The sequence below is a fragment of the Triticum urartu genome, chromosome 5A (assembly GCF_056163025.1).
Source record: "Triticum urartu cultivar PI428250 chromosome 5A, HENAU_Tu73, whole genome shotgun sequence".
NCBI classification, from domain to species: Eukaryota; Viridiplantae; Streptophyta; class Magnoliopsida; order Poales; family Poaceae; genus Triticum; species Triticum urartu.
Window position 1 is genome coordinate 461,111,127 of NC_141877.1, and position 72,089 is coordinate 461,183,215.

Here is a 72,089-nt window from a genome sequence, read left to right on the forward strand (position 1 = left end):
CGCTTCACATGTAGATCCCGCCACGACGCTTTGCTTGCAACTGCACCAGCTTACCGCCCCACCATTCAAAATATACACGTATCCGGTCTGTGACTTAGAGTCATCCAGATCTGTGTCGAAGCTAGCATCGACGTAACCCTTTACGACGAGCTCTTCGTCACCTCCATAAACGAGAAACATTTCCTTAGTCCTTTTTAGGTACTTCAGGATATTCTTGACCGCTGTCCAGTGTTCCTTGCCGGGATTACTTTGGTACCTTCCTACCAAACTTACGGCAAGGTTTACATCAGGTCTGGTACACAGCATGGCATACATAATAGAACCTATGGCTGAGGCATAGGGGATGACACTCATCTCTTCTATTTCTTCTGCCGTGGTCGGACATTGAGCTGAGCTCAATTTCACACCTTGTAACACAGGTAAGAACCCCTTCTTAGAATGATCCATATTGAACTTCTTCAATATTTTATCAAGGTATGTGCTTTGTGAAAGACCTATGAGGCGTCTTGATCTATCTCTATAGATTTTGATGCCTAATATATAAGCAGCTTCTCCAAGGTCCTTCATTGAAAAACTCTTATTCAAGTAGGCCTTGATGCTGTCCAAGAGTTCTATATCATTTCCCATCAACAGTATGTCACCTACATATAATATGAGAAATGCTACAGAGCTCCCACTCACTTTCTTGTAAACGCAGGCTTCTCCATAAGTCTGCGTAAACCCAAACGCTTTGATCATCTCATCAAAGCGAATGTTCCAACTCCGAGATGCTTGCACCAGCCCATAAATCGAGCGTTGGAGCTTGCACACCTTGTCAGCATTCTTAGGATCGACAAAACCTTCTGGCTGCATCATATACAATTCTTCCTTAAGGAAACCATTAAGGAATGCCGTTTTGACGTCCATTTGCCAAATTTCATAATCATAAAATGCGGCAATTGCTAACATGATTCGGACGGACTTTAGCTTCGCTACGGGTGAGAAAGTCTCATCGTAGTCAACCCCTTGAACTTGTCGATAACCCTTAGCGACAAGTCGAGCTTTATAGATGGTCACATTACCATCCGCGTCTGTCTTCTTCTTAAAGATCCATTTATTTTCTATGGCTCGCCGTTCAACGGGAAAGTCAGTCAAAGTCCATACTTCGTTTTCATACATGGATCCTATCTCGGATTTCATGGCTTCTAGCCATTTGTCGGAATCCGGGCCCGCCATCGCTTCTTCATAGTTCAAAGGTTCACCGTTGTCTAACAACATGATTTCCAAGACAGGGTTGCCGTACCACTCTGGTGCGGAACGTGTCCTTGTGGACCTTCGAATTTCAGTAGGAGCTTGATCAGAAGTATCTTGATCATTATCATTAACTTCCTCTCTAGTCGGTGCAGGCACCTCAGGAACATTTTCTTGAGTTGCGCCATTTTCCGGTTCAAGAGGTAATACTTCATCAAGTTCTACTTTCCTCCCACTTACTTCTTTCGAGAGAAACTCTTTCTCTAGAAAGGACCCATTCTTGGCAACAAAGATCTTGCCTTCAGATCTGAGGTAGAAGGTGTACCCAATAGTTTTTTTGGGTATCCTATGAAGACGCATTTTTCCGACTTGGGTTCGAGCTTCTCAGGTTGAAGTTTCTTCACATAAGCATCGCATCCCCAAACTTTTAGAAACGACAGCTTAGGTTTCTTTCCAAACCATAATTCATACGGTGTCGTCTCAACGGATTTCGACGGAGCCCTATTTAAAGTGAATGCGGCAGTCTCTAAAGCATAGCCCCAAAAAGATAGCGGTAAATCGGTAAGAGACATCATAGATCGCACCATATCTAATAGAGTGCGATTACGACGTTCGGACACACCGTTACGCTGAGGTGTTCCAGGCGGCGTGAGTTGTGAAACTATTCCACATTTTCTTAAGTGTGTACCAAATTCGTGACTCAAGTATTCTCCTCCACGATCTGATCGTAGAAACTTGATTTTCCTGTCACGTTGATTCTCAACCTCACTCTGAAATTCCTTGAACTTTTCAAAGGTTTCAGACTTGTGTTTCATTAAGTAGACATACCCATATCTACTTAAGTCATCAGTGAGAGTGAGAACATAACGATAGCCACCGCGAGCCTCAACACTCATTGGACCGCACACATCAGTATGTATGATTTCCAATAAGTTGGTTGCTCGCTCCATTGTTCCTGAGAACGGAGTCTTGGTCATTTTACCCATGAGGCATGGTTCGCATGTGTCAAATGATTCATAATCAAGAGACTCTAAAAGTCCATCTGCATGGAGCTTCTTCATGCGTTTGACACCTATGTGACCAAGGCGGCAGTGCCACAAGTATGTGGGACTATCATTATCAATCTTACATCTTTTGGTACTCACACTATGAATATGTGTAGCAATACGCTCGAGATTCATTAAGAATAAACCATTTACCATAGGAGCATGACCATAAAACATATCTCTCATATAAATGGAACAACCATTATTCTCAGATTTAAATGAGTAGCCATCTCGAATTAAACGAGATCCCGATACAATGTTCATGCTCAAAGCTGGCACTAAATAACAATTATTGAGGTTTAAAACTAATCCCGTAGGTAAATGTAGAGGCAGCGTGCCGACGGCGATCACATCGACCTTGGAACCATTCCCGACGCGCATCGTCACCTCGTCCTTCGCTAGTCTCCGTTTATTCCGCAGCTCCTGTTGTGAGTTACAAACATGAGAAACGGCACCGGTATCAAATACCCAGGAGTCACTACGAGTACTGGTAAGGTACACATCAATTACATGTATATCAAATATACCTTTTGTTTTGCCGGCCTTCTTGTCTGCTAAGTACTTAGGGCAGTTCCGCTTCCAGTGACCGCTTCCCTTGCAATAAAAGCACTCAGTCTCGGGCTTGGGTCCATTCTTTGGCTTCTTCCTGGCAGCTTGTTTGCCGGGCGCGGCAACCTCCTTGCCATCCTTCTTGAAGTTCTTTTTACCCTTGCCTTTCTTGAACTTAGTGGTTTTATTGACCATCAACACTTGATGTTCTTTCTTGACTTCTACCTCCGCTGATTTCAGCATCGAGAATAACTCAGGAATGGTCTTTTGCATCCCCTGCATGTTGAAGTTCATCACAAAGCTCTTGTAGCTTGGTGGAAGCGACTGGAGGATTCTGTCAATGACCGCATCATCCGGGAGATTAACTCCCAGCTGAGACAAGCGGTTATGTAACCCAGACATAGTGAGTATGTGCTCACTGACAGAACTATTTTCCTCCATCTTACAGCTGAAGAACTTATCAGAGACTTCATATCTCTCGATCCGGGCATGAGCTTGAAAAACCATTTTCAGCTCTTTGAACATCTCATATGCTCCATGTCTCTCAAAACGCTTTTGGAGCCCCGGCTCTAAACTGTAAAGCATGCCGCACTGAACGAGAGAGTAGTCGTCAACTCGTGTCTGCCAAGCGTTCATAACGTCTTGGTTCTGTGGGACGGGAGCTTCACCTAGCGGTGCTTGTAGGACATAATCTTTCTTGGCAGCTATGAGGATGATCCTCAGGTTCCGGACCCAGTCTGTATAGTTGCTGCCATCGTCTTTCAGCTTGGTTTTCTCTAGGAACGCGTTGAAGTTGAGGACTACGTTGGCCATTTGATCTACAAGACATATTGCAAAGATTTTAGACTAAGTTCATGATAATTAAGTTCATCTAATCAAATTATTAATGAACTCCCACTTAGATTAGACATCCCTCTAGTCATCTAAGTACTACATGATCCGAGTCAACTAGACCGTGTCCGATCATCACGTGAGACGGACTAGTCAACGTCGGTGAACATCTTCATGTTGATCGTATCTTCTATACGACTCATGCTCGACCTTTCGGTCTTCTGTGTTCCGAGGCCATGTCTGTACATGCTAGGCTCGTCAAGTTAACCCTAAGTGTTTTGCATGTGTTCCGAGGCCATGTCTGTACATGCTAGGCTCGTCAACACCCGTTGTATGTGAACGTAAGGATCCATCACACCCGATCATCACGGCGTGCTTAGAAACGACGAACTGTAGCAACGGTGCACAGTTAGGGGAGAACACTTCTTGAAATTTTAATGAGGGATCATCTTATTTACTACCGTCGTTCTAAGTAAACAAGATGCAAAACATGATAAACATCACATGCAATCACATAATAAACGTGGCATGATATGGCCAATATCACATAGCTCCTTTGATCTCCATCTTGGGGCTCCATGATCATCTTGTCACCGGCTTGACACCATGATCTCCATCATCATGATCTCCATCATCGTGTCTCCATGAAGTTGCTCGCCAACTATTACTTCTACTACTATGGCTAACGCGTTTAGCAATAAAGTAAAGTAATTTACATGGCGTTTCTCAATGACACGCAGGTCATATAAAAGAATAAAGACAACTCCTATGGCTCCTGCCGGTTGTCATACTCATCGACATGCAAGTCGTGATTCCTATTACAATAGCATGAACATCTCATACATCACATATAGATCATTCATCATTCATCACAACTTTGGCCATATCATATCACAAACCACTTGCTGCAAAAACAAGTTAGACGTCCTCTAATTGTTGTTGCAAGTTTTACGTGGCTGAATAGGGTTCTAGCAAGAACGTCTTCTTACCTACGTTAAAGCCACAATGTGATTTGTCAACTTCTATTTACCCTTCATAAGGACCCTGTTCATCGAATCCGCTCCAACTAAAGTGGGAGAGACAGACACCCGCCAGCCACCTTATGCAACTAGTGCATGTTAGTCGGTGGAACCGGTCTCACGTAAGCGTACGTGTAAGGTTGGTCCGGGCCGCTTCATCCCACAATGCCGCTGAAGCAAGAAAAGACTAGTAGCGGCAAGAAAGTTGACAAATCTACGCCCACAACAAATTGTATTCTACTCGCGCAAGAAGAACTACGCATAGACCTAGCTCATGATGCCACTGTTGGGGAACGTTGCAGAAAACAAAAATTTTCCTACTCGTTTCACCAAGATCATCTAGGAGTTCATCTAGCAACGAGTCATTTAATGCATCTACATACCTTTGTAGATAGCGCACGGAAGCGTTCAAAGAACGGTGATGATGTAGTCGAACACGACGTGATCCAAATCACCGATGACCAAGCGCCGAACGGACGGCACCTCTGCGTTCAACACACGTACGGGACGGGAGACGTCTCCTCCTTCTTGATCCAGCAAGGGGGAAGGAGAGGTTGATGAAGATCCAGCAGCACGACGGCGTGGTGGTGGATGCAGGGCGTCACAGTAGCAGGGCTTCGCCTATGCTACAAGAGGGAGACGTAACGGGGAGAGAGGGAGGCGCCAGGGGCTGGTGTATGAAATCCCTCCTCTCCCCCACTATATATAGGAGGGCCAAGGGGGGGTGGTGCGCAGCCTAGGAGATCTGATCTCCTAGGTGCGGCGGCCAGGGGAAGGATTCCCTCCCCCCCAAGGCACCTTAGAGGTGCCTTCCACCACTTGGACTCCTCCCCCATGGAAACCCTAGGCGCATGGGCCTAGTGGGGCTGGTGCCCTTGGCCCATGCAGGCCAAGGCGCACCCCCTACAGCCCATGTGGCCCCCCGGGACAGGTGGCCCCACCCGGTGGGCCCCTGGGACCCCTCCGGTGGTCCCGGTACAATACCGATAACCCCGAAACTTGTTCCGATGGCCGAAACAGCATTTCCTATATATAATTCTTTACCTCCGGACCATTCCGGAACTCCTCGTGACGTCCGAGATCTCATCCGGGACTCCGAACAACAATCGGGTTTCTGCATATACATATCTTCACAACCCTAGCGTCACCGAACCTTAAGTGTGTAGACCCTACGGGTTCGGGAGACAAGCAGACATGACCGAGACGACTCTCCGGTCAATAACCAACGGCGGGATCTGGATACCCATGTTGGCTCCCACATGCTCCACGATGATTTCATTGGATGAACCACGATGTCGAGGATTCAATCAACCCCGTATGCAATTCCCTTTGTCAATCGATATGTTACTTGCCCGAGATTCGATCGTCGGTATCCCAATACCTCGTTCAATCTCGTTACCGGCAAGTCACTTTACTCGTACCGTAATGCATGATCCCGTGACCAGACACTTGGTCACTTTGAGCTCATTATGATGATGCATTACCGAGTGGGCCCAGTGATACCTCTCCGTCATACGGAGTGACAAATCCCAGTCTTGATCCATGTCAACCCAACAGACACTTTCGGAGACACCCGTAGTATACCTTTATAGTCACCCAGTTACGTTGTGACGTTTGATATACCCAAAGCACTCCTACGGTATCCGGGAGTTACACAATCTCATGGTCTAAGGAAAAGATACTTTGACATTGGAAAACTCTAGCAAACGAACTATACGATCTTGTGCTATGTTTAGGATTAGGTCTTGTCCATCACATCATTCTCCTAATGATGTGATCTCGTTATCAATGACATCCAATGTCCATAGTCAGGAAACCATGACTATCTATTGATCAACGAGCTAGTCAACTAGAGGCTTACTAGGAACATGTTGGTGTCTGTTATTCACACATGTATTATGATTTCCGAATAACACAATTATAGCATGAATAAAGACAATTATCATGAATAAGGAAATATAATAATAATGCTTTTATTATTGCCTCTAGGGCATATTTCCAACAGCAACAACTCAGGCATCACCGCCTAGATCGGGAGAGAAGAGAAGGATTTTAGGCACCTCCAACTCCTCTTCGGCATGCAGATCCGCTCGCTGCGGAGGACTAAACCAAGCTCTTAATACCAATTGTCAGATCCAAGGCGGTGATCAGAAGAAAAATTTACAGTCAATCACTCACAAAGTAGTAAAACTTAGCAGCCTGAAGCTTAATTTCAAGAAACTTAGGAAGCGGATTTAAAATACAGCAAGGGTTACTCAAAAACACTGACATCTAGAGTTTACCACAATATAAGTAGAACGAGTTCGAAGACTTTAGATCATTGGCTAAGCTTTGCCGGAACGAAAATCCAATTTGGCTCTAAGGAGCATATGCTCCTACGCGCCCAAAATGAATTTTGTAAATGTCTAAAAAAATATCTTCATTGTCACACAACAATGCTTGTACCTATAAATTTTTAGGCGAAAACCTAAGCATTTTGATCCTAAAAAAATAAATTAAGGGCGACGCTACACGTCGGCCGGTGGATAATAAAAAAATATCCGCTGCCTCGCTAACCACTCGATCGACACATTAATGGCCGTCAGATATACCTGCGTAAGTAGCCACTTCTTTGCAATAAGATTGGTGTTGTAGAAGACCATCCGCGACAGCAAGCTTCTTGCAATCACTCGAGCCTATATGTTTTTATTTTTCACAACAAAGGTCTTGTTGCAGGAATTTTTGCAACAAAGGTCTCGTTGCGGGAATTTTTGCAACAAGGGTCTTGTTGCAGAAATTTAGGCAATGTATTTTATTTTTTATTTTTTGCAACAGAGGTCTTGTTGCAGATTTTTTTTGCAACAGAGGTCTTGTTGCGGAAAATGTAAAGATCGATAGAATTCTTTTGTAACATGGTCGTGTTCCAGAATTTTTTTGCAACTAGGATCATGTTGCAGTTTTTTTTGTTTTTTTGCAAATAAAGACCTCGACATGTTGGAGAAGGTTTCGGCAGCAGGAGGAGCTTGAGGTGGTGGCGCCATGGCCGGCTACGGCCGAACTGGCCGTTGGCGTCAGATGGCAGCTACCTGTGTTTCAGACGTCTCGTCAGTCGCGGTTGTGGTGTGCGTGGTGGTGCAGCTCGTAATTTCAATGCTCCAGGCACGTCACTCACCGCCGTTATCATGGCCGGTTGCTGGACTTGGAAAGTCCATCATTGCTAGCAAACACCATTCGTGCTTTGTAGAAGACGACTGATGTAAGCGGTTGCAAATTAATAAATGGAAGAAATGAGTAGAGGAAAGAGCTTGTAGAAGAGATAAGGTTAGGAAGAGAGATGGACCATGAGGACACGTGTTGTTCAGCAAAGGTGGAGGACGCATTGAAGTTTTCCGCCGGCTGGAGGGGAGCTTTTCCCATAAATTAAACGACAAATGTTACCCACAAAGGTTACACTTAATTTTTGTTTTTTTTCATCTGACTCAACCGGTACAGCGTCGTCGCCCTGGCGTGTGCGCCGTTTTCTGCGGCGCAGATCAGTGTACCCGGCCTAGTCGACTCGAGCTACGTGTCGCCCAAGCACCGTCGCACGCCACGCGTAGACGTAGCCGCACCCTCCGCTTGCCACCGCGTGTCCTGCAATGGCTTAGGTGGCCTCGGGACCTGCAGCAGCTCACGTGATCAGATCGACTCCACCGTCCCATGCCTAGCTCGTATAAATCCATGGGCGACCACGCCGTGTTGGATAGGGACACAACTCACTCGCTGTCATCAGATCGAGCATCCAATCCAGAAAAACCAGAGCAATCCGCACGTGAGCAATGGAGGCGGCGAAGGAGAGGCGGGAGCAGCAGGAGCGGAAGGCCGCAGGCGCCGGCGCCGGCGAGGGAGCCGACTCGGTGCAGCTACCGACGGAGACGAGCCCGTACGTGCAGTACAACAAGGACGACGGCCTGGAGGACTACAAGATGCGTGCCTACGGCGCGCAGGGCCACCTCCCCGTCTCCGACGTCCCCCACGGCTCCGGCACCGACGCGCCCACCATCCCCGGCACCGCGCTCCCGACTCAGCACCTGAATCTGCACGGGCGCCAGCAGCCGCAGCGGGGTGCCCAGGGAGGAGGCGCTGGCGTTCGCCGCACCGACGACGACGAGGCTGCCACCGACGCCATCAACCGCCACGGCGTGCCGTAGTTCATGGCTAGGCTGTCTAGCTAGCTCGAGGAGGTTATCCACGTAGTGCTCAGTGCCGCGTGGGAAAAAATGAATAAAGTGGTAATGTAAAATCGCTGGCAAAGCATGTCTACAGCATAGTGTAACACTGTAACAGTTTGCGTCTAGAAAAAACATCTTCCAAGAGCTTTGAGCTTCCAACTTGCACTGGTTGTATGTCCTCGTTCGGGTCGCGTACGTGCTCCTAATGGGCTCAAAATCTAAGTGCTTAAATTGATTTGATCTACACTCATCGGCACCTCTGATGCAGAGGCCAGACTAACGAAAGCTTGCACCGATCTAAAACAACATTTATTTGCGCAGACCAATTAAGTCGGCACGCCACCTCGGAGATGTCAATACGCGATTTCTTGTGCGAGGATAGATTCCATCGACCGTATCCGTCATGAATCTTGTCTCCTCTTCTCGTCTCATGCATGCAAGGATTTATTTACGCGGATACAATTCCGGTTAAAGTTCCACGCACCTTGCTGCAGATAAAACGAACGCCAAAATCCAGCGAGAGGAAGCATAAACAACCAACCTGTCACAAACCAGAGAATCTACCTCGCAACTTCCAGCCATGAAGACCACCGGCATCATCGTTAACAAGCAGCAACAAATAGTCACGTATATATAAGAGGGTACGATGAGCAGCATCTCAGCACAAGAAAAGTGTAATGGAGAAAGCACGCGCAGCCATCCTCTTCCTGCTACTCCTCGTCGATTTCGCTGCCGTAGCACGAAACGCCACCGCCGGCGAAGCAGATGGATTCCACGTCGGGGTGATCCTCGACCTGGGATCGCCGGTGGGCAAAGTGGCGCGGACCAGCGTTCTGCTGGCCGTCCAAGATTTCTACGCCGTCCACCGGAACTACAGCACGAAGCTCGTTCTCCATATTAGGGACTCCATGGGCAGCGATGTCCAGGCTGCATCAGCAGGTACGAGCGTCTGTCAGGATTCAGGAAAACCAAAAGGCTTTGTTTCTATTACAATGCTCCCTCGGTAAAGAAATATAAGAGAAAATATACAATACGCTTAAAGCATCTTCAGCCATTGTGACTTCAGGAGGTGTTTTTTCAGCTTAAAGCATCTTCAGCCATTGTGCCTTCAGGAGGTGTTTTTTCAGCCTCCTAGAGAGGCTCTGGCGAAAAGTTTACATTAAGAACGAAGATTTTTCCAGTCATCCCCCCACCCCAGCACTTCTGTCTCTTCTTCTCCCATGCGCCACATCACCCCCCTCACTCCACCGCACCGCCATCACCACGCCGACCTGCTTGCTGCGGCCGTTGCCATGTCGCCCTCGCCGGCCTGCTCGCCGCGCCCGCGCGCCCCTGCAGCTCGCCGCGCCCGCACGCCCCTGCAGCTCGTCCTCGCGCGCGCCCGATTGTCCCGCCACGCCGGCCTGCTCGCCGTCTGCCGCCAAACTGCCTCTGAGGCCGCCCGCGAGACCGCCTGGCCTCCACCATGGTCGAGCCGCCGTCCCATCTTGCCCTGCTTCACCCACGACCACATCCCCGAGTCCCAGTTCACGTTGACTCGAACGACGGCCGATGCCTCTTCTGCGCCTAAGGCCGACGCCGGTTTGCCTCGCGCTCCACAGGCCTTGCGTCGCCCTGGCTCGGTTCACCGCCCGCGAAGCCAGCTGCCGGCTCGCCGGTCCACCGCGCCAACTGCCGTGTCGCCTCTGCCCGCGCCTGCAAGCCGGCCCGCATTGTTGGGTCTAACCCTAGATAGCACGACTGGTTTTCGGGGACAGAGGTAGAAGAAGAAGTAAACGCATAGGTGTTTTGCGGCGACAAACGCCTCGCTGACGAACAGCGTTTTTCTCCAGCTCAAACTGTAAACAAATCACGAGCTACATAGACCTATATAGGCAGACGCACGCCATCGGCGCTACAAAACTGCCAACAACCTGGACGCACCACACATCTCGTAACAAACACGAGATCAGCCAGCTTTTTTAGCTAACAGAAACGCAGCGCTCACGGAGCCTCCCTAGCGATCTGGTCTTCCATCGATCGTGAGCCCGGCTTGCTCGTCCGCCCGACCTGGCACCAGGTTCCTCCCGTTGCCCCTGCTGCACGCTATCTCGATCGCCATACGATCGCCACAAACCGGCTAGACTCGACCCAAACACACGCGCACACATACGCTGGTGACCACGAACAGGAACGCGCACACACACGCGACGCACATCCGCACACACACGGTTTATTCCTAACACGCATCTGCCGCGCGCGACCCGCCCCGTGCTGCCTCGTGCTACCGCTGCCGCGGCCCGCGGTCCTCACCTAGGCCGGCCGCGATCCTCGCCCGACCACTGCCTGCAAAGCTGCCGCTACGGCCTGCCCTCGTCGATATGGTTTGATGAGCCGCTGTTGCTCACTCCGAGCCGGCCCAGAAGCCGCGTCCAGAGCAGGCCTCGCCGCCCGCGCCCGCCCACAGCATCGCCGGAGGAGACGACGAGGAGGTCGAGGGCGTCCGCCGCCTCCCCGCACCGTCCGCCGTGACCCCGCGCCCCTAGCATGCACCCCGCACCTCTCGCCTCGCTGCCCGCCCTGCTCCGTCCCTGGGTGGAGAGAAGGAGAAGAGAAGAAAGAAGCACGTGGATGGACCCCGGATGAAAAGTGGGAAGAGAGGGAGTGGGAGGTTGACGGCGGGCCCAACCGCATGCAAAACACTCTCTCTCCTTCCCCAGCCGCCCCCCGGGATCCTGGGTTTGGGGTGGGAGCGCCGGCCAGGTTTTTCGCCAAATCCGGCGCTAATTGACGTCGTGGGGGCGTGAGTGGAACATTTTTCGACCACCGGCACTGAAAAAGTGCTCATGGGGGGCTTCATGGCGCGCCTAGTGGAGATGCTCTTATATTTCTGTCGTTATTTGAAACTATATATTTAAGAAGTACTCTTATATATTTTTAAACTAGACATATACAGTTCCAAATAAAGGTATTTATTACCTGGTTTTAGTCCAGTCTATTTCTCGTTTAGCAAGTTTTCTTGGAAATGAAAGTAAGAAGTTTTAACTTCTTTTTGAATCATATTTATATAAACATGTTTTAGTATATTTGTTCATTCATTTCAGTCTGTATCTTATTCATATTGAAATATTCAAAATATCTTATATTTATGAACAGAGGAGAGTATTGCTTAACCATGCATTCAGACGATGCCGTAAATTCGACTTTCAGTCTCTGCATCATGGATGCACACACCCACCAACATACAAGCATGCAAACAGAAACAAACCTGGTACAAATTTAGGATGCTAGGTATTACACATTTATGAATCAATAATGTTAAATGATAGTATAAGCCAAAAGCCCAAGCAAAAAAAAAAACACATATTTAGGAGCTTTTTTGGTTTTTTTGCCAAAGTGGAAAAATCTACAAAAATATAAGCAAAAGCCAAAACAAACAGACCTTAGGTTCTCACCCATGTTGAAAAAATAACTCCTCCACACAGTTGCATGCATTGCCCCCAGCACTAGCTTTCTGGCCTCATGTCGTTGAAGAATAGACGAGGTACCGAGCCAATACGTATATTTGATAGCCCCTCAACCAATTACCAAACATACTAACAATCCCTTTGGCCAATGATAAGTTAGATACACTTGACCTGGACAACACGCCACCTGGCATGAGCAAAATGACAATAGAAAAAGCATATATCGGATGGCGAGTACTAGGCGCCGGACGACCGGCCCAATTTGGGCCGGTTAATGCACAACCGCCCGATTTCAGCAATTATAACCGTTCGATCTGCCGTTCCCGTTTCGTCCACCTCGCCGCGCACCGGATTGACTTTGTCCCGACTCCGCCTCTGCCTCCCGGTGAGCCCTCCTGCCTCTGCCTTCTCCTCTGCCTCCGTCTACCTCGCTCCGCCTGCTTGCAACTCCGGTGGACACTCCCATCGTCGACACCGTCGTGCCCGAGTGCAGCCTCGCCGTAACGGTTCCAGCTCTGCTTCGGCTGGTTGTAGCAAAAACGATTGCTACTTCCAGCAAAATCAAATATGGTTCCAGCAAAAAACAAAATTGTAGCAAAAATCATGATAGTGATGACAACATGTTCTCGATTTGTAGCAAAATAGAAAAGGGGTTCCAGCAAAGATTTTAGGTGGTTCCAGCAATAAAACATGGTGCCACCGTTCATCGCCGCCGGAGCGTCATCTTCGCCTACTACAGCAAAATCAAATGCTGGTTCCAGCAAAAATCAAATACGGTTCAAGCCAATACCATATGTGATTCCAGCAAAAAACAAAATTGTAGCAAAAAATGACGGCAACCTCCTCTTGATTTGTAGCAAAAAAGAAAAAGGGTTCCAGCAAAAATCTTAAGTGATTCCAGCAAAAATAAAACATGGCGGGCACTGCCATCACGGCCCACCACCATCTTCGCCTAATGCAGCAAAGTCAAGAGCTGGTTCCAGCAAAAATCGATGTGCTTCCAGCAAAAAATTGATGTAGCAAAAGAAGTCATGGCAGCGACGGCACCACCAACCTATCAATTACAGCAAAATCAAAAAAAGGGTTCCAGCAAAAAAAATGATGTAGCAAAAGAAGTCACGGCAGCGACGGCACCACCAACCTATCAATTACAGCAAAATCAAAAAAAGGGTTCCAGCAAAAAATGAAGTGGTTCCAGCAACCCCTGGAGTAGTAGATCTTAGCGCTCCCCGTCGCTCGCGATTCCGCAGGCTTGCGGCAGCGCCGTCCCGGCCGCGCGCAGCACATCGAACTCCCACTTGAGCTCGTACTCGTCACCTGCAGCGGAATCACCTGGACCTGCATCTGGAGTTATAGTATCTGTGAGCCACAGGGGACTCAGCAATCTCGCACCCTCGCGATCAAGACTATTTAAGCTTATAGGATTGGGTAAGGCAAATATAAGTGGAGCTGCAGCAAGCGACTAGCATATGTGGTGGCTAACTTATTCGCAAAAGAGAGCGAGAAGAGGAGGCAAAGCACGAGCGAGAAGCTAGAGGAACAACCTGCGCAAGCATTACTCCAACACCGTGTCCACTTCCCGGACTCCGCCGAGAAGAGGCCATCACGGTAACACACTCAGTTGATTCATTTTAATTAATTAAGGTTCAAGTTATCTACAACCGGACATTAACAAATTCCCATCTGCCCATAACCGCGGGCACGGCTTTCGAAAGTTCAATCCCTGCAGGGGAGTCCCAACTTAGCCCATGACAAGCTCTCACGGTCAGCGAAGGAATAGACCTCCTCCCAAGACATTCCGATCAAACTTGGTATCTCGGTAACTCAAGACACTTCGACAGGTTAAAACAAATCCAGCAATACCGCCCGAATGTGCCGACAAATCCCGATAGGAGCTGCACATATCTCTTTCTCAGGACACACTCAGATGAACACTACGTACAACTAAAACCAACCCTCAAGTTGCCCCGAGGTGGCGCTGCAAGTGGCTCTATTTGGACCAACACTCAGAGGAGCACTGGCCCGTGTTTAAAATAAGATGACCCGCGGGCTCCGGAAACCCGAGGGAAAAAAAAGGCTAGGTGGCAAATGGTAAGACCAAGATTGGGCATTGCTGGAAAAGCTTTAATCAAGGCGAAATATCAAGGGGTTCCCATTATAACCCAACCGCGTAAGGAACGCAAAAATCCGGGAACATAACACCGATATGACGGAAACTAGGGCGGCAAGAGTGGAACAAAACACTAGGCGAGAGGCCGAGCCTTCCACCCTTTACCAAGTATATAGATGCATTAAGATAACATGGCAATATAATGATATCCCAACAAGTAAATAAAAGATGTTCCAACAAGGAACGGCCTCCAATCTTCACCTGCAACTAGCAACGCTATAAGAGGGGCTGAGCAAAGCGATAACATAGCCAATCAACGGTTTGCTAGGACAAGGTGGGTTAGAGGTTCAACATGGAAATTGGGAGGCTGACAAGCAAAAGGTAGGCATCGTAGCATTGGCATAGCAAAAGAGCGAGCAAACTAGCATAGCAAAGATAGTAGTGATTTCGAGGGTATGATCATCTTGCCTGCACAGTTGTCAGAATTGACTGGATCCTCACAAGCAAACTCAACGGGCTCCTCGGTAGCGAACTCGTCTCCCGGCTCTACCCAACAAGACAAACAAGCAACAAGTATACAATCAACCACGTGCAAGACCAAGCAATATGATGAAATGATGATATGCTATGCGGGATGCGATGCGGGATGCAAAAATGCAAGATATGACAAGAAATGCATGAAGCTGGACTCAACTTGGAATTCCAAGGGTGCCACTGGAAAGATGAGATGAAATCGCTTGAAAACTATATAAAGATCACCGGAATCGGAGTTACGGTTTGGAAATGGCAAGCGAATTAAGATATGACACCGGTCTGCGATATACAGCAAGTAGGCATCTAAATGCAATGAAATGAACATGCTATAGCCACCAAACATGACAACAAAATACATGGCAGGGATGCACACAATATGCTTAACAAAAGACTAGCACTAAGCCATGGCCAATTCATCCATTATGAGGTTCAAACAAGCATGGCAAAAACGCAAATGCAAAACAGATTCCAGACTTAGTGAAATTAATACTTGTCTGAAATTTCAGATCACGAAGCCCTCTTCGGAGCAGCAAAACAATATGATACATGACCTGATTAAGACAATTAAGAACATGGAATGGAGCTACTCAACAAGATTAACAAAAGTCCCAAAGTGACCTGGGGCCAAAAGGGATCACAAAATATACCAACGGGCACACGAAGATAGCAAAAACATAATCAGTTTTCAGACTTAGTGAAAACTGAGACATGCTGAAATATAACTCACGAAGGCATGTAAACGAGCTCGATGCACTCACCACAGTGCAAGTCATGGCAAGGCAAGCATACATCCATTAAGAAGGCACAAAATACTAGCTAGACATGGCAAGAACAATGACATAGCATGCACGGATCAACTACAACAACGCCGGCAAAATCGCAAACGAGTTGACGATCTGCCCAGATTCACAACGAAGCAAAAGTAGAGCTCGATTGAATCAATCTATGATGCTCCATAATTGCAAATAAAGACATGGATGGATAGAGCATGACATGATTAACAAAATTCTTTTACTGATCATCCTCAAAAGAGGCACGGATCACTAGGAAACAAGCTAAACATATGGCATCATGAACTAAAATATCCCAGACTTAGTGAAAACAACTAAGTCCCTGAAAACAGATTTACCGGGTGCCTCACTTTGCAAGCTTGCACAAGTCACCACACACATCCTAAAAATGCATGGGTTGCACCTATGGAAAGAAGACAAAATGATTAAAAAAACATATGAAGGACTCACAAGCATATCATGCACACAATAATCATGGCAAAAATGACAAAAGTCTAAGATGAACTAGCAGATCTGACAATTAACTCACGAAGCCTCCTTCTAACAGCATTTTGGGCATCAAGATGAACTCAAATGAAAATGATGCAATGGAACGAAATGATGTACTCGTTGAGTCGAACATTTTGATATATTATATGCCCATATCGGAGATACGGATGAAAAGTTACGGAGCCGCGAACATGTGCATATGGATCAAGAATTCCGGGACTTAGCAAAAAAAAAAACCACCTCGCGGAATTAGGGTTTACTGTAGACGTTCCAGATCTGGATCGTGGCACTCTTCCCGAGGATCACCAGAGAGGAGTTGGCGGCGACCGGAGGCAGGGGAGCTCGCCGGGCCTCGGCTGGCCGGCGATGATGCGGCGGCGGGGACGGAGAGGCGGTGGGGCTGGCCGGCCCGGGGCGGCGCGCTGCCCGGCGGCGGCGGCGGCGGACGGCGGGCGGAGCGGCTGCCGGAGCGGGCCGGCTCCGGTGGCGGACGGCGGGCGCGGGCGGCGGACGGGAGCCGGGCGGCGGGGTCGGGCGAGTGGCGCGAGGCGGCGGGGAGGAGTTGGGCCGCGGGGGCCGGGAACGGGCCGGCGGGCCTCCGAGGCGGCGGTGGCGGCGGTTGCCACTTGGCAGCGCGGGAGAGGACGCGGGCGGCGGCGGACAACGTCCGGCGCGGCCGGACACGTCCGGTGCGCGGCGGATCTGATTTTTAGGGTTTCGAGAGGGGAAGATGATCCGAAAACGGGGGGCTATTTATAGGTATAAGTGGAGTTAGGAGAGTCCAAATGAGGTGCGGTTTTCGGCCACGCGATCGTGATCGAACGCTCTAGGACATGGAGTAGAGTTTGGTGGGTTTTGGGCCAAATTGGAGGGGTGTTGGGCTACAACACACACGAGGCCTTTTCGGTCCCTCGGTTAACCGTTGGAGTATCAAACGAAGTCCAAATGATACGAAACTTGACAGGCGGTCTACCGGTAGTAAACCAAGGCCGCTTGGCAAGTCTCGGTCCAATCCGGAAATGTTTAATCCCCACACACGAAAGAAAGCTAGAAGTGACCACCGAAGGAGAACGAAGCGCCGGAATGCAAAACGGACAACGGGGAAAATGCTCGGATGCATGAGACGAACACGTATGCAAATGCAATGCACATGATGACATGATATGAGATGCATGACAACGAAAACAACACACGGAGACAAAGACCCGAACCCGAGAAATAAATATAACTTAACGCCGGAAACGACAAGAGTTGGAGTACAAATAGGGAAAGTTACATCCGGGGTGTTACAACACTCCACCACTACGAAAAGATCTCGTCCCGAGATCTAGGACTGAAAGAACTCCGGGTACTCAGAATGGAGGTGATCCTCGCATTCCCAGGTAGCTTCACGGTCGGAATGATGTGACCACTTGACTTTGAGAAATTTGATTGCGAGTCTTGCGTTCAGTCTCTTCAAGAATAGCAACCGGGTGCTCACGATAGGAGAGATCTTCTTGGAGCTCAATGTCCTCGGAGTTGATGGTGCGGTCAGGAGTCTTGAAGCACTTTCGAAGCTGAGAGACATGGAAAACGTCATGAACATTTGCAAAGTTTGAAGGAAGCTCGAGTTGATAGGCGAGGTCGCCTCTCTTGCTGACAATATTGAAAGGTCCCACGTATCTAGGGGCAAACTTCCCTTTGATACCGAAGCGACGAGTACCTTTCATAGGAGAGACACAGAGGTAAACATGATCTCCGATCTCGAAAGCCAAATCACGGTGCTTACTATCATAGTAGCTCTTCTGGCGGGATTGGGCTGCTTTGAGGTTATCACGAATGACTTTGCACATTTCTTCTGCTTCTGTGATTAAGTCATTACCCAGCAGCTGACGTTCACCGGTTTCAGACCAGTTGAGAGGGGTACGGCACTTCCTGCCATACAGAATTTCAAAAGGGGCCTTACCCGAACTTGCTTGAAAACTATTGTTATAGGAGAATTCAGCATAAGGAAGACAATCCTCCCACTTCATGTCGAAGGAGATCACACAAGCCCTGAGCATATCTTCAAGAATTTGGTTGACACGCTCGACTTGACCGCTTGTTTGAGGATGGAAAGCAGTGCTGAAGCGGATGTTGGTGCCCATGGCCTTCTGAAAAGAATCCCAAAACTTGGAGGTAAAGATGCTGCCACGGTCTGAAGATATCACTTGAGGAATACCGTGCAGAGAGACAATACGAGAGGTATAGAGTTCCGCCAATTGAGCTGCAGTGATCGACTCTTTGATAGGCAGAAAGTGAGCCACTTTGGTGAGTTTGTCGATGACAACGAATATAGCATCATTGCCACGCTTGGACTTTGGAAACCCAGTCACGAAGTCCATTTCAATGTGGTCAAACTTCCATTCTGGAATGGCAAGAGGTTGGAGGAGACCTGCTGGCCTTTGGTGTTCTGCCTTCACTCTTCTGCAGACATCACATTCATTTACGAATTGAGCGATCTCGCGCTTCATTCGAGTCCACCAATAAGCTTGCTTAAGGTCCTGATACATCTTCGTGCTCCCAGGGTGGATGGAGAGGAGAGAATTGTGAGCCTCGTTCATGATCACTTTACGAAGTTCATCTTTGGGTACAACAATTCGATCCTCGAAGAAGAGAGTGTCCTTGTCATCAAGGCGGTAGCACTTGTACTTGGACTGACTCTTGGCAATACCAATTTTCACCTTTTTCACCATAGCATCAAGAAGCTGAGCTTGGCGAATCTGGTCTTCTAAGGTAGGAGAGACTTGAAGGTTGGCGAGGAAACCTTGAGGAACAACTTGCAGATTAAGCTTGCGGAAAGCTTCACAAAGCTCGGGTTGATAGGGCTTGAGAATCAGACTGTTGCAGTAGGCCTTCCTGCTCAAAGCGTCAGCAATCACATTAGCCTTGCCTGGAGTGTACTCAATACTCGGATTATACTCTTGAATCATTTCGACCCATCGAGTTTGCTTGAGGTTGAGATTAGGCTGAGTGAAGATGTACTTGAGACTCTTGTGATCAGTGAAAATGTCCACTTTTCTTCCCAATAGAAGATGTCTCCAAGTCAAAAGAGCATGCACAACTGCCGCCAACTCGAGATCATGAGTGGGGTAGTTCTTCTCATTAGGCTTCAATTGGCGAGATGTATAAGCAACAACTTTCTTCTCTTACATCAAAACTGCGCCAAGACCTTGGAGAGAGGCATCACAAAAGACCTCGTACGGCTTGGATTCATCAGGCGGAGTCAGAACTGGAGCAGTGATCAATTTCTCTTTCAAAGTGTTGAAAGCAATATCACACTCCGAAGACCAAACGTACTTGACGTGCTTCTGAAGAAGATTTGAGAGAGGCTTCGCGATCTTGGAAAAGTTTTCAACGAATCTTCGGCAATAGCTTGCGAGACCGAGAAAACTGCAGAGTTGCTTCACGTTCTGAGGAGGTTCCCAATTCACAATTGCGGACACCTTCTCGGGATTCACGGAAATGCCCTTGGCAGAGATGATATGACCAAGATAAAGAACCTCATCGAGCCAAAATTCACACTTGGAGAACTTGGCATAGAACTGATGTTCCCTGAGCTTATCAAGAACCAAACGCAAGTGCTTGGCATGATCTTCCTTGTTCTTCGAGAAAACCAGAATGTCGTCGAGATAGACCAAAACGAAGTCATTGGTGTAGGCGTTGAAGATGAAATTCATCATGCGAGAGAACGTCGGAGGAGCGTTGGCGAGGCCAAAAGACATGACAGTGTATTCGTATGAACCAAAGCTTGTTCTGAATGCTGTCTTGGGATTATGTTCTTCACGAATGCGAATCTGGTGATAACCCATACGGAGATCAAGTTTGGAGAATACTTGAGCACCTTTGAGTTGCTCGAACAGCTCATTGATGTTGGGAAGTGGGTATTTGTTCTTGATGGTCTTCTTGTTCACTGGACGGTAATCAACACAAAGCCGGTCCGTTCCATCCTTCTTCTTCACAAAAAGAACACCACAACCCCACGGAGAAGAACTAGGCCGGATTAGACCCATTCTTTCTTGCTCATCGAGTTGCTTCTTCAGCTCCTTCAACTCTTCAGGTCCGAGCTTGTAAGGGCGTTTGCACACAGGTTCCGTGCCAGGCTCAAGTTCAATAACGAATTCAACTGGCCGGTGCGGAGGCATTCCTGGGAGCTCTTCTGGAAAGACGTCTTGATATTCGCAAACGACTGGAATTTACGAAATAGCGTCCAATTCACCCCTCTCATTGAGAGAAAACAGACGGATAGAATCATCACGAGTGGCAAAGACAATTACATCCTCAGACGAATGAGTCAATTGAATCTGCCTGGCTGCACAATCAAGCTAAGCCTTGTGCTTAGAAAGCCAATCCATCCCGAGAATAAGATCAATATCCGAGTTACCAAGAACCACCGGAGAAGAGAGAAACTTGTAATCTCCCAACGTGATAGAGACATCCGGGACGCAATTGTTAGAAGTCATTTGCTTGCCCGGAGACACAATCTTCAATGGAACAGGAATCATTTCGGTCACAAAATCATGCTTGGCCACAAATGGAGTTGAAATAAAAGAAAGCGATGCACCAGTGTCAAAAAGAACTTTTGCAGGAACATCGTTAACAGAAAGGTTACCCATGATCACATCTGGTGAGTCCTCTGCCTGAGCTGCATTTAGCAGATTGACCTTGGCGTGCTTGGGGTTATGCTTGACCACAGCTGTACTTGCTGATCTGACAGGAGGAGGAGGAGGAAGACGTCTCTGGTTGAAATACTTGTTGGCATAGTGACCCTTCTGTTGGCACTTGTTGCACGTGACCTCTGAAAGCGGACGGTGATACGGAGCACTCGATCTTGGAGCTTGAGACGAAGTCTTGTTCTGAAAGCCTGGGTTGGGTGGGTGGGAAGAACCACTGCCACCTTTACTCTTCTGCTGATACGACTGACGGAACGGAGGAGGAGGAAGCCAAAACTTCTGCTGCTTGGCCACTTGAGTAGAGGAAGAAGGAGTAACATCTCTGACTCGCTTCCTGGAAGCATCACACCTCAACTGAGCAGCCTCTTGCTTCAGTGCCATGTTGTAGAACTCATCGTATCTCAAGGGCTCGAAGAGGACAAGAGCGAGCTGAATATCTTCTCTGAGACCACCCCTGAACTGATATATCATGCTCTTCTCATCAGGCACGTCCTGCTTGGCAAAGCGGGCAAGCTTCTGGAACAATTTGTTGTAGTCATAGACAGACAAAGAGCCTTGCTTCAGATTACGGAATTCCTCACGCTTGCTTTCAACCACGCTCTGCGGAATATGATGAGCTCGGAAATCTCGACGGAAATCATCCCAAGTGATAACACGTCCACCTCTGGAATCCTTGTACTGCTGGAACCATTCTGCAGCTTGATCTTTGAGTTGGAAGGAAGCGAACTTGACAAAGTCCTCAGGCCTGACGTTACTGCACTCGAAATGCTTACACAGATCCACAAGTCAATCGTCAGCATCGGTTTCCTCAACACAATTGCTGAAAGTCTTTGGCCCGTTAGCAAGAAACTGGTTGAGTGTAGCAAAGTGACTCTGATTGCTGCCTTGATTCCCTTGACTGCCTTGATTGTGCTCTTGAAGAATTTGCATGATCAGCTGAGTGTTTGTATTGGTTGCGGCCATCACAGCTTGCCATGCCTCTGGAGGAGGTGGAGGCGGTGGCGGATCTTGATTCTGGTTCTGACTGGTGCTCTTAGCGGGAGCCATCCTGAATAGGTTGACCACCGTTAACACATAGACAGATAAATATTGAAGCTGAATCCAACGGAATGAAAATTGCAACGTATAGTCTTCACATCCGAACAAAATGAAGGAATGCATTCCTCTTCGATTGGTCACATATCCATAAATTGCGAAGCCACGTAGAATTAAGTAGAGAAATAAATCAACAAGGTACGGATCAAGAACGAATAATCGGTAAGAAATCCCAATCTCAAACCAATATCCGTGGAAGAAGAACTAGAGCTACTAGAATTCCCACCTATGAAACTTCCGAACCTTTCCGGTTATGCAATCAGGTGTTGGGGATACAGGGGAAGCATAATATCTCACCCAAACTAGCAAATCCTACATCCAGCTGTATCCATCCTTCAACACATAACCAAGAAAACTTCGGAAACCATCTACCTCAACCTTCGAAAAGCATCCGTTATACAAGTTATGGCGATACTCCCGAACTCCCGCCCCAGTACTGGGTGGTTATCTCACCAACGAACTGCATATAAGAGATTTTCGATGTCGGCGAACATATCTCAAGTATTCCAGAATTGCAACGATAAAATTATGATGACAACACCTCAGAGCTCAACTCCCCGGGACACTTCCACTAAACCCCTGACAGGAGGCACCAAGACAATGTTCTCATCATAAGCCATCGGAACGATTCCAAGATACTCGCGTGATCCTAAAAAAAATTTAGTGAAATTTGAGAAGAGAAGAGTCAAAACTCTACGTCAGGATGCCTTACCAGAGCGATGAGGAGACTGGGAAGTAAAAAGAATTCATAAGCTCTCCGATATATAATTCCTAAATGACTCAAAACATTTTTTTCTAGACACAACTCGGCTGCTAAAACGATCAAGCAATGGGGCTCCTAAGGTCGGGGAAGGCTCTGAACGACCAACACCAAGCACCGGCAGCGCCCCGCATCCAGCCTTGCCGGTGGGTCAGCAGCGAGGAACTGGGTATAGAGGAGGAGGGCGGTGGAAGCAACGCAATAGCTTTGTGGCAGCCATGCCTCTGTGAGAGATTGGGAGTGAGTGGTGGGGAAGGAACACCGAAGGAAAAGGAAAAGGATAGTACTAGTTGGGCGAGAAATTTCCTGGGTAGAGCGGCGCGCTGTGTATCGTACCATTGCAATCCATCCTGCGGCTCTCGTGAGTGACCGGCCGAGCATTCAACCGGTCTGTCGGCGGAAAACGTTTCCCATATCGGATTGATTTTTCATCACTTCAAAAGCTACATTTAGCTGTCCCTTGCCAAATTCATGTAAGAAGATTACCTTTGGTTACTAACGCCCATGCACATATACCATATGAATATTTTGGTTACTAGCGGGATTTTCAGTTCCACAATTGTCGGTTTTGGATGGGATATCGGAATGTTACAAAGTTGTATACTTGATCATTTTTGTGCAAATTTCATTTAAAGGTATCATGGTCGTCTTAGAACTAGATATCCTATGATAATCACATAAGTTATGAAACCATCACATAAGTTATCCTGGTCATCTACATTTTGGTTCATTGTGATCACAACCAAAGCAATCGAGGTATTTTCTACCCTTTACATGTTTTAAAGTTATTGATATTGCTAGTTGAGTGACGTGTATCAGCCAAATATCCTATTAGAATCTCACTTGAGATCAATCTTTGATCTCAAGCCAAATATTGGACGTTTTTCCCGTACAAAAAAGTTAATTTCATGTCACACATACCATCCTCACTGATTCGTTCTAAACAACCATTTTGCCAAGAGACTGACATGTTCTGTTGCAATGTCTTGGATGTAGTGGAGGGGGACCTTGATCTTTTGGCCTACATAACAAAATCCATTTGATGAGACATCATTTTTTTCTTTTGATTGTCCACTAGCCAGTAGAATCTAGACCAGAAACAATCTAGCCATTTTAGCACTCCTTTAGGGACGTGGAAGAAAAATGTCATCAAACTGCTAAAAACCAAATTCATCATGACTAGCATACCCACTCCTTCTGTCATTTTTCATGATGCTCCTCTATTTCCCGCCAATTCGCATGAATATGGGATTCTAAGACACCCAAATGTAACCGAACCTTGTTCACATCTAAACATGCTAGTGTTCATAAGCTGTTTCATGCGCCTTGCCAGAGCAAAAGATCTCACTTTTATGGAAAATGTGCTTTTGAACCAGACAAACTCTCGAATGTGCCAAGCAGTGCATGTTTTCTTTGCTTTTTCAGTGTCATGATCCATAAATAGGATGGTATCATCTTGTTGGGGAACGCAGTATTTCAAAAAATTTCCTACGATCACGCAAGATCTATCTAGAAGATGCATAGCAACGAGAGGGGGAGAGTATGTCTACGTACTCTCGTAGACCGAAAGCGGAAGCGTTATGAAACGCGGTTGATGTAGTCGAACGTCTTTGCGATTCAACTGATCAAGTACCGAACATACGACACCTCCGCGATTTGCACACGTTCAGCTCAGTGACGTCCCTCGTACTCTTGATCCAGCTGAGGCCAAGGGAGAGTTTTGTCAGCACGGCGGCGTGATGACGGTGATGATGAAGTTACCGACGCAGGGATTCGCCTAAGCACTACAATGATATGACCGAGGTGGAAATCTATGGAGGGGGGGCACCGCACACGGCTAAGACAATTGTTAACTTGTGTGTCCTAGGGTGCCCCCTTGCCCCCGTATATAAAGGAGCAAGGAGGAGGCCGGCCGGCCCTCATAGGCGCGCCAAGGGGGGAGGAATCCTCCTCCTAGTAGGAGTAGGACTCCCCCCTTTCCTCTAGTCCTACTAGGAGAAGAAGGAAGGAGGGGGCGCCGCCCCTCCCCCTAGTCCAATTCGGACTAGGCCCATGGGGGGGGGCAACCCTTGGCAGCCCCTTCTCTCTCCCCTAGGCCCAATAAGGCCCATTACTTCTCCGGTGATTCTGATAACCCTTCCGGCACTCCGATATATATCCGGTGACCTCCGGAACTCATCCGGTGTCCAAATATAGTCATCCAATATATCAATCTTTATGTCTCGACCATTTCAAGACTCTTCATCATGTCTGTGATCACATCCGGGACTCCGAACAACCTTCAGTACATCAAAACACATAAACTCATAATACCGATCGTCATCGAACGTTAAGTTGCGGACCCTATGGGTTCGAGAACTATGTAGACATGACCGAGACTCACTTCCGGTCAATAACCAATAGCGGAACCTGGATGCTCATATTGGCTCCTACATATTCTACGAAGATCTTTATCGGCCAAACCGCATAACAACATACGTTGTTTCCTTTGTCATCGGTATGTTATTTGCCCGAGATTCGATCGTCGGTATCTCAATACCTAGTTCAATCTCGTCACCGGCAAGTCTCTTTACTCGTTCCGTAATGCATCATCCCATAACTAACTCATTAGTCACATTGATTGCAAGGCTTATAGTGATGTGCATTACCGAGAGGGCCCAGAGATACCTCTCCGATAATCGGAGTGACAAATCCTAATCTCGATCTATGCCAACTCAACAAACACCATCGAAGACACATGTAGAGCATCTTTATAATCACCCAGTTACGTTGTGACGTTTGATAGCACACTAAGTGTTCCTCCGGTATTCGGGAGTTGCATAATCTCATAGTCATAGGAACATGTATAAGTTATGGAGAAAGCAATAGCAATAAACTAAACGATCATAGTGCTAAGCTAACGGATGGTCAAGTCAATCACATCATTTTCTAATGATGTGATCCTGTTCATCAAATGACAACTCATGTCTATGGCTAGGAAACTTAACCATCTTTGATTAACGAGCTAGTCAAGTAGAGGCATACTAGTGACAGTCTGTTTGTCTATGTATTCACACATGTATTAAGTTTCCGGTTAATACAATTCTAGCATGAATAATAAACATTTATCATGATATAAGGAAATATAAATAACAACTTTATTATTGCCTCTAGGGCATATTTCCTTCACATCCGAGTACTGTAAAAAAATTACATGTCATCCAGTAGATGAAGCACCATCCCATTCATAAGATCCTCTAACTTGGCTCATGCAGGGAGAAAGATCCTCCCGAACGAAGGCCTCTCTTTATTTGGAACTATATCCCTAAATTATTGTTAACTTCGATACCAAAACTTCCAGCAGATATAATTCCAACCACTTTCACCAAAGAGGTGAAAATCCTTTCATCTGAAGGGTTTGAAGAAGAACATGCCACTTGAATTTTCAGTACATCTCCTCAAAGTAAATTTTAAAAAACTACTCCTCCCATCTTTTTTGATGGAGCTCATGAACAGTCTTATGCAGAATTAGAACCCCTTCAAGAATGTTTCTGCCCTTCATGAACGCCATTTGGATTGGACGAACCACGTAATCCACAAAAGGATATGTTCTTTCTTTCTTTTTGGTCACCTACCTGTATACTTTGAAACTCACATTTAGCAGGCAAATGTGACCAATTGTTGAATTCGTGTGGCCTATAATTTGGAATAAACTCATTTACCCCCAAAGTTGAGAGTATATAGTGGTAAGTCACTGCTATGAAATGCATGGAATAAATCCATCACTTCATCTTTGATTACCTCCCACATTACCTGGTAAAAATCAGAAATCCATCTTCTACAGGTGTTTTATTATGTTTCATTTGAGAGATAGCCTCCCAAACCTCATTTTCTTCGAAAGGAGCTGTAAGAATTTCATTGTCTGCCACAGAAAGTCAGGTGTCCAAATGCATGCACTGACCAAAATTAATCCAATAGTACGTGGGCTATGTTATATAAACTCGATGCAATTGGAATTCAGATTTGTATTATAATGTGATTTCTTGTGATTGTATTTTGTAATTTGAAATTACTACCAGGGTCAAAATTAGTGAGTCGGAATACATGGTACCCGACATCCACAAAAAGCTAGAACGCCATCAAATGAGACATCGTGATAGACACAAGTTCTTACTATTATTGTGTCGAGGCACAAGCTTTGTCTTTCACGAAACAAATGACACATTACATTTTGCAATGGAACGAGTAAATTGTACTCATAATATTCCTTCTAGGTTAGCTAAGAGTTAGAATACCTCAGAGACTCATCTCCGACATTTCTTAATGGGTGGGTTAATATTTCTAGTGAACGCAATCTCTTTTTTGTGGCAAACTTCTGAACACAATCTTCTTAATCTCCCCATACCATTACATTGTTACCCTTATAATTTTAATATATGTGTAAGTATGTACCCACTAAGAGGTTAAATATTGTATCTCCTTGCACACTTGTGTTTTTTGTCATATACTATCTTCTTGTGGCATCACTTGGCTATTTATTACGAGGAAGCATAGATGCAAGAATGTAAATTAGATTATTGACTAATATAACAAGAAAGTCCAAAACTATATTTTCTTAACCTTTTTCAAATCTTTGAAAGAACCAGTTATGATGTTGAGTACTAAAGATTATTCCACATATATTATCTGACCATCACTTTCTTTCATTTGCCCTTCTGACAGCTATTGAGTTACTGGAGAAATACAAAGTGCAAGCCATCATTGGTCCCCAGAAATCATCAGAAGCTGTGTTCATATCAAATCTTGGGAATTTAACCCAAGTCCCCATAGTATCATTCACAGCAACAAATCCCTCTCTCACTTCTGATAGTAGGCCGTATTTTGTACGAGCAACACTGGATGACTCGGCTCAGGTGAATAGCATTGCCTCACTTGTACAAGCCTATGGATGGAGAGAAGTGGTGGCAATATATGAGGACACTGGCTATGGGAGAGGCATTCTACCATACCTCATTGATGCACTTCATGAAATTGATGCCCACATTGCACATCGCAGTGTCATCCCTTCAGCGGCAACAAATGAGAACATTGTGCAAGAACTCAATGGGTTGATGGCAATACAAACAAGGGTATTTATTGTTCATATGTCATCCACTACGACTTCCCTTCTTTTTACCAAGGCAAAAGAGGTAGGGATGATGAACAAGGGATTTGTGTGGATCGCCACAAATGGAGTGGCAAACATCATCGACTCACTCGATCCGAGTGTCATTGAGGCAATGAATGGTGTGCTAGGAGTGAGGTATCATGTTCCCAGATCACAAGAACTTGATAACTTATCCATAAGGTGGAACAGAATGTACCAACGGGATAACCCAGATGAATCACCCTTCAATAAACTAAGCATTGTTGGACTATGGGGCTATGATACTGTATGGGCATTCGCACATGCAGCAGAAAAGGTTGGGATATCCAGCGCCAGAGATAAGCAACAATGGTCCACTAAAAACTCCACATGCCTGGAATCCATGGTTATTTCCACTAACGGTCCTGAACTCTTATCAGCGATTGTACAAAATAATTTCAGAGGTTTAAGTGGTGAATTTGACCTTACAGACAGACGACAGCTCCAAGTTTGTGCTTTCCAAATCATAAATGTGATTGGGAGAGGTTGGAGAGAAATCGGGTTTTGGAGTGAGAAAAGTGGACTTTCACGACAGTTAAAGCGGGATGACTTCAGAAAAACAGGACCATCCTCGATGCTTGATCTAAATCCTGTAATTTGGCCAGGAGACTCAACCGAAATACCAATGGGCTTGGAAATTCCTACAGTCGGTAAGAATCTTAGAGTCGGTGTGCACTCGAGTGAATATCCAGAGTTTATAAATGCATACACAGATCCTACCACAAATAAAGTAAAAGCGAGTGGGCTCGTAATTGACATATTTGAGGAGGTAGCAAAGAATCTTTCACTTTCTTTTGACTACTTCATATTTGGCACAACTGATACATCAACTACGGGGACCTACAATGATTTCGTTTACCAAGTATATCTTCAGGTAAGGAATACTTTATAAAAGGCAATTTCTCAATCTAGCATGTGCATATACTAGAATCTCTATACATTTCACTGTTAATAAAAAACCTCTAGCTCAAACATTTTACCATGTATTTATTGTGTTCCGCTTTTCCATCCAGTGCTTATGCTGCTTTCAGGCTGCAATTATTTCATTTTATACACAAAAGGATTGCAGAGGCCGGGGTTTTTCTTCCTTTTAAAAAACATAAAACGATGCCAACCAGAAAGAGCCACACTATTTTTTTCTTGAAGCAAACAAAAGGTCTATTGCTTGCTAAAATATTTCTCTGTTGAACAATTGAGCTTATGTTGTTTAATCAATTTTAAATTGTATATATTCCTTTATTTATCAAATCTAAGGTGGTTAATGCCATTGCAGGTTTATGACATAGCAGTTGCAGATATTACTATAAGATACAACAGGTCATTGTATGTCGACTTCACCGTACCATACACAGGATCTGGAGTAGGGATGATTGTTCCGTTCAAGGATAACATGACGAAGGATTTGTGGCTTTTTTTGAAACCATTGAGCACTACGATGTGGTTTGGCAGCATTTTATTCTTTATGTACACAGGAGTCGTTGTCTGGCTGCTGGAGTATCTAAATGGCAATGAACATGCTCGTGGTCCCTTTTCACTCAAACAACTGGCGACTACAATATTCTCCATTTTTGAAGAGAGTTGAGTAAACATTATAGTTTTTTAGATCTTTGTAGAATCAAATTTGAACAACTATTTAAGTAGAACGGACAAAGCATATGTTGCATCTTGTTAAAATAAGAAGAATCGACAAAAGATTCCTTCTAGAAAGGTTACTGCACTGATCTGATCAAAAAATCTCCAGGACTCTATTGTAGTTATAACTTATCTTAAAAGATCAAATGAAAGTAACTTATATCTATCTAATTAGTAGTGCTTAAAGAATCATTTGGAGGAAATGAACTGATCCTAGCTTGTATCAGTTAAAAACTAATGGTATGGCTTGCATTCATCATCTAAAGAAATTACATATACTTTCTACCAAGTTTAAAATGGTGTTCATTGCAGTATTCCAGCTATGAGATTTCTTCAGCGTCTTAACACAGTATTGATTGTTATTTTTGCAGAGGAGGAGTTGGCAAGCTTTGGAGCTAAAATTGGTCTGCGTGTATGGAATATTGTTGCTCTGGTACTTGCAGCGAGCTATACAGCAAGCTTTGCATCAATGCTTACAGTACAACAGCTTTCACCAACAGTGACTGATGTACACCAACTCCAGAAGAGTGGCGACTATGTAGGGTTCCACCAAGGTTCCTATATAGAGGGTCTACTGCTGGATATTGGTTTTCATACATCAAAGATCAGGGGCTATGCTACACCTGACGATTTCTATGGTGCTCTTTCTAATGGAAGCATTTCTGCGCTTGTACTTGAAATCCCATACATCAACCTGTTTCTTGCAAAGTACAACCAAGGTTACACAATGGTGGGGCCTATTTACAAGAGTGCGGGTTTTGCATTTGTAAGTTTAATTACACTCACTATTCTCTTCGAAAATTTGCTAGTGATTTAAGCAGATTATGTGCTTATGATTTTCTCTTAATTCTACTTACCATGTCACCACAAGATTGCAGCTCAAATATTCAAATTCAAGATATATAAATATATGTTACAAAAATCAAAGAAAAATGATTGTATGTCTATCTAATAGCGAAAATAAATGATTGTATCTCCCAATGGAATGATGCAATTTTAGGAAAAAATAGCAAAATGAATACAATATCATTTTTTTATAGATTTAACTTCCATAAACAACAACATACAGGTGGCTTGGAGAAACCATCACATAAAAACATAGATCTGTACATCTATTATCAGAAACTTTAACATGAGTTCGTATTTGCAATTGATCATACTGAGACTAAGTCTAGAATTCAGTGGATTACGAGAAATGGTCTTTGTTGGTTGGTTTCCGTTACTTTTATCTTGGTGTTTGGCTATCCTTTTTTTAAATCAAATACCATATTTGCATTTAAGAACATATGAGATCTCGTCTGGGAGATCAACCATCAATTTGAAAAAACATATATGAAACTAAGCCTGAAAGCATTTATTGGATCTCTTGTGGTAGTGTGTAAAATTAAATAATAACACCATCATATTACCCGCAAAAAAAAACACCATCATATTGACCATCTAGTATTATATATCATTTTAGGAGGAGGCGGTATCTGTTTTTCAGGCTTTGATGTAGTCAGATATTATTGGTGGAACATTATATGTTAACACATGCAGCTTATAACAATGATCTCTTTGCTGATTAGGCGCTTCCCAAGAATTCTACGCTACGTGCTGACATGTCTACGGCAATACTCAACATAACAGGAGGAGATGCTATCATTCAATTTGAAAAGATATGGATACATCAGAACAACCAGCAAAATAACAGCGTGCCTGATGGTTCAGGTGCTATCAATTTCGAAAGTTGTGGGGGGTTATTCCTCATAACTGGAGTTGTGACAACCGGTTCCCTTCTTGCGGCCATGGTGATGAACCGCTACAAAAAGCATCGACAGAATGCCGGGAACAAAGGAGATGACCAGAACGAATGCGGACATGGCCAAGAGAATGAGAACATGAATGAACAAGGTGATCAAAACAGCGATGGAGAGGGAACTGAACTGATAGAGAGCCAAACAACACTGTCAGTGCCTCACAGTTCGAGTGGAAATGGTGACCAGCTTGCCAGGCAGTAGATGCTCACACCCAAAATAACAAGGCAACATCACTGACTCATATTGGTGCACACATCATTCATAGGGAGACAAAAGTGGTACGATCACTTAAGTGGCTCAATTTAGTTCTAAATCGATTGCGGCCAGGCTGAACTTGGGTGTGTTGAATTTTCTATGCACGCACAGTCCAGTACATTTTCAGTTCTTATGCTTCAGTCCACCTCTCAGGCATTGCTCGGCCGACAGCCCGGAAAAGCTAGCCGGTCTCGTCATATCATGCACTCCCTTCATCCCATAATGTAAGACGTTTTGGACACTACACTAATGTCACAAAACGTCTTACATTATGGGATGGAGAGTATTTTTCTTGGAAAAATCAAAGTTCGTTATGAACTAATGTAGGATATATTCTCCCTCGTGAGCTTTTGTAACGATCTACAAAAGGTTGCGTTGCGTTGGCATTCTAACAAAAACCGTGGCTGCAGTCCTGACATACCAAACTCTAGTAGTGTTCCATGGATTTCACAATCTGTCTGCCCTGCACCAACATTCGGGGGCACGTAGTGCACACAGCACGGGATCAAATTCGTCAGCCCCATTTCACCTACAAAATCACTGACTTGAGCAAATAAATAAATGGTGATTGATTCATCATCACCTCGTTTTTGCGACTCATCGCCGTACACAACCTCATACCCGGACGGCTCGGAAGTGCCAGTGAAATGTTAGACTCGCAAGTGCCGAACAGAACAGGAGGATCAGTGGCGGAGACAGAAAAATCGGACAAGGAGGACCGAGTATTGTTAAATCTTGTTGGGGCCGGCCAATCCATAAACAAAACACCATTTTAGCAAAACAATCACTGTTACTATTCATACTAGGCAAAAATCAGTGATGTTAGGGTGGGGGAGGGGGGCAGAGCCCTGGCCAGCAGCCCCAGTCTCCGCGGCTGGGACGCATATAAAACTGTATTATTTGGACAACAGTTCCGAGAAAAAAAATCGATGACTGCGTATTGTTGAGTCTTTGTTTGATCTCCAAGTATGAATAACCTTGAGTCTCTGTAGTACCAGAAGAAAATCTATGAAAGTGTGAGGCGTACAGAAATTTATACAAACATTGGCGAAGGAGCGGATTAAACATTATAAATGGGACGCTCATATACATACGCATATACACTCATTTCTATAAACGCACGCACGCACACCGAGTCTTTATGGGCATCTTCAAAAGACTGAAGCGGCACATTATCTTCAGATTGATGAAGTCGTCACAGACGCCTTCATAGTCAAAGGAATGTGTCCTCTTACTAAACGCACGTCATCGGGAGGGCTGAAATAAATCCAGAAATATGCGACATAGCTAGTCAACAAATGTCCAAGCATGCAAACTGAAACAAACCAGGTAAGAGTTTTTAGAGTAGCCGGAATTTGGGATCAAATGCCCGCGGACAGACTGGTCATGCCTTAAATTTGGTGTTATGCATCTGGGTCTCTCGTATTTTATTCCTTAGATGCATACAAACCATGCAAAATAAACCTACATACTACAAACGAGGGTGGACAGACGCATAGGAGGGCTATTGCTCCTCCTCCTCCTTCTCATCCATATATGTGAGCATCTCGACGACTTTCGCGGTGTGCTTCGCCTCCACATCCTGCTGACCAAGGCGTCTGGCCTCCGCCTCCAACTCCGGTCAGAGGGAATCGAGGATCGTCTAGTGCTCCGTCTGCAGATCTGCATCCCCAGCGTCCCTCACAACTTCCTCCAGCTCCTCATCCATATACGCGAGTATCTCGTCAACTTCCGCAGCGTGCTCCGCCTCCACCTCCTGCCGACGACGGCGTCTGGCCTCCGCCTTCGACTCCGGCCGGAGGGAATCGAGGATCGCCTGCCGCTCCGTCTGCAGATCCGCATCCCCAGCGCCCCCACATCTTCCTCCGGCTCCTCCTTATCCATATACACGAGCATCTCGTCGACTTCCATGGCGTGCTCTGCCTCCACCTCCTACCGACAACAGCGTCTGGCCTCCGCCTCCGACTCCAGCCGGAGGAAATCAAGGATCACCTGCTGCTCCGTCAGCAGATCCGCATCCCTAGCGTCCCCACATCTTCCTTTGGCTCCTCCTCATCCATATACGGGAGCATCTCGTCGACTTTCGCCACGTGCTCCGCCTCCACCTCTTGTCGACGACGGCGTCTGGCTTCCACCTCCGACTCCGGCCGGAGGGAATCGAGGATCGCCTGCTGCTCCGTCTGCAGATCCGCATCCCCAGCATCCCCACATCTTCCTCCTGCTCCTCCTCATCCATATACGCGAGCATCTCGTCGACTTCCGCGGCGTGCTCCGCCTCCACCTCCTGTCAACAACGGCGTCTGGCCTCCGCCTCCGACTCTGGCCGGAGGGAATCGACGATCGTCTGCTACTCCGTCTGCAGATCCGTGTCCCCAGCATCCCCCACATCTTCCTCCGGCTCCTCGTCATCCATATACGTGAGCATCTCGTTGACTTTCGTGGCGTGCTCCACCTCCACCTCATGCCGATGACGGCATCTGGCCTCCGCCTCCGACTCCGGCCAGAGGGAATCGAGGATCACCTGCTACTCCGTCTGCAGATCCACATCCCCAGCGTCCCCACATCTTCCTCCGGCTCCTCATCATTCATATATGGGAGCATCTTGTCGACTTTCACGGCATACTCCTCCTCCACCTCCTGTCGACGACGGCGTCTGGCCTCCGCCTCCGACTCCGGCGAAGGGAATCGAGGATAGCCTACTGCTCCGTCTACAAATCCACGTCCCCAGTGTCCCCCACATCCTCCTCCGACTCCTCAACCTCATCCTCATCCTAGTCCTCTTTTGGATCCATCGCATCTGGAGGTAGCCCCGCGGCAATCCGGGCTTCGCGCCTTGCCCGGATTTACTGAAGGAGCTACAGTTGGTGCTACGACATTAGATATGGGTAGTTTCTTACCCGGCGGCATGGCGGCATGGCTACTAGTGGTGACGGATGGTGAGGGAGTCCTGGATTAAGGGGTCCTCGGGCGTCCGGCCTGTGTGACATGGGCCGGACTATTGGGCCATGAAGATACAAGATAGAAGACTTCCTCCCGTGTCCGGATGGGACTCTCCTTTGCGTGGAAGGCAAGCTAGGGTCCGGATGTATTATTTCCTTTCTCTGTAACCGACTTTGTATAACCCTAGGCCCCTCCGGTGTCTATATAAACCAGAGGGTTTAGTCCGTAGAGACAATCACGATCAGACAGGCTAGACCTCTAGGGTTTAGCCACAACGATCTCGTGGTAGATCAACTCTTGTAATCCTCATACTCATCAAGATCAATCAAGCAGGACGTAGGGTACCTCCATCAAGAGGGCCCGAACCTGGGTAAAACATCGTGTCCCCTGCCTCCTGTTACCATCGACCTTAGACGCACAATTCAGGACCCCCTACCCGAGATCCGCTGGCTTTGACACCGATATTGGTGCTTTCATTGAGAGTTCCACTGTGACGTCGAAGTTAGGGTTGATGGCTCGCCTCGTTATCAAAGACAATATCACCTCCGGAGGAGCTCTGGCCTCAGGCCAAACCCTCCGGCTGGGCGGCTTTACCATGACCGCCTGTTCGGCCGTTAAACCGACGATGACTTCTCGGGTCATCGAAAATCGCCTCTGTGTTGACTCCGAATACTCCAGACGGATGGATCCGATGGAGTGGTCGTATTTAAACAAACTCTTGGATCGCATCGCCGCCATGGGGTCGCTACTGACTATGATCAGATTGGGCTTAAACCCGACCAGAGAGAAATCAAATCTCCGCCGATCACCCATCAGATAGCGGTCGTAGAAGAGCAAAACAATAATTCTTCCCCTATGCTGAAGACGAACTATGTTTGGATTTCTGAGCTCGAAGAGCCAAATACCTGTCTGCGGAACGACACTCCAAGCCCTCCGAATCCGGAATCAGGCGTGGGGCCCGAAAAATCATTGGACATCCCGGAACCCGATCTAATAAGCTCGAAAGCTTCTCAAACTCCGGACTCCAAATCAGGTCAGGGTTCGGATTTAAAGCCACCCACCCACCACATGCAATATTCAACAAGAAATTCCGGTCATCCGGATATATGCGACCTCACGTGCATAAGACAATAGTCTCAGGAAACAGTCCATCACTTTTGGGCCAGGTTCCTCCTTGTCAAAGACAAGATTAAAGATTTCCGCGACGAGGACGCGGTTTCAGTATCCTACAATAATTGCACGGACAAAGGAATCCTCAACGCCATCAACTGCCGTCGCGCATTACACTTCGCGGACTTGGCAACTATAGTACAGAAGTACTGCGCAATGGAAAGCGCCTGGAAAACTCAGACAACTCGCTGGGAGCCACCGGTCTTCATCCAACCCCTCGGGCGAGCAAAACGGATGCACCCTCACGGGGCACCCGAACCCATAGTAAAGAAAACTAAACCCATTACGGACGCGGAACCGTTCTAGAGGGATGGCTCGATAGGCCATGCAAAATACACACGACACCGAATACCATACCAACCCACAACCTTAGAGCATGTTGGATACTCCGGAAAGTGGCCAAGAGCGGCGAGGATATCCTCACCAAAAACACTGCGGAGCAACTCCCCCCAGAATACGACGACCACAGAGTATTGACAGTCTTCAAGACTTTCGCTTCAAACAATCGGCGCAAGAGGGCACTCCGCGACCTCGCCGAAGTCTGCCAAGTCGCAACAATAAATCCCTGGAACGACACGGCCATAACTTTCAACGCTAGTGACGAACCAAAAATCCGGTCAGTCCGGGCACCAGCTGCCTTGGTCCTCAACCCAATTGTGGATGGCTTTCGGCTCACTAAAGTGCTCATGGACGGCGGCAGCAGACTAAACCTCATCTACGAGGACACACTGAATAAAATGGAAATAGACAGGAGCCGCATCAAGCATAGTAATACGACCTTCTGAGGGATCATTCCCAGCCAGGAGGCACGATGCGCGGGGGAAATTAAACTCGACGTGGTATTCTGTATGCCGGAGAACTATCAGTCTGAAGAGATAACCTTCCAAGTGGCCCCTTTCAACAGTGGATATCATGCCCTGTTGGGGCGAGATGCATTCACACACTTTCAAGCTATACCTCATTACGGGTATATGAAGCTCAAGATGCCCGGGCCCAACGGTATTATCACTCTTGCTAGTGATCTGGACATAGCCCTCCGCGCCAAAAACAAAACAGCATCCCTGGCCCTCGAGGCACTATCTGAGGCCCTCACGGCCAAAGAGTTAACTGCACTACGCTCTACGGTGGATAGGGACGATGTAATCCTTGATAAGCGTCCCAAATCCACCTCCTTCAAATTAGCAGACGAAATAGTCAAATTTCAAGTCCACCCGACAGACCCCAAGAAGACAGCTTCCATCGGGGCACAGCTGGACCCAACGGTTGACGCCGCACTATGAACGTTCTTGTGCGAGAACTGGGACATATTCGCCTGGCACCCTTATGATATGCCAGGAATCCCACACAGGTTGGCCGAACACAGCCTCAATATATTGAAGGGATATAAGACGGTCAAGCAAACACTGCGACGCTTTTCCGAACCTAAACGACAAGCCATGGGGGAGGAGCTAGCCAAGTTAATCGAGGCCGGATTCATCAAAGAGATAAAACACCTGGACTGTCTAGCAAACCTGGTGATGGTGCCAAAGAAGGATAAATCCTGGCGCCTGTGCGTCGATTTCAAAGACCTCAATAAGGCTTGCCCTAAGGATCCCTTCCCCCTCCCCCGCATCGATCAGATTATTGATGCTACTGCAGGACACGACTCACTGTGTTTCCTTGACTCATACTCCGGATACCATCAAATCAAAATGAAGGAGTCTGATCAAGCCGCAACGGCATTCATCACCCCATATGGGCCTTTCTGCTTCAACACTATGCCCTTTGGCCTTAAAAACGCCAGCGCCACCTACCAACGCATGATTCAAACATGCCTGGAGAAACAAATCGGCAAGACAGTTGAAGCATATGTGGATGACATCGTCATCAAGACTAAGCACGTTGAGTCGTTAACAGACGACCCACGTCTCACATTCAACAACCTCCGGACATATGACATCAAGCTCAATCCGGAAAAGTGTGTTTTCGGTGTCCCCGCCGGAAAACTGCTGGGCTTCATCGTTTCCAATAGAGGAATTGAGGCAAATCCAGCCAAAATCCGAGCTTTATCATAATTGGCTACACCAACAGACCTTAAAAAGGTCCAAAAACTAGCCGGATGTGTGGCAGATTTAAGCCGCTTTATCTCCAGACTAGGAGAAAAAGCATTGCCACTTTATCGCCTTCTCTGACGTACCGACCACTTCGAGTGGACGGAAGCGGCAACGGCTGGGCTGGAGGAAATAAAGGCTCTTTTAACAAGCAAGCCAATCCTGGCCGCGCCAAACGTCGGCGAACCGATGTTATTATACATCTCTGCAACACACCAGGTGGTGAGCGCAGTGCTCGTCGTTGAGCGAGAGGAGGACGGACACAAGTTCCCACTTCAGAAACCGGTATACTATGTATCCACTGTCCTCACACCATGCAAATCCCGGTACCCTCATTACCAAAAGATAGCATATGCGGTCTTTGATAATCCCAAGTGCAAGGAATCATCATAGCAATTTCCAAAGGTGGAAGTGATAAGTATGGAGTGTCGAACCCACAAGGAGCTAAAGGTAAGATCAATATTCTCTCAAGCCCTATCTGCCACTGATACGACTCTACGTACACCGAATGTTTGCTTCCAACTAGCAACGAGAAATAAAACTATGTTGTGGGTATGAAGAGGATAACTTTGTATGATATCGGAGAGCTAAAATATAAAAGTAGGTGTTGTTATCATGAAGTTAGAATATATTACTAAATATTATAAATAGCGAGTGTGGAATAATGGTGGATCGGTGTGCGGAATTGTCCTAGGCAATCGTTAACAAGACCGGTAATCACTATTGCAGCTTCATATGAGGGAGAGGCATAAGCTAACATACTTTCTCTACTTGGATCATATGCACTTATGATTGGAACTCTAGCAAGCATCCGCAACTACTAAAGATCATTAAGGTAAAACCCAACCATAGCATTAAAGCATCAAGTCCTCTTTATCCCATACGCAACAACCCCCTTACTCGGGTTTGTGTTTCAGTCACTCACGCAACCCACTATAAGCGAATCATAAATGTATTGCAACACCCTATAGCGGGAATCCCTCACGCTTGCGCGACACGGAGGGCACCATAGGACAGCACCAAAGTAAAACATACAACTCATAGCAATCTAGATCATCAATCAACCCAAAGACAAAAGATATCTACTCAAAACATCATAGGATGGCAACACATCATTGGATCATAATATGTGGCATAAAGCACCATGTTCAAGTAGGGATTACAGCGGGGTGCGGGAGAGTGGACCGCGTAAAAGAGATGAGGATGGTGATGATGATGGTGATGTTGATGAAGACGATCACCGCGGCAATGATTCCCCTCCCAATGGCACTCCGGTGCCACCGAGAGAGAGGAGGAGAGGTTCTCCCCCTTGTGCTTCATCCTCCATGGCATCCCCCCTAGATGGGGAGAGGTTCTCCCTTTGCTCCTTGGCCTTCATGGTGATGATGGCCCCTCCGGGATCCTCCTCCATGCCCTCCGGTGATGATGGCCCCCTCCGGCAGGGTGCCAGGGAGGGCCTAGATTAGTTTTCAGTGGCTACGGAGGCTTCTAGCGGCGGAACTCCCGATCTAAGTTAATTTTCCGAGGTTTCTGTATTTATAGGAATTTTTGGCGTCGGTCTCACGTCAAGGAGGTGCCCGAGGCGTCCACGAGGCAAGACCACACGCCTGGGGGGGCGCCCCCACCCTCGTGGACGCCCCGGGACTCTCCTGGCCCAACTCTTGTACTCCTGGGTCTTCTTTTGGTCCATAAAAAATCATCAAAAATTGGCACGTCAATTGGACTCCATTGATATTCCTTTTCTGTAAAACTCAAAGACAAGGAAAAACAGAAACTGGCACTGGGCACTAGGTTAATAGGTTAGTCACAAAAATCATATAAAATATCATATAAATGCATATAAAACATCCAAGGTTGATAATATAATAGCATGAATACTTCATAAATTATAGATACGTTGGAGACGTATCAGCATCCCCAAGCTTAATTCCTGCTCGTCCTCGAGTAGGTAAATGATAAAAGAAATAATTTATGAAGTGTGAATGCTAGCAAGTGCATAAGTTTCATCAATGATAGGTCCAATCACTTTTTCTAGCATCATTATATATCATAACAGTAGCTCATTTTCATAAAACTTTTCATGATCAAGTAACAAGCTATTCACATGTTAAAGTATAGATCATAAACTCTCTTGAAACTAACAAATTATATTCTCAGTCATCAAACAATTGCAATTCATCTTATTTTCAGGAAGGGTCTATGTCAGAGCTTTGATTTAGCAAACTCCACATACTCAACTATATGTAGTCTTTCACAATTGCTGACACTCACGTGATATTTATGGGTTCAAAGTTTTAATCGGACACAGAGAAAGATAGGGGCTTATAGTTTTGCCTCCCAACGTTTTACCTCAAGGGTAATGTCAACAACAATACTTCATGAAAACTTACATCCAGTTGGATATATATATATATATCAGGATCTTTCCAACACAATGTTCTTGCCAAAAGATAAAATGTAAAAAGGAAAGGTGAAGATCACCATGACTCTTGCATAATGGTAGAAGATAAAAGTAAAAGATAGGCCCTTCGCAGATGGAAGCAGAGGTTGTCATGCGCTTTTATGCTTGGATGTACAAAATCTTAATGCAAAAGAACGTCACTTTATATTGCCACTTGTGATATGGACCTTTATTATGCAGTCCATCGCTTTTATTTCTTCCACATCACACGATCGTATAAAGCTTATTTTCTCCACATTAATAGATCATACATACTTAGAAGGCAATTTTTATTGCATGCACCGATGACAACTTACTTGAAGGATCTTACTCAATCCATAGGTAGGTATGGTGGACTCTCATGGAAAAACTAGTTTAAGGAATGTTTGGAAGCACAAGTAGTATCTGTACTTGGTGCAAAGAATTCTGATTTTTATTTATATATGTCCAATAATTCTGATTTTTATGTGAGGGGCTCTGGAATATTTCAACTACCTCCTACAATAAATTTTAGAAGAAAATAAGTTGATTTAGTATTTTACTAAATCAGGAAACAAATTATAGAAATAGAAAAGAATAACAAAAAGGGAAAAACCTCACCTGGCTTACCTGGCCCAGGAGAGAAGCCGGCCCAGCTGGCTGGCTAGCCCGGCCCATCCCCACCTACCCTGTCGTCTTCCTCCTCTTGCCAGGAGGACGAAGGGCGCGTGGTCGCCGCGCGCGAGCCACCTCCTCCCTGCCTGCTTCATCCCAGACACGTCTAGGCGACGCCACGCACCCCCGACCCCCCTCGACCACTTCCCTCCCCTCTGGTCGCCCTCTCCTCCTCTGCTCTCTTACCCGCTGCTGCCCGAGCGCATTCATCACCACCGTTCGCCGTTGCCGTTGCCGTAGCCACCGCCTCCCCCTCGCCCTCTCCCCGTGCTCAGAACCTCCGCCACGTTGCCGGCTACCTCCTCGTCGAGCCACGCACCTCCAGACGGCCTGCATCGCCGCCATCGCCATCGTCTTCCTCCTCGGGCTCCGCCGTCCGCTGCCGTCAATTCGTCGCCGTTGGACCTCCCCCGAGCTCTCTAACGCCTCCACCGGATCCGCGTTGAGCCCCGCCACCGTTTCCCCCTCTCCGTTTAGTCGCTCGAGCGCCGTAGCATCGTTCCCCGCCACGGCCGTAGCGCTTCGCCGCCATCCATGTCGTCGTCGTCGTCTGGGCCCGCCTTCACCCAAACCGAGCACCCCATCGTGCTCCTGGTGCCACGGGGGTGTCGCAGAGCCCCTCGGGTGGCCTCCCCGTGACCCGCAGCCCGCTCCCGCCCGTAGCCGTGCTCCGGCCGTCGCGGATGACCTCGCCACGGTCGTCTCCGGCCACCCCACGGCCTCCCGCATGTCCCACTGGATGCGCGCGAGCCTGGGCATCGCGTAGGTGGCCTCCGCCGCCCAAATGGTCACCGGAGGACCAAATCCGAGGCCCTCCGCCGCGTTTTGCCTCGCCGGCGGCTAAACGCCGGCGGGTTGACCATGTCCGACCCCCCAGTTGACCAGTTTAACCCGTATGGGTCATTAACATGTGGGGCCCGGCCCTGTTAATTTTTAGTTAGGATTAGTTTAACAACTAATTAAACCCTGATTAACTAATTGGGTCACTGACGCGTCGGCCCAAACCCATTAACTAAATCAGTTTAGGTTTAATTTAATTTAGGATTAGCCATAGACACTGACGGTGGACCCCACACGTCAGGTTTGACCTGTCAGCCGCCTTTGACCTGCTGAAGCAATGCTGCTGTCATGCTGACGCAATATATCTTTTTTGGCTTTAAATTAAATCAGGAAATTCCAAAAAATGCTATAAACTTCAAAAATTCATATAAATTCAACCGTAGCTCAGATTGAAATAAATTATATATAAAAAATTATCAGAAAAATTCAATCTATCCATCTGTACCATTTTCATGCATGTCAAACCAACTTATACCTACTGTATAAGTGAAACACTAAAATGGCTTATATAAAGAGCTTATTTTGGAGATGCATTTGAATCTTTGGTTCAAATGGATTTCATCCAAATAAAAGCTAGTTGCATTAGCTCAATCAGCATCACATATTCATGCCATGATCATGCATCATATTGTTGCATATGGTTGTGTTTTGATTACCGACACCGTTCCTTCTCGATAGGTCCTGCTCCGGAGACCCTTCCAGAGTACCTGTCTGAGGAGCAGTGCCTTCCTTGTTGATCTACCAGGCAAGCAAACCCCCTTGTTCATTTCGATACAATCCTACTCTCTCGCTCCTGCTCTCATTTATTGCATTAGGACAACAATGATTCAACTGCTACTTTATGTTGCGGTAGTTGAACCCTCTCCTTTGCATGACCTGTCATTGCCACAGTAAATAGTTAAAACCCACTAGCATGTGTAGGAGTTGATTGAGCCATGTTGTGTTCCTACCATGCATTGCCTGCTATTGCTTAGAGTATGTCAGGTCTGATTCATTGGGAATGAATTGGAGTGCAATGCTATGTTCTGATGCTGAGAGTTAAGTGTGTGAACACGATTTGGTAAAGGTAGCGGTGAGAGGCCATGTAGGAGTACATGGTGGGTTGTCTCACTGGAACCGTCCTTAAGCACTGAGTTCCGTGTATGTTGTCTAATGACCAGCTACTACCACACATTGGAATGCTTAAGTGCCCCTCTCGACTTATTAGCCAACTTGATCTCTATCCAGGAGTTGCAAATAGTTTCTGGTGTTTGTAGGTAGTGTTAGTAGTCTACCAAGTGGCACCCGGCCAGGTGGGCTTGGGACAGACTAGGCACAAGTGGCACGGTGTACCAAGCGTAGATCCATCCGGCGAGGTGGGCTTGGGAACCCTGCACACATCATTTGGGGCCGTGAGCGACACCCCGGCCGGATCTCCTTGCGGATGGAACCCGAATAGGCGATAAACCTGGACTAGAGTCTTGTGTGGTTAGTCACCGTCTCCACTAGAGTTGCAAAGCGCCAACTCTATTCTCTTAATGCCAGCCCTCTTCCAGACCTTAAAGATATCCCGGTAGTCCGTGACTTTCCGGATGTCTTCCCTGAGGAACTGCCAGGTATTCCACCTAACAAAGATGTAGAATTTGTCATAGATCTTATCCCAGGAACCGCCCCAATTTCTAGGAGACCTTACAAGATGGCACCCTTAGAGCTAGCCGAGCTTAAGAAACAACTCGATGAATCCTTGCAAAAGGGTTTCATCCATCCTAGTTCTTCTCCTTGGGCTTGCCCCGTTCTCTTCGTCAAGAAGAAGGATGGTACGGACCGGATGGTTGTAGATTATCGTCCCATTAATTTGGTCACGATAAAGAACAAGTGTCCGCTCCCCAGGATCAACGACCTATATGATCAGCTCGCTGGATCCTCAGTCTTTTCCAAGATGGATTTGAGGTTAGGCTACCACCAAATCAAGATCAGAAATGGGGACATTCCTAAAACGGCTTTTGTCACTCGTTATGGCCAGTACGAGTACACCATGATGTCCTTCGGTCTAACCAATGCTCCAGCTACATTCTCCCGCTTGATGAACTCGATCTTCATGGAGTACTTAGATAAGTTCCTCGTGGTTTACCTCGATGATATCCTTATTACTTGAAGAACGAGGAAGAGCATGCCGGACATCTTAGACTTGTGTTAGAGAAACTCAGAGAACACCGCCTTTATGCCAAGTTCTCCAAGTGTGAATTTTGGTTGCCAGAAGTAACCTATCTCGGCCACGTAATCTCTGGTAAGGGCATTGTTGTCAATCCCGAGAGAGTTCATGCCGTTCTTGATTGGACTCCGCCTGAAACGGTTAAGCAAGTTAGGAGTTTCCTTGGCCTAGCTAGTGATTGTCGCCGCTTCGTTGAGAACTTCTCCAAAGTGGCCAAACCTCTCACAGAACTTCTCAAGAAAGATAAAAAGTTTGAGTGGTCCCCACAGTGTGAGTACAGTTTTCAGGAACTGAAAAGATGCCTGACTTCTGCTCCCATACTTGTGCCACCGGATTTCACTAAGGACTTTGTTATCTACTGCGACACCTCACGATAGGGACTAGGTTGCATCCTTATGCAGGATCATCATGTGATTGCCTATGCATCTCGACAGTTGCATCCACATGAGGAGAATTATCCTACACATGATTTAGAGCTTGCAGCCGTAGTATGTGCACTTAAGACATGATGACATTACCTTCTTGGTAAACATTGCGAGATTTACACCGGCGACCAGAGTCTCAAGTATATCTTCACCCAACAAGATTTGAACCTTAGGCAAAGGCGTTGGTTGGAGTTGATCTCGGATTACGACTTAGGGATTACCTACACCCCAGGCAAGGGCAATGTCATGGCTGATGCGCTAAGTCGTAAGTCCTATTACAACAATCTCATGTTGCAGCAGGGCCAACCACTTCTCCATGAGGAATTCTGTAAGCTTAATCTTTACATTGCTCCTCACGGATTCCTTTCTACCTTGGTGGCGAAACCTACCCTTGAGGATCAGATCATTACTGACCAGAAGTTTGATAGGGGTGTCATCCGCATCAAGAGAAACATTAAGAAGGGAGTTGGTGGATGTTTCTCTATAGATGATCGAGGTGTTGTTTTCTTTGAGAATCGCTTGGTGGTTCCCAAGAATCAACATCTTCGACAATTAATCCTTAAGGAGGCGCATGAATCTCCTCTCACGATTCATCCCGGTAGTATTAAGATGTATCAGGACCTACGCCAGAGGTTCAGGTGGACTAGGATGAAGAGAGAAATTGCTCAGTTTAATGCTAACTACGACGTTTGTCATCGCGTTAAGGCAGAGCATCAACGACCTGCTAGCACCCTTCAGCCTTTAGCTATTCCTGAGTGGAAATGGGATAAAGTTGGTATGGACTTCATCACCGGCTTTCCCAGGACCAAGAGAGGGAATAATGCTATCTTCGTAGTCATTGATCGTCTTTCCAAAGTGGCTCACTTCCTACCTGTTCGAGAGAGTATCACCGCTAGTCAGCTCGCTGACTTATATATTTCTCGAATAGTGTCACTTCATGGTGTCCCACTAGAGATCAATTCAGACCGTGGTAGTCTTTTCACTTCTCATTTCTGGGAGAGTTTCCAAACTGCCATGGGCACCCATCTTTCCTTCAGTACCGCTTTCCACCCTCAATCAAGTGGTCAGGTGGAAAGGGTCAACCAAATTCTCGAAGACATGCTTAGAGCTTGTGTTATCTCATTCGGTATTGATTGGGAGAAGTGTCTTCCCTTCGCCGAGTTTGCTTATAACAACAGCTACCAATCCAGCCTCAAGAAAGCTCCTTTTGAGGTTCTGTATGGACGAAGATGTCGAACACCTTTGAACTGGTCAAAAACCGGTGAAAGACAATTCTTTGGACCATATATGATCCAGGAGGTAGAAGAGCAAGTTCGCATCATTCGTGAGGATTTGAAAACAGCCCAATCTCGTGAAAAGAGCCAGTATGACCATCGTCATAAGGAAGTGGCTTATGAAGTTGGAGACAAAGCTTACCTTCGGGTTACCCCTTTGAAGGGTACCCATCGTTTCGGTATCAAGGGCAAGTTGGCTCCTCGTTATATTGGTCCCTTTCTCATTCTCGCTAAACGAGGAGAGGTTGCCTACCAGTTGGAACTACCCCCACATCTTTCTCGAGTTCATGATGTCTTCCACGTCTCTCAACTCAGGCGTTGCTTCTCGGATCCCATCCACGGAGTGGACCACGAAACGCTTGATCTCCAAGATAACCTCACTTATCGAGAGTTCCCTGTTTGCATCCTTGATCAAGCAGAGCGTGTCACCCGACGCCATAACATCAAGTTTCTCAAGGTTCAGTGGTCTCATCATTCTGAGAGAGAAGCTACCTGGGAGCATGAAGATCGTCTTCGACTTGAGTACCCCACTTTCTTTCCGCCGAATCCTGAATCTCGGGACGAGATTCTTCCGAGTGGGGGCGAGTTGTCACATCCCTAGTTCTAGTATGACCTAGGCTAGCCTTCATGTTTTGCATCATGTTTAAATTTCATTTAAACTTGAAACGGGGATTTGTGAAACCCTCAGAAATCATTTCTGGAAATGACCCAGATAAAATTTGCTCCAAAAAGGTCCAAGAAAATGTTCATGTTGCTCTCTGAAAATATTGGACAGAGATAAAAATCAAACCAATATTTACATGAGCTCATAAATATTTATTTGGCCATTTGGAATTAATCCAATAATTATTTGCATTGGATATATATATATGATATATTTATTTATATATGTCCAATAATTCTGATTTTTATGTGAGGGGCTTTGGAATATTTCAACTAGCTCCTACAATAAATTTCAGAAGAAAATAAGTTGATTTAGTATTTTACTAAATCAGGAAACAAATTACAGAAATAGAAAAGAATAACAAAAAGAGAAAAACCTCACCTGGCTTACCTGGCCCAGGAGAGAAGCCGGCCCAGCTGGCTGGCCAGCCCGGCCCATCCCCACCTCCCCTGTCGTCTTCCTCCTCTTGCCAGGAGGACGAAGGGCGTGTGGTCACCGCGCGCGAGCCACCTCCTCCCTGCCTGCTTCATCCCAGACACGTCTAGGCGACGCCACGCACCCCCGACCCCCCCCCTCATCCACTTCCCTCCCCTCTGGTTGCCCCTCTCCTCCTCTGCTCTCTTCCCTGCTGCTGCCCGAGCGCGTTCGTCGCCGCCGTTCGCCGTTGCCGTAGCCACCGCCTCCCCCTCGCCCTCTCCCCGTGCTCAGAACCTCCGCCACGTCGCCGGCTACCTCCTCGTCGAGCCACACACCTCCGGACGGCCTGCGTCGCCGCCATCGCAATCGTCTTCCTCCTCGGGTTCCGTCGTCCGCCGCCATCAATTCATCACCGTTGGACCTCCCCCGAGCTCTCTAACGCCTCCACCGGATCCGCGGTGAGCCCCGCCACCGTTTCCCCCTCTCCGTTTAGTCGCTCGCGCGCCGTAGCATCGTTCCCCGCCATGGCCGTAGTGCTTCGCCATCGTTCATGTCGTCGTCGTCGTCTCGGCCCGCCTTCGCCCAAACCGAGCACCCCATCATGCTCCTGGTACCACGGGGGTGCCGCTGAGCCCCTCGGGTGGCCTCCCCATGTCCCGCAGCCCGCTCCCGCCCGTAGCCGTGCTCCGGTCGCCGCGGATGATCTCACCGCAGTCGTCTCCGGCCACCCCACGGCCTCCCACGTGTCCCACTGGATGCGCGCGAGCTTGGGCATCGCGTAGGTGGCCTCCGCCGCCCAAATGGTCACCGGATGACCAAATCCGAGGCCCTCCGTCGCGTTCTGCCTCGCCGGCGGGTTGACTGTGTCTGACCCCCCAGTTGACCAGTTTAACCCGTATGGATCATTAACATGTGGGGCCCGGCCCTGTTAATTTTAAGTTAGGATTAGTTTAACAACTAATTAAACCCTGATTAACTAATTGGGTCACTGACGCGTGGGCCCAAACCCATTAACTAAATCAATTTAGGTTTAATTTAATTTAGGATTAGCCACAGACATTGACGTGTGGACCCCACACGTCAGGTTTGGCCTGGTCAGCCGCCTTTGACCTGCTGACACAATGCTGCTGTCATGCTGACGCAATATTTTTTTTCTGGTTTTAAATTAAATCAGGAAATTCCAGAAAATGCTATAAACTTCAAAAATTCATATAAATTCAACCGTAGCTCAGATTGAAATAATTTATATATGAAAAATTATCAGAAAAATTCAATCTATCCATTTATACCATTTTCATGCATGTCAAACCAACTTATACGTATTGTATAAGTGAAACACTAAAATGGCTTATATAAAGAGCTTATTTTGGAGATGCATTTGAATCTTTGGTTCAAATGGATTTCATCCAAATAAAAGCTAGTTGCATTAGCTCAATCAGCATCACATATTCATGCCATGATCATGCATCATATTGTTGCGTATGGTTGTGTTTTGATTACCGACACCGTTCCTTCTCGATAGGTCCTGCTCCGGAGACCCTTCCAGAGTACCTGTCTGAGGAGCAGTGCCTTCCTTGTTGATCTACCAGGCAAGCAAACCCCCTTGTTTATTTCGATACAATCCTACACTCTCGCTCCTGCTCTCATTTATTGCGTTAGGACAACAACAATTCAACTGCTACTTTGTGCTGCGGTAGTTGAACCCTCTCCTTTGCATGACTTGTCATTGCCACAGTAAATAGTTAAAACCCACTAGCATGTGTAGGAGTTGATTGAGCCATGTTGTGTTCCTACCATGCATTGCCTGCTATTGCTTAGAGTATGTCAGATCTGATTCATTGGGAATGAATTGGAGTGCAATGCTATGTTCTGATGCTGAGAGTTAAGTGTGTGAACACGATTTGGTGAAGGTAGCGGTGAGAGTCCATGTTGGAGTACATGGTGGGTTGTCTCACTGGAACCGTCCTTAAGCACTGAGTTCCGTGTATGTTGTCCAATGACCAGCTACTACCACACATTGGAATGCTTAAGTGCCCCTCTCGACTTATTAGCCAACTTGATCTCTGTCCAGGAGTTGCAAATAGTTTCTGGTGTTTGTAGGTAGTGTTAGTAATCTACCAAGTGGCACCCGGCCAGGTGGGCTTGGGACAGACTAGGCACAAGTGGCACGGTGTACCAAGCGTAGATCCATCCGGCGAGGTGGGCTTGGGAACCCTGCACACATCATTTGGGGCCGTGAGCGACACCCCGGCCAGATCTCCTTGCGGATGGAACCCGAATAGGCGATAAACCCGGACTAGAGTCTTGTGTGGTTAGTCAGGTCATGGCCGACACCCTCGCCAGGCTTCCGCTTGAAGGTTGCCGAGATACATGATGTGTACATGGTGATAAGTGGTGAGAGTGTGTGTGAAGAAGTACACCCCTGCAGGGTTATCATGATCTATTCGAATAGTCGTGTCCTCGGTTATGGACTTCTTGGATGCTCACGTGGTACATAGACAACTTAAAGTGGATACTCTAAAATGCTCAAGACAAGTGTGAGTGCTATGGATGGCTTTCTCGTAGGAAGACGAGGATGAATCCATAGTAGTGTATTGATGTGGTGTTTAGTGGACTCGTGTGCGCTGCCTCACCTCAAAGAAGTTTCTCGTTGTCGTAGAACAGGATAGCCACTGAGTCAAAGCTGGCTTGCTGCATCTAAACCCCACATTGCCTCCTTGATACTAATGCATGTATGATAGGATCTGATGTAAGTCTTGCTGAGTACCTTTGTACTCACGTTGCTTTATTTATGTTTTGCAACGGAGACTTCGGTCTTACTAGTTTACTTGGACTTCGACGAGTAGCTTGCACCTCAGCTACGATCTTGTACCCTTGGGAGGGACTTCTAGATAGTCAGGACTCTTAGCCTTTTTCTTTTGTAGTTGTCTGTACTCGGACATGTAATGCTTCCGTTGCTTGTATGCTCTGAATGTTGGGTCATGTGACCTCTGTTTGTATATAATGCTATGTGGCTCTTCTGGGCCTTTATCTAGATGAGTTTGTGTTATGTTGTGATGCCATGTTGTACAACACATACTTGCATGTTATGCGTACGTGTGACGTGTATTGCTATGTGTGGGATCCGACAATCTAGTTGTTTATCCTTGGCAGCCTCTCTTATGGGGAAATGTAGTCTAGTGCTTCTTTGAGCCATAGTAGTCCTCTACAGCCCGGTTCACCGGAGTCCTGCTAGCCCAGCACTACTGCTCGAGACACTTGACTGGCCGGCATGTGTTTCACTTCGTTCATGTGTCTGTCCCTTCGGGGAAATGTCACGCGGTGACATCCGGAGTCCTGCCTAGCCTGCTACAGCCCGGGTTCCCCGGAGTCCTGTTAGCCCAGTGCTACAGCCCGGATTCACACGCTGCTGACCGACATGCTCGATGTGAATCATGTATGCATGTCCCCATAGGTTAGTGCCGCTTTGGGTTCACGACTAGCCATGTCGGCCCAGGTTCTCTGTCATATGGATGCTAGCGACACTATCATATACGTGAGCCAAAAAGCGCAAACGGTCCCGGGCCATGGTAAGGCGACACCCGTGGGAATACCGTGCGTGAGGCCGCAAAGTGATATGAGGTGTTACAGGCTAGATCGGTGTGACTTAGAATCGGGGTCCTGACAAAATCACTCTTCTGTAAAAAAATAGCAGCTAATCTCGTGAGCGCAAAGTTTCTGTTTTTTACAGCAAGATCACATTAACTTTCACCCAAGTCTTCCCAAAGGTCTTACTTGGCACTTTATTGAAACAAAAGTTATAAAACATGATTACTACAGTATCTTAACTATGATAACACACAAAAACAGTAAGGGTAAATATTAGGTTGTCTCCCAACAAGCGCTTTTCTTTAATGCCTTTTGGCTAGGCATGATGATTTCAATGATGCTCACATAAAAGATAAGAATTAAAACAAAAAGAGAGCATCATGAAGAATATGAATAGCATATTTAAGTCTAACCCACTTCCTATGCCTAGGGATTTTGTGAGAACACAATTTATGGGAACAAGAATCAACTAGCATAGGAAGGAAAAACAAGTATAACTTCAAAACTTTAAGCACCTAGAGAGAAAAACTTGATATTATTGCACTCCTAAAAGCATGTATTCCTACCTCATAATAATTTTCAGTAGCATAATGAATGATTTCAACAATATAACCATCACATAAAGCATTCTTTTCATGATTTATAAGCATAGAAATTTTTCTACTCTCCACATAAGCAAAATTCTTCTCATTCGGAATAGCGGGATCACTAGTTCCTAGAGTTGACACTCTTCCAAACCCGCTTTAGATGATAGTATTATTCATACTCCAAAAGATATAAGTGAAGTTCATGGATCTTTCTACAATTAATATAAACTAACTAATGTCCAAGCTCAAAATGTATAAGTGAAGCACACGAAACATTCTATAAAACCATACTCAAAAGATTTAAGTGAAGCACGAAGAGCAATTCTATAAGATCATACTTAAAAGATATAAGTGAAGCACATGAATTATTTTATAAATTGATGAAGGGACATCTCATACTATCATGGTTCTTAAAGAAAAAGAAAAACACAAAGGACACAAATCAAGTGAACAAAACAAAAACCGAGGTGTACCGCTAATTGTTGAAGAAGAAAGATGAGATGCCAACCAGGGCATCCCCAAGCTTAGATGCTTGAGTATCCTTAGAATATTTACTTGGGGTGCCCTGGGCATCCCCAAGCTTGAGCTCTTGCCTCTCTTTATTCTTCTCATATTGATAGCTCCTCGATCTTCGAACACTTCATCCACACAAAACTTTAACAAAAACTTTGTGAGATCCGTTAGTATAATAAAGCAAATCACTACCTTTAGGTACTGTTGTGAACTCACTCTAAATTCATATTGGTGTAATATCTACTGTATTCCAACTCATCCATGGTTCATACCCTCCTATACTACTCATAGATTCATCAAAATAAGCAAACAACACATAGAAAACAGAATCTGTCTAAAACAGGACAGTCTGTGGTAATCTGGAAGTTTAGTAAACTTCTGTATCTCCAACAATTATGAAATAAATTTGACAATTTGAAAAAATTATACTGAAGTAATGTGCAAAAAGTTTCAGACCCATTTGACTTTCCAGTAAAAAATGTAAAATCACGTGCTACAGCCAAAGTTTCTGTTTTTGTTCTGCACATAGTAAACACGCAATCTAATCATCCTAAAACCAAAGCTTGGCACATTATTTTTATAATACAATGGATATATATAAGGGGATAATTATTTACAGAGAAACTTCCATGAAAAATTCTACATTCTTTCCATGAGTATGAACACGAGTGCTCAAGGTCGACCCTCACTTCGTCAATGCATAACTTTCCAATCACTTCTCTTTTTGAAAAACTTTTTAGGCATGAGAGGCAAATAAATTTTTTTGTATTATCATTCTTTTAATTTTTTTTGTATGTTTCACCCACAACTAAACAGAAACAAAAAAGAAAAAATAAAATCTACTTAGTGAAGAAAGCAAACAAGCACACACGAGAATATCAACCCCACGCTATTGCTCCCCGGCAACGGCGCCAGAAAAGAGCTTGATAATCCCCAAGTGCAAGGAATCATCATAGCAATTTTCAAAGGTGGATGTGATAAGTATGGAGTGTCGAACCCACAAGGAGCTAAAGGTAAGATCAATATTCTCTCAAGCCCTATCTGCCACTGATACGACTCTACGTACACCGAATGTTTGCATCCAACTAGCAACGAGAAATAAAACTATGTTGTGGGTATAAAGAGGATAACTTTGTATGATATCGGAGAGCTAAAATATAAAAGTAGGTGCTGTTATCATGAAGTTAGAATATATTACTAAATATTATAAATAGCGAGTGTGGAATAATGGTGGATCGGTGTGCGGAATTGTCCTAGGCAATCGTTAACAAGACCGGTAATCACTATTGCAGTTTCATATGAGGGAGAGGCATAAGCTAACATACTTTCTCTACTTGGATCATATGCACTTATGATTGGAACTCTAGCAAGCATCCGCAACTACTAAAGATCATTAAGGTAAAACCCAACCATAGCATTACATCATCAAGTCCTCTTTATCCCATATGCAACAACCCCCTTACTCGGGTTTGTGTTTCAGTCACTCACGCAACCCACTATAAGCGAATCATAAACGTATTGCAACACCCAACAGCGGGAATCCCTCACGCTTGCGTGACACGGAAGGCACCATAGGACAGCACCAAAGTAAAACATAGAACTCATACCAATCTAGATCATCAACCAACCCAAAGACAAAATATATCTACTCAAAACATCATCGGATGGCAACACATCATTGGATCATAATATGTGGCATAAAGCACCATGTTCAAGTAGGGATTACAGCGGGGTGCGGGAGAGTGAACCGCGTAAAAGAGATGAGGATGGTGATGATGATGGTGATGTTGATGAAGACGATCACCGCGGCGATGATTCCCCTCCCAATGGCACTCCGGTGCCACCGAGAGAGAGGAGGAGAGGTTCTCCCCCTTGTGCTTCCTCCTCCATGGCCTCCCCCCTAGATGGGGAGAGGTTCTCCCTCTGGTCCTTGGGCTTCATGGTGATGATGGCCCCTCCGGGATCCTCCTCCATGCCCTTCGGTGATGATGGCCCCCTCCGGCAGGGTGCCAGAGAGGGCCTAGATTGGTTTTCGGTGGCTACGGAGGCTTCTAGCGGCGGAACTCCCAATCTCAGTTAATTTTCCAAGGTTTCTGTATTTATAGGAATTTTTGGCGTCGGTCTCATGTCAAGGAGGTGCCTGAGGCGTCCACAAGGCAGGACCACACGCCTAGGGGGTGGGCGCACCCCCCACCCTCGTGGATGCCCCGAGACTCTCCTGGCCCAACTCTTTTACTCCTGGGTCTTCGTTTGGTCCATAAAAAATCGTCAAAAATTGGCACGTCAATTGGACTCCGTTTGATATTCCTTTTCTGTAAAACTCAAAAACAAGGAAAAAACAGAAACTGGCACTGGGTATTAGGTTAATAGGTTAGTCCCAAAAATCATATAAAATAGCATATAAATGCATATAAAACATCCAAGGTTGATAATATAATAGCATGAATACTTCATAAATTATAGATACGTTGGAGACGTATCAGCATCCCCAAGCTTAATTCCTGCTCGTCCTCGAGTAGGTAAATGATAAAAGAAATAATTTATGAAGTGTGAATGCTAGCAAGTGCATAAGTTTCATCAATGATAGTTCCAATCACTTTTTCTAGCATCATTATATATCATAACAGTAGCTCATTTTCATAAAACTTTTCATGATCAAGTAACAAGCTATTCACATGTTAAAGTATAGATCATAAACTCTCTTGAAACTAACAAATTATATTCTCAGTCATCAAACAATTGCAATTCATCTTATTTTCAGGAAGGGTCTATGTCAGAGCTTTGATTTAGAAAACTCCACATACTCAACTATAATGTAGTCTTTCACAATTGCTGACACTCACGTGATATTTATGGGTTCAAAGTTTTAATAGGACACAGAGAAAGATAGGGGCTTATAGTTTTGCCTCCCAACGTTTTACCTCAAGGGTAATGTCAACAACAATAGTTCATGAAAACTTACATCCAATTGGATATATATATATATCAGGATCTTTCCAACACAATGTGCTTGCCAAAGGATAAAATGTAAAAAGGAAAGGTGAAGATCACCATGACTCTTGCATAATGGTAGAAGATAAAAGTAAAAGATAGGCCCTTCGCAGAGGGAAGCAGAGGTTGTCATGCGCTTTTATGGTTGGATGTACAAAATCTTAATGCAAAAGAACGTCACTTTATATTGCCACTTGTGATATGGACCTTTATTATGCAGTCCATCGCTTTTATTTCTTCCACATCACACGATCATATAAAGTTTATTTTCTCCACATTAATAGATCATACATATTTAGAAGGCAATTTTTATTGCATGCACCGATGACAACTTACTTGAAGGATCTTACTCAATCCATAGGTAGGTATGGTGGAATCTCATGGAAAAACTAGTTTAAGGAAAGTTTGGAAGCACAAGTAGTATCTGTACTTGGTGCAAAGAATTTGGCTAGCATGAGGGGGAAAAGCAAGCTCAACATGTTTGATGATCCAAGACAATATACTTTATTTCGGATATAAGAAAACATAACTCATTACGTTGCCTTCCTTGTCCGAAATCAACCTTTTAGCATGTCATATTTTAATGAGTGCTCACAACTACAAAAGATGTCCAAGATAGTATATTTATATGTGAAATCTCTCTTCCTTCAATATTCTTTCATGAATTGTTCAAGTGACCAATTCTACGTTTGCTAACTTTCAATAAGTTTACTACCTATACTTATTCTATGTGAAGTCATTAATCCCCATGGTATGAGCATATGAAACATATATAAATTCCGATTTATGATATTCAATTATTCAACCATTTACTCATCGGATATACGTGAAGCACGTGAGTAAATGACAAACTACTCCAAAAGATAATAGTGAAGGACACCGAGTAGTAAAATAATTAACTAGCCATGGGAGGATTATTTTTCATTTAATAATTCAGATCCAATGATTTTATTCAAACATCAAGTAAAATTGAAAATATTCTCCAAGCAAAACACATATCATGTGACGAATAAAAATATAACTCCAAGTAAGGTATACCGATAGTTTTGAAGACGAAAGAGGGGATGCCTTCCGGGGCATCCCCAAGCTTAGGAGCTTGAGTCTTCCTTAAATATTACCTTGGGGTGCCTCGGGCATCCCCAAGCTTAGGGTCTTTCCACTCCTTATTCTCCTCATATCGATATCTCACCCAAAGCTTGACAACTTCAATCACACAAAACTTAACGGAACTTCATGAGATAGGTTAGTATGATAAAGAGTAAACCATTCACTTTGGTACTGTCAAAGACAAGGTTCATAATTGTTCTCACACAATTCCTACTGTACCATATCATTTCTACAATTTATATTGAGAAATATAACTCATAGGAACTAGAAAACAAGCAAACTATGCAATGAGAACAGAATCTGTCATAGAAAGAATAGTCTGTAATGATCTGAACACTAACCATACTTTTGCTACTCAAAAAATTATAAAATAAATTGGTGGACGTGAGGAATTTGTCTATTAATCTTCTGCAAAAAGAATCAGCACCAAATCACTCTTCTGTAAAAAAATGGCAGCTAATCTCGTGAGCGCAAAGTTTCTGTTTTTTACAGCAAGATCACATTAACTTTCACCCAAGTCTTCCCAAAGGTCTTACTTGGCACTTTATGCAAACAAAAGTTATAAAACATGATTACTACAGTATCTTAACTATGATAACACACAAAAACAGTAAGGGTAAATATTGGGTTGTCTCCCAACAAATGCTTTTCTTTAATGCCTTTTAGCTAGGCATGATGATTTCAATGATGCTCACATAAAAGATAAGAATTAAAACAAAAAGAGAGCATCATGAAGAATATGACTAGCATATTTAAGTCTAACCCACTTCCTATGCCTAGGGATTTTTTGAGCACACAATTTATGGGAAGAAGAATCAACTAGCATAGGAAGGAAAAACAAGTATAACTTCAAAAATTTAAGCACATAGAGAGAAAAACTTAATATTATTGCACTCCTACAAGCATGTATTCCTCCCTCATAATAATTATCAGTAGCATAATGAATGATTTCAACAATATAACCATCACATAAAGCATTCTTTTCATGATTTACAAGCATAGAAATTTTTCTACTCTCCACATAAGCAAAATTCTTCTCATTCGGAATAGCGGGATCACTAGTTCCTAGAGTTGACACTCTTCCAAACCCGCTTTAGATGATAGTATTATTGGATCATAATATGTGGCATAAAGCACCATGTTCAAGTAGGGATTACAGCGGGGTGCGGGAGAGTGGACCGCGTAAAAGAGATGAGGATGGTGATGATGATGGTGATGTTGATGGAGACGATCACCGCGGCGATGATTCCCTTCCCAATGGCACTCTGGTGCCACCGAGAGAGAGGAGGAGAGGTTCTCCCCCTTGTGCTTCCTCCTCCATTGCCTCCCCCCTAGATGGGGAGAGGTTCTCCCTCTGGTCCTTGGCCTTCATGGTGATGATGGCCCCTCCGGGATCCTCCTCCATGCCCTCCGGTGATGATGGCCCCCTCCGGCAGGGTGCCAGAGAGGGCCTAGATTGGTTTTCGGTGGCTACGGAGGCCATGGGCACTAGGTTTGATATTCCATAAAAAATCGTCAAAAATTGGCACGTCAATTGGACTCCGTTTGATATTCCTTTTCTATAAAACTCAAAAACAAGGGAAAAAACAGAAACTGGCACCGGCACTGGGCACTAGGTTAATAGGTTAGTCCCAAAAATCATATAAAATAGCATATAAATGCATATAAAACATCCAAGGTTGATAATATAATAGCATGAATACTTCATAAATTATAGATACATTGGAGACATATCAGTCTTCATGGCATCCCGGAAGCTACGACACTACTTCCAGGAGTGTTCGATCACGGTGGCTTCCGAAGTACCACTCAATGATATAATAAATAATCGTGACGCTAAGGGTCGGATTGCCAAGTGGGCTATTGAGATCCTTCCATTCGACATAACATACAAACCACGCCGAGCCATTAAATCCCAAGTATTGGCCGACTTCGTCGCCGAATGGACAGAGGCCGAACTCCCTAAAGAGTACGATACATATTCCAACTGGGTCATGCACTTCGATGGCTCTAAAATGCTGGCCGGTTTAGGAGCAGGTGTCGTTTAACGTCCCCCACTAGAGACACAGTCCAGTACGTACTCCAAATATTATACACAGACTCCAACAATGCAGCCGAATACGAGGCCTTGTTGCACGGTCTTCGGATGGCTAGCTCCATGGGCATACAATGCCTAGAGGTGCGCGGGTATTCAAATCTCTCAATATCCCAAATAAATGGAGACTTCGATGCCAAGGATCCAAAGATGGCGGCCTATCGCAACTTCGTACTCAAAATATCAGCTCGGTTTGAGGGACTCAAGTTTCATCATGTGGCTCGAGAAAGCAATCAAGCGGCGGATGTCCTTGATCGCATGGGCGCCAAGTGTGACCCCGTTCCGCCTAACATCTTTTTGGAAAGGCTCTTCAAGCCATCCGTGGTGTGGCAGGATGAGAGCGGCAACACTAGTCCGGATCTGATTATATCCCCAGATTCCGAACACAATACCGATATCATCGGGGGCTCAGCCACCGAAATAACACCATCGGCCCATCTAATAATGGCAGTAATTGCCCCATGGACCGAACCCTTCTTGGCCTACCTTAATAGGCGAGAGCTCCCTGAGGACCAGAATGAGGCTCGCTGCATTGTTCGACGCTCGAAAGCCTACAAGGTCCATGACGGAGAGCTCTACAAGAGAAGTGCTACCGGAGTCCTTCAAAGATGTATCTCCGAAGAAGAGGGACGGCAGCTCCTGGCTGAAATTCATGCTGGTCTCGGCGGTCACCACGCCGTGGCTCGGTCCCTTGTAAGTAAGGCCTTCCATACAGGTTTCTTTTGGCTGACGGACTGAGCAGATGCACAGGACCTGGTCGAACATTGTGTGGGATGCGAGCTCTTCGCCAATCAAAGCCATATGCCGCTTACTGCTTTACAAACAATCCCCGTTACTTGGCCTTTTGCGGTCTGGGGGCTCGATATGGTAGGACCCCTTAAAGGAGGAAGCCATAAGAAAAAATATCTACTAGTCATGGTAGATAAATTCACCAAATGGATAGAGGCCAAACCAGTGAAAACAGCCGAAGCTGGACCGGTGATAGACTTTATATCCGGTGTCGTGCACCGTTATGGTGTCCCACACAACATCATCACCGATAACGGCTCCAATTTCACAACTGATGAAGTGAAATCCTGGTGTGCTAAATTGGGCATTAAGCTTGATTACGCATCGGTCTATCATCCACAAACAAACGGTCAAGTCGAACGAGCTAATGGTCTTATTATGAGCGGCATTAAGCCTAGACTAGTGCGGTCGTTGAAAGAATCAGACAAGCACTGGGTTGAGGAGCTCGACTCCGTACTCTGGGGGTTGCGGACCATGCCCAATCGCACTACCGGATACACACCATTCTTCATGGTGTACGGCGCAGAGGCCATTTTGCCCTGTGACATCATTCATGACTCACCTCGAGTGCGCATGTATGAAGAGAGAGAAGCCGAGTTGGATCGGCAGGACAGTCTAGATGCCTTGGAGGAGGAGCGCGACATTGCAAAGGCCCGTTCTGCATTCTATCAACAACAGGCTCGCAGATATCAAAGCAGAGAGGTGCGGGCCAAGACTTATAATGTTGGTGAACTTGTTCTACGCTTGCCAGAAAATAAAAAGGACAAACTCAAGCCCAAGTGGGAGGGTCCCTTCATCATTGATGAAGTTCTCACTGGAGGAGCGTATCGCCTGCGTGATGCATTGGACAATCGCCTAGAGCCGAACACGTGGAATGCAGCCAGACTCCGAAGATTCTACGCCTAGAGCCGGACTCTTTGTTCGTTTTCTTCTCCCTTTGTCTCCATTTTTCCCTCTCTTTAACCTTTTTGTCTAGCTCTTTAGCTCTTGTGCGGCCAGACCGCACACCTATGATGTGCACATCCTTAAATGTATACACTCATAATACATGGGGGCTTCTTTTACAGAAGCTTATTATTATTTTCCGAGCATCAAGCTCAACACATATGTGTCCTCTTCCGCATATGTACCTTTTATTCGCCATTATATGCATCGTTATGACTTAAGTTTTTGCCAAGATGGGTTGCCTGGCTTCTGTGCTTATGCCATTTGTTCCCGTTTGTTCGGCTGGGGCATAAAGGGAGCACCTTTGCGATTGTTACAGTCAGGTCATCCGGACTTGTACCTCAGACTGGGTGAAGCCGAAAGCTAGCGTTCTTAAGGAAATATCCGGTCGGCGAACTAAAGATGTTTTACCTTCATCACATCATGAACCCCCAGATGTTACGTATACTGCGATTTTTCAATCACAGTTCGGACATGCATGCTAACGCATATTTGCCTAGGGAAAGGAACCCTTAACAGAACTATTCTCCCTGGAAGATGTTTCTTACAATCAACATGTAATATAACATAGCTAGCCGGATACAACTTGTCTGTTCAAGCAACTATGACCCCTACGCCTGGTTTCCACGCATGCCCCGGTCTATATTACCCAGCGGGTATTCAGAAACACTCCGCACCTTCGAGTCCAAAGGTAGAAGCGAAAAGGTCTGCCATGACAATCGTTTTATAATCCGGCTAGGGACAAATTTGTCAAATGAAGTACACAGTCACTTGGACTCAAAAACTTCTTCCTCTACGCGTCTAACAGACTGTCTAGCTTACAATCCTGTTGGGAAAACTTGGAGGCTATCTTTACTTGGTCATATACCAGACTAACGGGAATTTCTTGCCCATCTGACCCCCGAGGTCCGACCCGGGCCATATGATTCGGATCAAGCTTGGTATACCTTGTTTTTACCATGGCCCAAGCCTCTCGCGCACCTTCTCGACAGGCCGAAATCTTCCATAATCGAAAGCGTCGTCGAGCCCCTTGGAATAGCTTCACAAACTCCTCCATACTTTCTGGAGGGGAGGCGGATGGCCACAAAGCCTTGGCAACGCTCCGCATTACTTGCCGAGCTCGCTCGTGCACTTGGGACAGCTCTTGGAGTAGATCGCCTTGAGATCCGGACATCTCCTCTTCGGGACGGCCAGTCAGCATACCCGTAGACATAAATCTGTCAGCTCATTTTTCCGCCGAATTTCACGAAGGAAAGTTCGAAATCATACTAAATATGCCGCCTCGTAGCCTCTTATTCTCCTTTACGGCGCCAGCCAGCTAGGCTCGTACATCTTTTAGCTCTTCGCCCATCAGGATGTTGGAATCCTGCAACTTGTTCTTGTTGTCCCTGACCCACATTAGCACACGTTCGCCTGCTGTCTGTTGCCTTTTGGCCTCCTGTTCACCAGCCTGGGCGATTTTCAGTTTCTCTCTCAGTTGATCTACTGATCCTGTCAGCAGAAACACAGCGGTATTAATATTACTGGTATATGATTATACTTTTTCTGATGGGGGGAAACATTACCAGGCGATGCCTCCTTGGATTTCTCCAATTCGGCGGTAGCCGTAGCTAGCTGGGTCCGACACATTTTCAGCTCTTGAGACAGCAGGTTGTTCTTATCTGTAAGTGCCCGATTATACAATGATCCTTAAATCAGTTGTATCAACTGCTTCAAGTCTCAGGGGCTACTGGTATATGATTACAAAGGCTGTACAATGCGTACTTACCCGCATATCCTTCAAATGCTGATCCGTGGCTCTGGTAAGCCCGTCCCGAGCAGCTCGGATGTATGCATCAGCCGAGCTAAAGGCATTAAATGTCTCTTTTGTAAAACCAGGGTCACGAATAGCGGCCCTCCGGCGCTGATGATTCATGGCGCTCTCCACTTTAGAGTTCGTGATGGACATATCATCTGAATCCTCTACGGAAGGACCATCCGGTGTCACTCCCGTGTCAGCCCCCGTCCTTGGGGCAGGGTCTGGAATCTGACTAGTGGAGGCGCGACCAACAGGATCCCCGGACATAGTCTGGCGAATGCTCTTCCTGATAAAATGCAGCGGATAATGTCACGGTTTGATGTGACGACCAGGAGGCATATTTAAAAAAATCCATACCTCTTCGATGAAGGTTTGGCCGTGTTATCGTCTGCCTTCTTCTTCGACGACTTGTTCTACGCGGGTGTCGCGCTCTTACGAAACGCCTCTGATGTAGCATGGCGCGCTGAGTGCCTCCCCTTTGAAGCACGAGACAGTGCGGTGGGTGGGGTACAGTGAGGAAGCTCTTTCGGAGGAAATGTCTCCTGATTACTTACATGTGAGGCAAGAAGGAGATAGGGATAGTCGGCCATGATTGGCACTACTGTGCCATCATAGCTTGCATGGTAGAATACTCCCTCCTCAAGCTCTACAAATATGTCCGGATCCTCTTCATATCCGGGGTCAAGGTCCCGGTTATGGTTCTCCGGCTGTGGAGTGGGGCTATAGATCCCCGCTATAACCTTCTGCTATTCCTGTTACAAATGGAAGGGTTAATGCCAATTAAGCATGACTTAGGGAGAGGATTGAGTAGAATGATGGGATTAAAACTCATCCAGCTAGGAGGATTGTAGATAGAAAATCCTTCCCGGAGCGTAAGACGAGCGAACTCCTCTTTCTCCCCTTTATACAGATCGGCCAGTATTGCGGCCAGGGCGGTAAGGCAATCCGGACCCTTTCGTCCACAGCGCGAGGCGTCATCTTCCCCATTGTAGTGCCACATGGGAAGCCCCCTGAATTGGAGCGGTTGAACACCTCGCACTATGGAAGTGGACATTGCCTCGATTATTGATAATCCGGACTGGGCGAGTGTACTTACCTTGCCCATTAATTGTTGGACTTCCGCACTATCTTCCTCCTTGAGGCTCCAAGGGCACCAGTTGTGGCGTTTCTTCAATGGAGCACTGGTAAATTCAGGAAGGCCCATTCGGACTGGGTCAGGGAGAGCGACGTCCTCAATATAGAACCACTCTGAGGGCCACTCTTCGGACGCCTTCTTCGGCATGCCGGATAAGTATCCAGTCCCGGTTATGCGCCATATTTCAGCGCCGCCCACCTCAAATATAGATCCCTTTTGGGAGTGAGGGACGAGGCAAAAAAGTTTCCTCCATAGCTCGAAATGGGCCTCGCAGCCCAGGAATAGCTCGCAAAGAGCAACGTAGCCCGCGATGTGCAGAATGGAGCCCGACGTGAGATTGTGCAGTTGGAGGCCATAGTACTCCTGAAGACCTCGGAGGAAGGGGTGGATTGGAAACCCGACGCATCTTATTAAGAAGGATGTAAAGCACACTCGCTCCCCCTGGCTGGATTGGGGAAATTTTCCGCCAGGGCTTCGCCTGTAAAAGAGGTTAATCCTGCCCGGACAGGGACTAGATCCGCGGGGGGGGAGGAATCCCTGCATTTGAAGCTTACTTAGCTGGCCGTGGGATACTGAGCATTTCTCCCAATCGCCTTTTTCGGAGCCATGGGGGCGGGAGGAAGAATTGGGAATGCTAGCCATGCTGGAATGGTTTCTCCTAGCAAGCTCTAATGATTTTCCGCTCGATGTGGAATGGGATCTGAGATCCAGTCCCTTTAAATAGATGCCCTTCTTACATGGCCAGGGTGGTATGTGCAAAAAGTACTCTAACCTTTCGTGTTCGCTTGACACGTGGAAGCCGAAGCGGTGGAGGCGTAGAAGCCAATGGGTACAACATTAAATGGAAAACCGAGTATGACTCTTAGGACCAAACGCTTTGAAGTTTTCGGAGGAAGAACCCGCCTTGCAATGCCGAAGACTATCAGCACGCCGGACACATCGTCATTGAAGCCTGGTTCAGGGGCTACTAAGGGAGTCCTGGATTAAGGGGTCCTCGGGTGTTCGGCCTATGTGACATGGCTCGGACTATTGGGCCATGAAGATACAAGATAGAAGACTTCCTCCCGTGTCCGGATGGGACTCTCCTTTGCGTGGATGACAAGCTAGGCGTCCGGATGTATTTTTTCCTTTCTCTATAACCGACTTTGTATAATCCTAGGCCCCTCCGGTGTCTATATAAACCGGAGGGTTTAGTCCGTGGAGACAATCACAATCAGGCAGGCTATACCTCTAGGGTTTAGCCACAACGATCTCGTGGTAGATCAACTCTTGTAATCCTCATACTCATCAAGATCAATCAAGCAGGACGTGGGGTATTACCTCCATCAAGAGGGCCCAAACCTGGGCAAAACATCGTGTCCCCTGCCTCTTGTTACCATCGACCTTAGACTCACAGTTCGGGACCCCCTACCCAAGATCTGCCAGTTTTGACACCGACAGACGGCGAGTGGAAAGTAGCGGTGGACGGGAGGGGGAAAATATGGATGGGTAGGGTTTCATGTCGGCGGTTGGATTAAATAGCTGGGCTAGACACTACGCGGCCCGCCGGAGTGGCGCCATGCGACGTCATCGGTCCGACGGAGGAGACGAGCTTTGGACCACCGGGTTTGGAAGCATTTTCCTGTGGGACCCCATCGTCAGTCCAACGTGGGGGATGCGCCCGGGCGCCCCCATATCCGCCCCATATTTGGGTTGGATATGAGGGGTGCCGATCAGCCCGGGCGTTTGAGGCCCGTTTGAGGAGCCCGTCTGGGTCGCCTTTTTGTGACTGGTCACCGACGGGCCGTCCACCCGGGCATTTAAGGTGGGTTTAGGGCGTCTAGCTGTAGATGCTCTTAGGATGCTAGAGATAAAAGAGAATCATGCTTGGCTGTGCGCATCATGTGATGCAGAATCTCCCTTTTTTAAAAGAAGGAAACCACGCCACTGGAAAACTCAACATGTCGAAACGCTATGTCGCTATCCACTCAAGTTTTCAATGGTGTACTATTTTTATGCATATAACTTTTATTTTACTAGTTAAATTTAAGATAAATTTTGACCTAAAATGTGAAGGGAGCTAATAAACCCGAATTATATACCTAAAAGAGTCATTTTAACTAACGTATTTATCTCAACACACAAGCATGTCCATCTCATCGTACAATTATGAATGCGATAAGTTTCATCTCAATATGCAATTATGCATGGAAAAGACACACCATAACATTGAACCATCCATGGGAAAGTGTTTTTCTTATTTAATTATTCTACTTATATTCAATAAATATTGTTGGTCATATGGAGATTTCGGTTCTCATGTTATCAACCTAAACTTTCATCAACTAATTTCCGCAACAGGGTATTCTCTAGTTTAGTTAGTTCCTGGCACATACCATTATCATTGATTAATTTTAACAACCAGTTTGTCAAGAGACTGGCATATCCTATTGCAAGGTCTTGGATGTCGTGCACCTTTGATCTATGGGCATGTTGACACTTCAGACATTGTTATTTCCTTTTAATTGTCGCTTTTGCAGTAGATTCTTTTGAAATAGGCTCTTGTGTTCCTTTATGGATATAGCACAAACCAAAATATGCGGTCGAATGACACAAGGTAGTGAGAAAGCCCCGTACAAAGCAGATCTCAGGATAAACGTACAACACAAATGCACGCCATTGCATTACCGAGACATAGCACATGTAGGCTTGAATACGATGCCACGACACGTCCTAGGATACCTAAGCTCCACATCAACACCATCAAGAGGGGAAACGATGCTAAGCATCGATCACTATCAAGTCTGAGGCGTACAAGGGTCTTCACCTGGAACCCTGCACGGAGCGGAGAATCACATTGAGGTCCTCAAGAGGAGAGCGGCACCCGTGAGTGTCACCGCCATAGGTGCCAAAGCACGGAGCTTTCGTTCGACAGCTCACCCGTGCCACCACAAGGCACACAGGACACCTGCGACGAGCACAGACCTCCAGATCCAGATGTTGCGACTACAGGACCAGAGAGCGAGCGGGAGACACCCGCCACTACACCCCTTGCCACCCACACGGTGAAGAGGCATAATCGCCACCATCGTGATGGCCACCGAAGAGCCATCCGGGGCCATTGCCCCCGTCATCCAAGACTTGAGATCCCACCCGACCATCCACATCCCAGCTCACCAACCATGGTAGGAAGAGCAATAGGCACCTTTTTGCACTCCTAGCCCGACATCAGTCACCAAGTCGGTGTCTATGCCTTAACAGTAAGAAGCGTTCCCACCCATTCCCGGTGAATTGGTGGGAGCACTCCTCGGTGACTGCTGAAGACTTCCACCGAGCAAGCCTCGGCCATAGCCCACTAGCCTTGGCTCAGGCGAGCTCGCAAGTGCCATGCCCATGGCCATTAGCACCAATCCGAAAGACTGCACATCGGAGCCAGGACTCCTCGCGTCACTCGAGTGAATCCGCATGCCGCAACGCTTGAGTAGCATGCCCAAGCATGTTGGGATGCAACGTCACAACGCCACTATAGAATCCTTCCACTGACCAGCGTCACTCGCCACGCCCAGTCTCGTTGCCGCACACCCACCTGCACGTGCTCTGGGACGCTGATGTTCGCCATCAAACACCCGACCAAATCTAAGTTGAATCCCGGCCACCACCACGGTACCCTGCCGCACCAACGAAAAACTCTGCACCGGTGCAAGAACTACCACTATGACGCCATAGAGAAGCCCAGAGAAACACCCTAGCAGGGCAGCCGTCACCACCCTTTCGCCCAAGCGAGGACATCATGCCAGATCTGGCGTTGATGTCTACTACACGACCTTCTTCTTGTAGACATTGTTGGGCCTCCAAGTGCAGAGGTTTGTAGGACAGTAGCAAATTTCCCTCGAGTGGATGACCTAAGGTTTATCAATCCGTAGGAGGTGTAGGATGAAGATGGTCTCTCTCAAGCAACCCTGCAGCCAAATAACAAAGAGTCTCTTGTGTCCCCAACACACCCAATACAATGGTAAATTGTATAGGTGCACTAGTTCGGCGAAGAGATGGTGATACAAGTGGTATATGGATGGTAGATAAAGGTTTTTGTAATCTGAAAATATAAAAACAGAAAGGTAACTAATGATAAAAGTGAGCACAAACGGTATTGCAATGATAGGAAACAAGGCCTAGGGTTCATACTTTCACTAGTGCAAGTTCTCTCAACAGTAATAACATAATTGGATCATATAACTATCCCTCAACATGCAACAAAGAGTCACTCCAAAGTCACTAATAGCGGAGAACAAACGAAGAGATTATGGTAGGGTATGAAACCACCTCAAAGTTATTCTTTCCAATCAATCCGTTGGGCTATTCCTATAAGTGTCACAAACAGCCCTAGAGTTTGTACTAGAATAACACCTTAAGACACAAATCAAGCAAAACCCTAATGTCACCTAGATACTCCAATGTCACCTCAAGTATCTGTGGGTATGATTATACGATATGCATCACACAATCTCAGATTCATCTATTCAAACCAACACAAAGTACTTCAAAGAGTGCCCCAAAGTTTCTACCGGAGAGTCAAGACGAAAACGTGTGCCAACCCCTATGCATAGGTTCATGGGCAGAACCCGCAAGTTGATCACCAAAACATACATCAAGTGGATCAATAGAATACCCCATTGTCACCACAGGTATCCCACGCAAGACATACATCAAATGTTCTCAAATCCTTAAAGACTCAATCCGATAAGATAACTTCAAAGGGAAAACTCAATTCATTACAAAAGAGTAGAGGGGGGAGAAACATCATAAGATCCAACTATAATAGCAAAGCTCGTGATACATCAAGATCATACCACCTCAAGAACACGAGAGAGAGAGAGAGATCAAACACATAGCTACTGGTACATACCCTCAGCCCCGAGGGAGAACTACTCCCTCCTCGTCATGGAGAGCGCCGGGATGATAAAGATGGCCACGAGAGATGGATTTCCCCCTCCGGCAGGGTGCCGGAACAGGTCTAGATTGGTTTTCGGTGGCTACGGAGGCTTCTGGGGGCGGAACTCCCGATCTATTGTCATCCTCGAAGTTTTTTGGGTATATATGGGAGGAAGAAATACGTCGGTGGACCTTCGGGCTATCCATGAGGCAGGGGGCGCGCCCAGGGGGTGGGCGCGCCCCCCACCCTCGTGGGAAGCCTGAGACTCTCCTGGTCCAACTCCGATACTCCGTGGGCTTCTTCTGGTCCAAAAATAAGTTCCGTGAAGTTTCAGGTCAATTGGACTCCGTTTGATTTTCCTTTTCTGCGATACTCTAAAACAAGGAAAAAACAAAAACTGGCACTGGGCTCTGGGTTAATAGGTTAGTCCCAAAAATAATATAAAAGTGCATAATAAAGCCCATAAACATCCAAAACAGATAATATAATAGCATGGAACAATCAAAAATTATAGATACGTTGGAGACGTATCAGCATCCCCAAGCTTAATTCCTGCTCGTCCTCGAGTAGGTAAATGATAAAAACAGAATTTTTGATGTGGAATGATACCTAACATATTTATCCATGTAATTCTCTTTATTGTGGCAAGAATATTCAGATCCATAAGATTCAAGACAAAAGTTTAATATTGACATAAAAATAATAATACTTCAAGCATACTAACCAAGCAATTATGTCTTCTCAAAATAACATGGTCAAAGAAAGCTATCCCTACAAAATCATATAGTCTGGCTATGCTCTATCTTCACCACGCAAAATATTTAAATCATGCACAACCCCGATGACAAGCCAAGCAATTGTTTCATACTTTTGATGTTCTCAAACTTTTTCAATCTTCACGCAATACATGAGCGTGAGCCATGGACATAGCACTATAGGTAGAATAGAATGGTGGTTGTGGAGAAGACAAAACGAGATAAGATAGTCTCACATCAACTAGGCGTATCAACGGGCTATGGAGATGCCCATTAATAGATATCAATGTGAGTGAGTAGGGATTGCCATGCAACGGATGCACTAGAGCTATAAATGTATGAAAGCTCAACAAAATAAACTAAGTGGGTGTGCATCCAACTCGCTTGCTCATGAAGACCTAGGGCATTTTGAGGAAGCCCATCATTGGAATATACAAGCCAAGTTCTATAATGAAAAATTCCCACTAGTATATGAAATTGATATCATAGGAGACTCTCTATCATGAAGATCATGGTGCTACTTTGAAGCACAAGTGTGGTAAAAGGATAGTAGCATTGTCCCTTCTCTCTTTTTCTCTCATTTTTTATTATTTTTTTAATTTTTTTTATTTGGGCCTTTTTTATGGCCTCTTTTTTTCTCTCTTTTTTTATTTGGGCTTCTTTGGCCTCTTTTATTTATTTATTTTCGTCCGGAGTCTCATCCCAACTTGTGGGGGAATCATGGTCTCCATCATCCTTTCCTCACTTGGGACAATGCTCTAATAATGAAGATCATCACACTTTTATTTACTTACAACTCAAGAATTACAACTCGATTCTTAGAACAAGATATGACTCTATATGAATGCCTCCAGCGGTGTACCGGGATGTGCAATGAATCAAGAGTGACATGTATGGAAGAATTATGAACGGTGGCTTTGCCACAAATACGAAGTGAACTACATGATCATGCAAAGCAATATGACAATGATAGAGCGTGTCATAATAAACGGAACAGTGGAAAGTTGCATGGCAATATATCTCGGAATGGCTATGGAAATGCCATAATAGGTAGGTATGGTGGCTGTTTTGAGGAAGGTATATGGTGGGTTTATGATACCGGCGAAAGGTGCGCGGTATTAGAGAGGCTAGCAATGGTGGAAGGGTGAGAGTGCGTATAATCCATGGACTCAACATTAGTCATAAAGAACTCACATACTTATTGCAAAAATTTATTAGTTTTCGAAACAAAGTATTACGTGCATGCTCCTAGGGGTATAGATTGGTAGGAAAAGACCATCGCTCGTCCCCGACCGCCACTCATAAGGAAGACAATCAATAAATAAATCATGCTCTGACTTCATCACATAACGGTTCACCATACGTGCATGCTACGGGAATCACAAACTTCAACACAAGTGTTTCTCAAATTCACAACTACTCAACTAGCATGACTCTAATATCACCATCTCCATATCTCAAAACAATTATCAAGTATCAAACTTCTCTTAGTATTCAATGCACTTATATGAAAGTTTTTATTATACCCCTCTTGGATGCCCATCATATTAGGGCTAAATTCATAACCAAAGCAAATTACCATGCTATTTAGGACTCTCAAAATAATATAAGTGAAGCATGAGATTTCATCTATTTCTATAAAATAAAACCACCGCCGTGCTCTAAAAAGATATAAGTGAAGCACTAGAGCAAATGACAAACTACTCCGAAAGATATAAGCGAAGCTCAATGAGTAGTCGAATAATTATGCAACTATGTGAAGAATCTCTAACATTTAAGAATTTCAGATCTTGGGATATTATTCAAACAGCAAGCAAAACAAAATAAAATGAAATGACGCTCCAAGCAAAACACATATCATGTGGTAAATAAAAATATAGCTCCAAGTAAAGTTACCGATGAACGAAGACGAAAGAAGGGATGCCTTCTGGGGCATTCCCAAGTTTAGGCTCTTGGTTGTCCTTGAATATTTCCTTGGGGTGCCTTGGGCATCCCCAAGCTTAGGCTCTTTCCACTCCTTATTCCATATTCCATCGAATCTTTATCCAAAACTTGAAAACTTCACAACACAAAACTTAACAGAAAACTCGTAAGCTCCGTTAGCGAAAGAAAGCAAAACACCACTTAAAGGTACTGTAATGAACTCATTATTTATTTATATTGGCGCTCAACCTACTGTATTCCAACTTCTCTATGGTTTATAAACTCTTTTACTAGCCATAGATTCATCAAAATAAGTAAACAACACATAGAAAACAGAATCTGTCAAAAACAGAACAGTCTGTAGTAATCTGGATCAAACGTATAATTCTGGAACTCAAAAAATTATCAAATAAATTGGTGGACCTGAGTAATTTATCTATTAATCATCTGCAAAAAGAATTAATTAAATATCACTATCCAAATAAAAATGGAAGCAATTCTCGTGAGCGCTAAAGTTTCTGTTTTTTACAGCAAGATCAACAAGACTTTCCCCAAGTCTTCCAAAGGTTCTACTTGGCACAAACACTAATTAAAAGCAAAAAACCACATCTAAACAGAGGCTAGATGAATTATTTATTACTAAACAGGAACAGAAAGCAAGGAACAAAAATAAAGTTGGGTTGCCTCCCAACAAGCGCTATCGTTTAACGCCCCTAGCTAGGCATGATGATTTCAATGATGCTCACATAAAAGATTAGAATTGAAACATAAAGAGAGCATCATGAAGAATATGACTAGCACATTTAATTCTAAACCTCTTCCTATGCATAGGGATTTTGTGAGCAAACAACTTATGGGAACAAGAATCAACTTGCATAGGAAGGTAATGAAGGAAATATGCCCTAGAGGCAATAATAAAGTTATTATTTATTTCCTTATATCATGATAAATTTTTATTATTCATGCTAGAATTGTATTAACCGGAAACATAATACATGTGTGAATACATAGAAAAACAGAGTGTCACTAGTATGCCTCTACTTGACAAGAAACCTAAGCTGTCGTTTCTTAAAGTTTGGGACTGCGATGCTTATGTGAAAAAGTTTCAACATGATAAGCTCGAACCCAAATCGGAGAAGTAAATCTTCATAGGATATCTAAAGGAAACTATTGGATACACCTTCTATCACAGATCCGAAGGCAAGACTTTTGTTGCTAAATTCGGAAACTTACTAGAGAAGGAGTTTCTCTCGAAAGAAGTGAGTGGGAGGAAAGTAGAACTTGATAAGGTAATTGTACCTTCTCCCTTATTGAAAAGTAGTTCATCACAAGAAATCTGTTCCTGTGACTACTACACCAATTAGTGAGGAAGACTAATGATGATGATCATGTAACTTCAAATCAAGTTAATACCGAATCTCGTAGGTAAACCAGAGTGAGATCCGCACCAAAGTGGTACGGTAATCCTGTTCTGGAAGTCATGTTACTAGACCATGATGAACTTGCGAACTATGAGGAAGCGATGATGAGCCTAGATTCCGCGAAATGGCTTGAGGCCATGAAATCTGAGATGGGATCCATGTATGAGAACAAAGTATGGACTTTGGTTGACTTGCCCGATGATCGGCAAGCAATTGAGAATAAATGGATCTTCAAGAGGAAGACGGACGCTGATAGTAGTGTTACTATCTACAAAGCTAGAATTGTCGCAAAAGGTTTTCGACAAGTTCAAGGTGTTGACTACGATGAGAGTTTCTCACTCGTATCTATGCTTAAATCTGTCCGAATCATGTTAGCAATTGCCGCATTTTATGAAATCTGGCAAATGGACAACAAAACTGCAATCCTTAATGGATTTCTTAAAGAAGAGTTGTATATGATGCAACCAGAAGTTTTTGTCAATCCTAAAGGTGTTAACAAAATATGCAAACTCCAGCGATCCATCTATGGACTGGTGTAAGCATCTCGGAGTTGGAATATACGCTTTGATAAGTTGATCAAAGCATATAGTTTTATACAGACTTGCGGTGAAGCCTGTATTTACAAGAAAGTGAGTGGGAGCACTACAGCATTTCTGATAAGTATATGTGAATGACATATTGTTGATCGGAAATAATATAGAATTATTCTGCAAAGCATAAAGGAGTGTTTGAAAGGAGTTTTTCAAAGAAAGACCTCGGTGAAGTTGCTTACATATTGAGCATCAAGATCTATAGAG

At 45.7% G+C, this 72,089-nt stretch overlaps 2 protein-coding genes and 1 long non-coding RNA gene across 3 annotated transcripts; 2 read left to right on the forward strand and 1 right to left on the reverse strand.

Annotated features, from left to right (window-relative positions):
• Positions 1-8,371: 8,371 nt before the first annotated feature.
• Positions 8,372-9,024, forward strand: LOC125556246 (uncharacterized). The gene has a single exon (XM_048719018.2). It carries the CDS (start codon positions 8,473-8,475, stop codon positions 8,842-8,844), a length of 372 nt encoding a protein of 123 aa, XP_048574975.2. The 5' UTR covers positions 8,372-8,472; the 3' UTR covers positions 8,845-9,024.
• A 437-nt stretch (positions 9,025-9,461) lies between these two features.
• LOC125556247 (glutamate receptor 2.8-like) lies at positions 9,462-34,326 on the forward strand. The gene is made up of 6 exons (XM_087524178.1): positions 9,462-9,804; positions 27,483-28,819; positions 29,219-29,468; positions 29,949-30,343; positions 31,146-31,525; positions 33,123-34,326. Exons 1-6 carry the CDS (start codon positions 9,543-9,545, stop codon positions 34,324-34,326), a joined length of 3,828 nt encoding a protein of 1,275 aa, XP_087380304.1. The 5' UTR covers positions 9,462-9,542.
• LOC125509760 (uncharacterized) lies at positions 12,284-13,598 on the reverse strand. The gene is made up of 2 exons (XR_007284215.2): positions 13,453-13,598; positions 12,284-12,857 (listed from the first exon to the last, which is right to left on the reverse strand). It is a non-coding gene; the product is annotated as an uncharacterized LOC125509760 (long non-coding RNA).
• Positions 34,327-72,089: the final 37,763 nt, after the last annotated feature.

What these genes read in the sequence shown, in the direction of transcription:
- LOC125556247 (XM_087524178.1), top strand. Translation starts at nt 9,543, where the DNA reads ATGGAGAAAGCACGCGCAGCCATCCTCTTCCTGCTACTCCTCGTCGAT. An exon ending in TTTACCAAGTATATCTTCAG is followed by an intron (nt 28,820 to 29,218) that starts GTAAGGAATACT and finishes ATGCCATTGCAG; the next exon opens with GTTTATGACATAGCAGTTGC. An exon ending in TGGCAATGAACATGCTCGTG is followed by an intron (nt 29,469 to 29,948) that starts GTCCCTTTTCAC and finishes TTATTTTTGCAG; the next exon opens with AGGAGGAGTTGGCAAGCTTT.
- LOC125556246 (XM_048719018.2), top strand. Translation starts at nt 8,473, where the DNA reads ATGGAGGCGGCGAAGGAGAGGCGGGAGCAGCAGGAGCGGAAGGCCGCA.